Here is a 67,901-nt window from a genome sequence, read left to right as displayed (position 1 = left end):
ATATCGACGGAGAAAGGTTGGAAAACTTTTAAACCTTCATATCTCCTAAACGTTAGAGATACAGGCTTCGACTGGTACCAAAATGTAAAGCCCCTTTCAAAACCCTACATTTTGGACTACATGGACGACTGACGACTCTCTACTCCCAGTAGAAGCGGAGATATCGACGGATGAGAACTGGATATCGACGGAGAAAGGTTTGGAAAACTTTAACCTTCGATATCTCCTAAACGGTTAGAGATACAGGCTTCGGACAGGTACCAAATTAAAGCCCTTTCAAAACCCTACATTTTGGACTACATGACGACCTCTACTCCCAGTAGAAGCGGAGATATCGACGAATGAAGGCTGGATATCGACGGAAAGGTTGGAAAACTTTAACCTTCGATATCTCCTAAACGGTTAGAGATACAGGCTTCGGACAGGTACCAAATTAAAGCCCTTTCAAAACCCTACATTTTGGACTACATGACGACACTCTACTCCCAATAGAAGCGGAGATATCGACGAATGAAGGCTGGATATCGACGGAGAAAGGTTAGAAAACTTTAACCTTCGATATTCCTAAACGGTTAGAGATACAGGCTTCGGACAGGTACCAAATTAAAGCCCTTTCAAAACCCTACATTTTGGACTACATGGACGACCCTCTACTCCCAATAGAAGCGGAGATATCGACGAATGAAGGTGGATATCGACGGAGAAAGGTTAGAAAACTTTAACCTTCGATATCTCCTAAACGGTTAGAGATACAGGCTTCGGACAGGTACCAAATTAAAGCCCTTTCAAAACCCTACATTTTGGACTACAATGACGACCCTCTACTCCCAATAGAGCGGAGATATCGACGGATGAAGGCTGGATATCGACGGAGAAAGGTTAGAAAACTTTAACCTTCGATATCTCCTAAACGGTTAGAGATACAGGCTTCGGACAGGTACCAAATTAAAGCCCTTTCAAAACCCTACATTTTGGACTACATGGACGACCCTCTACTCCCATAGAAGCGGAGATATCGACGAGAAGGCTGGATATCGACGGAGAAAGGTTAGAAAACTTTAACCTTCGATATCTCCTAAACGGTTAGAGATACAGGCTTCGGACAGGTACCAAATTAAAGCCCTTTCAAAACCCTACATTTTGGACTACATGGACGACTCTCTACTCCCAGTAGAAGCGGAGATATCGACGGATGAAGGCTGGATATCGACGGAGAAAGGTTGGAAAACTTTAACCTTCGATATCTCCTAAACGGTTAGAGATACAGGCTTCGGACAGGTACCAAATTAAAGCCCTTTCAAAACCCTACATTTTGGACTACATGGACGACCTCTTACTCCCAGTAGAAGCGGAGATATCGACGGATGAAGACTGATATCGACGGAGAAAGGTTGGAAAACTTTAACCTCCGATATCTCCTAAACGGTTAGGAGATACAGGCTTCGGACAGGTACCAAATTAAAGCCCTTCAAAACCCTACATTTTGCACTACACGGACGACTCTCTACTCCCAGTAGAAGCGGAGATATCGACGAGAAAGGTTGGAAAACTTTAACCTTCTATATCTCCTAAACGGTTGGAGATACAGGCTTCGGACAGGTACCAAATTAAAGCCCTTTCAAAACCCTACATTTTGGACTACAATGGACGACCCTCTACTCCCAATAGAAGCGGAGATATCGACGGATGAAGGCTGGATATCGACGGAGAAAGGTTGGAAAACTTTAACCTTCGATATCTCCTAAACGGTTAGAGATACAGGCTTCGGACAGGTACCAAATTAAAGCCCTTTCAAAACCCTACATTTTGGACTACATGGACGACTCTCTACTCCCAGTAGAAGCGGAGATATATCGACGGAGAAAGGTTGGAAAACTTAAACCTTCCGATATCTCCTAACGGTTAGAGATACAGGCTCGGACAGGTACCAAATTAAAACCCTTTCAAAACCCTACATTTTGGACTACATGGACTACCCTCTACTCCCAGTTGAAGCGGAGATATCGACGGATGAAGGATGGATATCGACGGAGAAAGGTTGGAAAACTTTAACCTTCGATATCTCCTAAACGGTTAGGATACAGGCTTCGGACAGGTACCAAATTAAAGCCCTTTCAAAACCCTACATTTTTGGACTACATGGGACGGACCTCTACTCCCAGTAGAAGCGGAGATATCGAGTAAGCTGGAATCGACGGAGAAAGGTTGGAAAACTTAAACCTTCGATATCTCCTAAACGGTTAGAGATACAGGCTTCGGACAGGTACCAAATTAAAGCCCTTTCAAAACCCTACATTTTGGACTACATGGACGACCCTCTACTCCCAGTAGAAGCGGAGATATCGACGGATGAAGACTGGATATCGACGGAGAAAGGTTGGAAAACTTTAACCTTCGATATCTCCTAAACGGTTAGAGATACAGGCTTCGGACTAGTACCAAATTAAAGCCCTTTCAAAACCCTACATTTTGGACTACATGGACGACTCTCTACTCCCAGTAGAAGCGGAGATATCGACGGAGAAAGTTGGAAAACTTAACCTTCGATATCTCCTAAACGGTTAGAGATACAGGCTTCGGACAGGTACCAAATTAAAGCCCTTTCAAAACCCTACATTTTGGACTACATGGACGACTCTCTACTCCCAGTAGAAGCGGAGATATCGACGGAGAAAGGTTGGAAAACTTTAACCTTCGATATCTCCTAAACGGTTAGAGATACAGGCTTCGGACAGGTACCAAATTAAAGCCCTTTCAAAACCCTACATTTTGGACTACATGGACGACCCTCTACTCCCAGTAGAAGCGGAGATATCGACGGATGAAGGCTGGATATCAACGGAGAAAGGTTGGAAAACTTTAACCTTCGATATCTCCTAAACGGTTAGAGATACAGGCTTCGGACAGGTACCAAATTAAAGCCCTTTCAAAACCCTACATTTTGGACTACATGGACGACCCTGTACTCCCAGTAGAAGCGGAGATATCGACGGATGAAGGCTGGATATCGACGGAGAAAGGTTGGAAAACTTTAACCTTCGATATCTCCTAAACGGTTAGAGATACAGGCTTCGGACTGGTACCAAATTAAAGCCCTTTCAAAACCCTACATTTTGGACTACATGGACGACTCTCCACTCCCAGTAGAAGCGGAGATATCGACGGAGAAAGGTTGGAAATCTTTAACCTTCGATATCTCCTAAACGGTTAAAGATACAGGTTCGGACAGGTACCAAATTAAAGCCCTTTCAAAACCCTACATTTTGGACTACATGGACGACCCTGTACTCCCAGTAGAAGCGGAGATATCGACGGATGAAGGCTGGATATCGACGGAGAAAGGTTGGAAAACTTTAACCTTCGATATCTCCTAAACGGTTAGAGATACAGGCTTCGGACAGGTACCAAATTAAAGCCCTTTCAAAATCCTACATTTTGGACTACATGGACGACCCTCTACTCCCAGTAGAAGCGGAGATATTGACGGATGAAGGCTGGATATCGACGGAGAAAGGTTGGAAACTTTAACCTTCGATATCTCCTAAACAGTTAGAGATACAGGCTCGGACTGGTACCAAATTAAAGCCCTTTCAAAACCCTACATTTTGGACTACATGGACGTCTCTCCACTCCCAGTAGAAGCGGAGATATCGACGGAGAAAGGTTGGAAATCTTTAACCTTCGATATCTCCTAAACGGTTAAAGATACAGGCTTCGGACAGGTACCAAATTAAAGCCTTTCAAAACCCTACATTTTGGACTACATGGACGACCTCTACTCCCAGTAGAAGCGGAGATATCGACAGATGAAGGCTGGATATCGACGGAGAAAGGTTGGAAAACTTTAACCTTCGATATCTCCTAAACGGTTAGAGATACAGGCTTCGGACTGGTACCAAATTAAAGCCCTTTCAAAACCCTACATTTTGACTACATGGACGACTCTCTACTCCCAGTAGAAGCGGAGATATCGACGGAGAAAGTTGGAAAACTTTAACCTTCTGATCTCCTAAACGGTTAGAGATACAGGCTTCGGACAGGTACCAAATTAAAGCCCTTTCAAAACCCTACATTTTGGACTACATGGACGACCCTCTACTCCCAGTAGAAGCGGAGATATCGACGGATGAAGGCTGGATATCGACGGAGAAAGGTTGGAAAACTTTAACCTTCGATATCTCCTAAACGGTTAGAGATACAGGCTTCGGACAGGTACCAAATTAAAGCCCTTTCAAAACCCTACATTTTGGACTACAATGACGACCCTCTACTCCCAATAGAAGCGGAGATATCGACGGATGAAGGCTGGATATCGACGGAGAAAGGTTAGAAAACTTTAACCTTCGATATCTCCTAAACGGTTAGAGATACAGGCTTCGGACAGGTACCAAATTAAAGCCCTTTCAAAACCCTACATTTTGGACTACATGGACGACCCTCTACTCCCAATAGAAGCGGAGATATCGACGAATGAAGGCTGGATATCGACGGAGAAAGGTTAGAAAACTTTAACCTTCGATATCTCCTAAACGGTTAGAGATACAGGCTTCGGACAGGTACCAAATTAAAGCCCTTTCAAAACCCTACATTTTGGACTACATGTACGACTCTTTACTCCCAGTAGAAGCGGAGATATCGACGGAGAAAGGTTGGAAAACTTTAACCTTCGATATCTCCTAAACGGTTAGAGATACAGGCTTCGGACAGGTACCAAATTAAAGCCCTTTCAAAACCCTACATTTTGGACTACAATGACGACCCTCTACTCCCAATAGAAGCGGAGATATCGACGGATGAAGGCTGGATATCGACGGAGAAAGGTTAGAAAACTTTAACCTTCGATATCTCCTAAACGGTTAGAGATACAGGCTTCGGACAGGTACCAAATTAAAGCCCTTTCAAAACCCTACATTTTGGACTACATGGACGACCCTCTACTCCCAATAGAAGCGGAGATATCGACGGAGAAAGGTTGGAAAACTTTAACCTTCGATATCTCCTAAACGGTTAGAGATACAGGCTTCGGACAGGTACCAAATTAAAGCCCTTTCAAAACTCTACATTTTGGACTACATGGACGACCCTCTACTCCCAGTAGAAGCGGAGATATCGACGGATGAAGGCTGGATATCGACGGAGAAAGGTTGGAAAAATTTAACCTTCGATATCTCCTAAACGGTTAGACATACAGGCTTTGGACTGGTACCAAATTAAAGCCCTTTCAAAACCCTACATTTTGGACTACATGGACGACTCTCCACTCCCAGTAGAAGCGGAGATATCGACGGAGAAAGGTTAGAAATCTTTAACCTTCGATATCTCCTAAACGGTTAAAGATACAGGCTTCGGACAGGTACCAAATTAAAGCCCTTTCAAAACCCTACATTTTGGACTACATGGACGACCCTCTACTCCCAGTAGAAGCGGAGATATCGACGGATGAAGGCTGGATATCGACGGAGAAAGGTTGGAAAACTTTAACCTTCGATATCTCCTAAACGGTTAGAGATACAGGCTTCGGACAGGTACCAAATTAAAGCCCTTTCAAAATCCTACATTTTGGACTACATGGACGACCCTCTACTCCCAGTAGAAGCGGAGATATTGACGGATGAAGGCTGGATATCGACGGAGAAAGGTTGGAAAACTTTAACCTTCGATATCTCCTAAACAGTTAGAGATACAGGCCTCGGACTGGTACCAAATTAAAGCCCTTTCAAAACCCTACATTTTGGACTACATGGACGTCTCTCCACTCCCAGTAGAAGCGGAGATATCGACGGAGAAAGGTTGGAAATCTTTAACCTTCGATATCTCCTAAACGGTTAAAGATACAGGCTTCGGACAGGTACCAAATTAAAGCCCTTTCAAAACCCTACATTTTGGACTACATGGACGACCCTCTACTCCCAGTAGAAGCGGAGATATCGACAGATGAAGGCTGGATATCGACGGAGAAAGGTTGGAAAACTTTAACCTTCGATATCTCCTAAACGGTTAGAGATACAGGCTTCGGACTGGTACCAAATTAAAGCCCTTTCAAAACCCTACATTTTGGACTACATGTACGACTCTCTACTCCCAGTAGAAGCGGAGATATCGACGGAGAAATGTTGGAAAACTTTAACCTTCTGTATCTCCTAAACGGTTAGAGATACAGGCTTCGGACAGGTACCAAATTAAAGCCCTTTCAAAACCCTACATTTTGGACTACATGGACGACCCTCTACTCCCAGTAGAAGCGGAGATATCGACGGATGAAGGCTGGATATCGACGGAGAAAGGTTGCAAAACTTTAACCTTCGATATCTCCTAAACGGTTAGAGATACAGGCTTCGGACTGGTACCAAATTAAAGCCCTTTCAAAACCCTACATTTTGGACTACATGGACGACTCTCTACTCCCAGTAGAAGCGGAGATATCGACGGAGAAATGTTGGAAAACTTTAACCTTCGATATCTCCTAAACTTTTAGAGATAGAGGCTTCGGACAGGTACCAAATTAAAGCTCTTTCATAACCCTACATTTTGGACTACATGGACGACCCTCTACTCCCAGTAGAAGCGGAGATATCGACGGATGAAGGCTGGATATCGACGGAGAAAGGTTGGAAAACTTTAACCTTCGATATCTCCTAAACGGTTAGAGATACAGGCTTCAGACTGGTACCAAATTAAAGCCCTTTCAAAACCCTACATTTTGGACTACATGGACGACTCTCTACTCCCAGTAGAAGCGGAGATATCGACGAAGAAAGGTTGGAAAACTTTAACCTTCGATATCTCCTAAACGGTTAGAGATACAGGCTTCGGAGAGGTACCAAATTAAAGCTTTTTCAAAACCCTACATTTTGGACTACATGAACGACCCTCTATTCCCAGTAGAAGCGGAGATATCGACGGATGAAGCCTGGATATCGACGGAGAAAGGTTGGAAAAATTTAACCTTCGATATCTCCTAAACGGTTAGACATACAGGCTTTGGACTGGTACCAAATTAAAGCCCTTTCAAAACCCTACATTTTGGACTACATGGACGACTCTCTACTCCCAGTAGCAGCGGAGATATCGACGGAGAAAGGTTGGAAAACTTTAACCTTCGATATCTCCTAAACGGTTAGAGATACAGGCTTCGGACAGGTACCAAATTAAAGCCCTTTCAAAACTCTACATTTTGGACTACATGGACGACCCTCTACTCCCAGTAGAAGCGGAGATATCGACGGATGAAGGCTGGATATCGACGGAGAAAGGTTGGAAAACTTTAATCTTCGATATCTCCTAAACGGTTAGAGATACATGCCTGGTTCTGGCACCAAATTAACGTCCTCTCAAAACCCTACATTTTGCCGTAAGTAGCGATTCTCTACTCCCAGTAGAAACGGAGATATCAACGGAGAAATGTTGGAAAACTTTAACCGTCGATATCTCCTAAACAGGTCTGTTTCTGTCACGAAATTAAAGTCCTCTCAGGACCCTACATTTTCGACTACATTGACGACTCTCTACTCCCAGTAGAAGCGGTGATATCAACGGATAAAGTTGGGAAAACTTTAACCTTCGATATCTCCTCATTGGCTAGAGATACAGGCCTGTTTCTGGCACCAAAATAAAGTCTTCTCAAAACCCTACATTTTCCCGTAAATGACGACTCTCTACTCTCAGTAGAAGCGGAGATATCAACGGAGAAAGGTGGGAAAACTTTAACCTTCGATATCTCCTAAACGGCTAGTGATACAGGCCTGTTTGTTGCACCAAAATAAAGTCTAAAATAAAGAGTTTAGTCGAAATCGATTGCTATTGATCATCTCGTTGGATTCACGCCGAGAATGTAACGTCAGTTTCGGCCGTGTGTCGGGAAGCACAATCTCGGCAACGTTGCGAATCAGAACGAGATGGAACGAACATATTCCCTCTGTTTCTCTCTTTCGCTTGGCTCGTCAAAACAAGTCGAGCGTAAGGTGGGACCTCAGACGGATAGACGGGAGCAGTTTCTCTGGGTGTGTGTGCCGACTACATTCTTACATAGAAACGTACGGCAATTGAAAATGTTTAAACATATACCCTGAAATTCTATCTGTTGCGTATGACACGTGTGTGTGTGTGTGTGTGTGTGTGTGTGTGTGTGTGTGTGTGTGTGAGTGCGTTTATGCACACGTACGTCACGCACACTTTCAACGCTAAAAAACGCCTGCCGGAGTATAAATAAATACTAACGTAACGCTGAAATATTTTGGAAAAATAATTTTGGGTACACACAAAATATTATCTTATTATCATATATTTATATATCGATATAAATTGTATATAATCTTCATGATATTAATCATATGCAATCTCAATTCTTATTTTTTTTGTGCATGTTAACATGTTAATTCATGTTACAAATGCATAACAATGCGCGAGACCGTGCTTGTCAAGTACGCTTTCATGGTTGTAGCACGGACATAAACCGCCTGAAAGTGGATGTAGCACGGACAGCCACCAGATGCAGGTTTTACCGTCGAGACCTAAAAGTGGATGTAGCATCGTAGTTCCGCTCTCAAAATGGGTGTAGATAGCGCCCATTCCCAGTGCAAAAAATCGGTGTCGCCGAAAACGCCGTGTTGGCCGCTCTCAGCTTCCTCTCTGCTACACTCTCTGCTAATAGGTTATTGTAGAAGGCCCATTAAAGTCTATAGTTCTATATGGTCTATTTCTAGTCACTAGCTGTAAATTCACTAGCAATTCACTAACTGAGGTTCGATTCAACATGAACCAATCGTGTGTCATTAGTTTGAATCAGTCGTTATTTTTCGTCGGTGTGGAACGTGTAAACTTGTGTTGTATCATGGAAAAATGCTGATTACAGGTTTTGATGGTTTTCGATTTATTTTAATTCATTATGTTAAATGACTTGTTACAATTTGTCAAATGCAATATCTTCTCACATCCTCTGATCACGAATTTTGATTAACAGGTTTATTAAAATGACAGAAAATGAAACAAAACAAGCTTGCTTGAAGTTTTTAAAAAATCTTAAAAGTAAGTACAAACATAATATACATAATTGGTTTACTGTTATACATGCATTCTCTTTAACTTTTATGCTTAAAATAATTTTGTCACATGATTTTTATGTGAAAAAATAATTGAGTATGAGAAAGATACTTAGTGCCAGCAGATTAAATACAAGATCAATAATCTTCTAATCTATGAAAATATATGAAATATCGAGAAGACTGAAATGAAGAAAATCATATTACTGGCCACATATCTTTTGCATTCATGATTAACTGTAAACATTTCACAAACATATTAGGAAGAATAAATTATTAAAAAAAATATGTATCAAATGAGTCTATCCTATATATTACAGAGTACCAAATATACCATGTATATATTAATAATCAATGTTTATATCAAGAATTTTATTTTGATTTTTTTTCAGCAAAAGATGTGTTTGCTGATTTTGACACATGTCTTACTATATTACAAGAAGAAGCTACTACAAAAGGATTAGACGATGATGTTCTTGATCATCTTGTAGACGCTATTATACATAAAAATTTAGGTTAGTAATATATTGCATATGTGCATGATGAAATTTTAGTATTGTAAATTTTGATAAATTTTAGTGCTTGTTTATTTTACAAATAGAATTTAAAAAATTGCATATTAGGTGCATTTAGATGGATCTCTTTAATAAAGTGCTTAATTCCAAAGTACAAGCTACCTGAGAAAGTAGCAAAATCTATAATCACTTGGTGTCTTTCTTCCCTAAATGAGATACCAATTTCTGTTTCTACACTTGTTATACAATGGACCATAGGTAATATAAATCTTATTATATAAAATTGCCTTGTTTTATGTAATGATATGAGCATTTGTATTTTATATATTGTTTCTTATATATACATATATATATATATATAAAAGGTATAAGAATATATTTATATATTAAAATATTAATATTTAGGTTTGTGGGATTATGAATTAATAGATAGAAAAGTAATCAACATATACTACGATGTTTTTTTTTACACAATGCTTAAGAAACAAAGACTGGTAATATATATGCATATTTTGCTTCACATTTTTTTATATTAAAATACAAGAATATTTTGAAAAATATTAAAATATAAGTTTGGCTTTCTTATTAATATGATATTTGAAGAGACTTTAATCATTCCAAAAATAATTTTAAATATTTGCTTTAAAGGAATATTTCAATATTACAGTAATAATATTAGAGTGATATAAAAACAAATTTTAGGAACGTCATATAGCACGTCTCATCTATGTATTAACAAAACCAGAGGATGTTTCTCGGAGAGATGTCTCAAGATTATTAATTCTTCAAAGAAGTTATTCTAAACCTGCTAAACATATTACTGCATTACTTTCGTAAGTATAATTAAATAAGGTATTGAGTTGGTTAATAGCATAAAAATATAATTTGAAATATACTCCTAGCTTATTTAAATCATATAAACCGGAATTGGTACCTGAGAAAATAGAGTCGATGAATATAGAAAGTGTGTGGAAACCATTACCTGAGAACATACGATTGTCATTGGAAGATGCTAGAGATCGTGCGGAAATCCAACAATCACGTCAGAGCAATAAAATTCATTTTGATTGGAACATAATGCAGGTACAGAATTTATGCACATGAGTATTTTATGTACATGTGTAATTGTGGAGAATTTATTGAGATAGAAATCATGAAAATTTATGTATATATAGGATAGAAAAAGTAAGAAGAAAAAAGTGCTCTTACCCTCTGTTGGATATTTTCACATTGGTTCAAGTATTTTCAAAGACAAAGATGCAAAGTCAATTTTTGACATAAGCAGGTGAACAAAGAATAAAATTAGAATAATATTAGTTATCTATATAGTATTAACATATATAGTGTCAGAAATGAGTGTATATGTGTTCTGTATGTATGTAACTAATATGTTATCAAATATGTGTATGTATATATCTATATATTCATGCAACATATTTTAGCATAGAAGAATTAGGAAAATACCATCAGAGTATCGAATTACCTTGTAATGCTATTTCCCTCTTATCAAACATGGCTGGTTACCATCTTCTTACATATGCAGACCTTCAGTATCAAAGTAGATTCTCATATAATCTTTATAACACACTTACAAGAGGTACGTTATATGTTCATTTCTTAATTGCTGTCAGTTTCATAATATTATGTAAACTGCAAAATTAATATATTAATATTTTAGCATTTATATTGGAAAATGGAAAGTTTTCCGATGAAGAAATGGATAAATTACTTACCATGACTGCTGAGTTTTCTCGATATATGCAAGAGGGAATACTTGTAATTAAACTATTCTTTGCTGAATATTTCTATTTTAATTCAGGAGAATATCTGTTGAAATTACTGGATTTGTTGCAATGGATGACTAACGTATCCACTGTTGGTTCGTTGAAAGAAGCATTCTAATTGATATTACTGAAAAAAATTATGGAAGGTATAATATTATAATTTTCAGAGTTGCGAGAGAATATCCTGATACACGTGCAAAATGTATTTTACGAATCAGATTTAGCTATGAAATGCGAAATTATTAAGTCTTTGCGGAAGTTAATTACAAATTTGGTAAAGACCTATTTAATGCATGTAGATCTTTATATATATTTTATGATAATATCAGTATAGTAAGAAATAATATAATATAAGAATGTAGAAATTCCATAAGAGCATTGATTAGGATTATTAAAATAGATAAAATTAGTTTGGCTGAATAAATTTGAGATGGTATCTTATTTAAGTAATGTACCAGTATAAAAGTTGTGCTTATTACAGTACGTAAGACAAGGTCTCGAGGAACGAATCACATCATCTTTTTTACAACAAGATCCACTAGAGGATTTAGCAGATGTTATGCCTGTGATTACAACAATTTCAAAAAATCTCATCATCAATGGACTGAATACGCACAATTACAACGTCTTGTTATTATCGGAAACTTTAACATTTTATGAAGAGGTATGTACATATAGCAAAGTATATATAAAGTAAAATATTTATGTCTAGTTGATACATCACCATCAATATATATTATATATCCTCTGTTTCCTCAAAGATTTGTACATTGGAAAGTCGCAGTCGAATACCATCTTGGACACTGCCACCGCCAGCGGTTATTTATGGAACGTTTGTTACAAAGAGCTGCGCTTTTTTGTCGAGACTTTGCAGATTGTTATTAAGGTGTTCTAACTTCATATTTTCAAGTTAACCCCGCTTTATTTATTACTTATATTTGAATTGTCACAGATATCGTGAAATGAGCCGACGGCTGCGTCATATGATGCCATCGGATATGTATGAAGAAAAGATTCATGTTATAACTATATATGCAAATGATATTTATAAAGCGTTATGGAGTAACGAGGTATGTATAAGTAGGAAGCAATAGGAGCTATTAAGCGACCTATATAAATATAAATAGACAGTATTTAAAGATATCTTTTTTTTAACAGCCTTTCAGTGCTCGTAAGACTGGTGACTTTCTGAAAGATCTTTCGAAAAAAGTAATTGATGATTTAGGAGATTGCGACTTGGACTCTTTATTGAGCATTAGCAATCATTATGCCATATTACCGTACAAGTATACATTAAATAAAATGGGTTTGGATATAAACACGAAAGAGGTATATCTTGAGTATTTAATTATTTTATATATTTTTAATTCTTGATGCTTTTAATTCTTTAGGACTCGACAAAGTCTCAATGCACTTAACGAGATATTGATCATGCATATCACTACAATATGAAATACGATATTACAGTTTTGAAAATAAGCATCTGGAGACTTTGCTTTAAATAACAATTTTATTTATTTTTTTTTCTTTTAGGATACTATGGCTATGGCCTTATATTATTTTTCCGCAGTAAATGAGTTTCTTGCCGCATTTCACGACTGACATCTTAATGTTGTATATATACGTACATGCATACGTTTACACATTTATACACACAATTGAATAAACATAAACAAATTTCTGACGCTGATTGAAGAAGAGTGTGCTATTTACATTCAAATAGATCCAATATATAACCGATTTTAGTATTGTTAAACAAATGTATGAGATTAAATTTTTTAAATAAATATTGATTTTGCACATACATTTATCTTATTACGTTATTTTCGTAAATTACACCAAACATAAATATACCAATTTTGAAGAAATCTTTTTTTGTATATTGATAAAATCATTGTTATAGTTGTATGTGTTTAATATATGTTTGACAAAAATTTATAAAATGAGCTGCACTCTTCCTTCTATATAAAGAAAATTTATCAATTCAATGTAATGTAAATAAAAACCAAATACATATGTTATTTTCCATGTAAGAATAATTTATATTATTACATTGGAGTCCTTCAATTATTATTCTAAATGAGACAGATATTCAACTTATGTCAACAATCAGACAAAAATGAACGCCTATAATACTTAATTTAAAGCTACAGGTTTTTTATATTGTATAATCTACCCATAACGAAATCTTACGCACTATCAAAAATATTAAAAACTAACGTTTCAGTTTTATTTAGTTCAACATTAGCTATTTCACAAGTACAAATTTAATAGGTCATGTATTTGTCCGCTTTATCATGTGATATTTTGATTAGAGTTGAGATTGTAATATATGTTAAATTCACAGGAGATACACAAAAAACGTTATAAAGGAACTAAAAATAATAAATGTAGAACTTATATGAGTTGCCTAACAAAGTATTACACATTGAAATGTATCAATAATTTAGAAATGAACACAAAAGAAAATAAACTAGATTAGAAAACCGAAAGCGTAACCACTCTATAAGTGTTAACCGTATAAATGTTAACAAATGTAAACATCGCAAATAAAGATTTATTTGCAATGTCTGTGAAAACCTTTGATTTCATGAAAACACGATGGGGGGGGGGGGTTTAGTATCTCCTCGAATGAATGAAGCGGGTGAATAAATATTACGAGCAGAGAAAACTACACACACCGATATGTCATATCTTTATTAAGTGTTAATATAAAAATAAAAGTTAAATATAGCAAATATGGGAACAGTAAACGCTCCTACAATAACCTCGGAAATTAAATGTATGATAGAATTTATTTTGCCATTATATCTATATATGACAATACGTTTTATTATTCAACTTCTTCGATTTTTCTGCTTCGTATATACTTAAGAAGCTTCAACTTTTACAGTTTAATAACGCAAAGAGTAGGTAGCATTTATGTTCAATGATGTAAACAAAATGTGCTAGTCTGTGTCACATACTCATTAGTGAATCATGTCTTACGAGTTTCGAATTGGATACACTAAGGGCAGTGACTTTAGCCTTAAACAGTAAAAGATTGTTCGGTGTAAAAACAATATATATATATACACGTTATGAAAATTATGAAACTCTGCTTTCAGCTAATTTTAATGAACGAATTATGTTATATGGCACGAACAGATTAATCCTCATTCAATTATATTCGTAAAGTATCGGCCATAAATCTTATTGTGTGTATTCTCTTGTATATAATGTAAGATACTTATGTGGTATTCGTACATTATTTTATCTCTCCTGCCTTCTACATTATTAATGAACGAACAATGCAAATCCTTAGTGATTTTGTATGGGTATTCTTTATGAACCACTAATGTATTGCTTTTCCTCAGTTAAGTCGTAAGAACGGAGACTCCAATTTCGTACGAAGATGCAAGTTAATTGTAAAATACATAGAAAACTTTTTACACTGCACCTCCAATTCAATATGTTTTGCAAGATATTCGATACCACGCTCAAAAAAAATGAGGATAGGGGAAACAACGAACTAAATAACTTTTAGAAATACTATGCAATTAATATTTCAAAGAGAGTTAATGTGTAAAAATATTATTTTCTCTTGATTATGTTTAATTTTACAGACGAGCAGAATAAAAGTTATAAGATATTTGTAATATTTCAGGCTTTCGAGAAATTAACAGTAATGAAAAATGAAATGATCCAAATGCATTTATAAGGATACTGGATCTAATAAATAAATACGTACAAAATATCTGTGTGTGAACATGACTAATATGAAAAAAAAAAAGAAAGATTACTAAACACTTTAACGTGTCTTATCATATTATTCATATCTTTGTTTTAGATTCTAGAGTATGTAGTTCCAATCAGTGTGTCAAGTCGAAAATGAATCATTATGAACACAATATATATTCCTCTTTCGTTTAAACTTGCGATTTTAGAAATCACCTCTACGTAACATCGACGTAATCATTTCCTGTGTAGATCTTACAATAGATAATCGCTCACGTGATCATAAAATTAATTGTCACAACACTAATTGGATTTTCTTAAATTTGCTTAAATTTACAGGAATAAAAGAAACATTCATTGCGTTCAGCGGAGAAAACCGCTCAGTGAGCGATTAGTGACTATTGGTCCTTATTGTTAGATTCAGACCAATAACGTTGACGTTGATTATTCAACAGTTGCTCAACCGTTGAGTGTCGTGAACGCACCCATTATCGTCGTGATACATGATCTATAAGTTCATGAATACTGCAAATCGGACTACATCTCTTTCACATACGCAGACATCTTCAAATAAAATCTGACGTAACGTTTATATTTGCGGTGAATGAGAAACAGTATTCGTATTCGCCCAAACGGTACGTAGTCTATTTGTTTTATGCAAAACGTAAATGAGATACTGTATGTTCAATGATATACGCTCTGAAAATATAAAAATACGTAACATTTCTTAAATCTGTACAAGATGCAAAAGTAATTCCCTTGAATAGAAAAGTTATTTGAGCGAAAACGAACTGTTGGCAATGTGGAATTACATTTTATTCGGCATGCGTAACATTCTAAGAAAATATAACCTTTCGGCCAATGGGGAATATATTCGGTAAATTATGTAAAATGTAGATCACACTAAAATAAGATATTTTCGTAAACATTTCACTTGTCAGAACGCCAAGAAAGCTAATTGTTACTACGGATCAAATTGTTTCAGCTGTGCAGGTTTCATCTTGATCACCTTGTCTCAAATTTTGAACATTAATCTTTGGCACAGTATATCAATTAAGCAAAACTAATTATAACTATATATGAGAAACAATAACATAAATGTAACGTTAAATTACATGTCACAATTAAGTGTGTGTTCACGAGACGCACATACATACAACACATACTTTCTTGTTTTAACTAAATCTATATCAAAATATTTGTTGGAACATATGTATGTACATATAGAGATATTTGTACATACATATATGATTTACAAACATAAATATATATGTGTATGTATATGTATGTATGAGTGTTTGTCTAATGATTGCTTAAATACGTCAAAGTTTGTCGGAAGAAAAGAAAAATAAAAGTATAATAAACTCCAAAAAATTAATCAATTCTCTATAATTAAGAGTGTTATACATAGAATTTTATGATCTATGTATAGATGTCCAAAATACATCTATGTGATTTACCTATGCGAGTAGAGTTATATTTATATGTATGTATGTATCGATATAAATATAAATATATATTAGTATTTACATTTGTAATACATTGCAGATATGTATTACACATTAGAGATATATATTTATATTTATATCATTTATATTGCTAGTAAAGTAACTATTCAGGACGTCGTCTTTATGATGATGGTCAGTTCATTTGATGTGTATTACGAGGATTATACTTACGTATGCTATACGCAAGTATATACATACATATTGTCTCCAACACTCACACTGTCCTTGCGTTACGACAAAGAACTATTTCACTTCACTCTTAGCTATAACACTTTTGTACACAGAGCAGTTTGTATCTATCATAGAAAGAACGATATATATATATATATATATACATATATCGCGCGAGTGTATGTGTGTGTATGTATTTATATACTATACATGCACATTATATGCAAAATGTATATACATACATATATATATATATATATATGTACATATATATATGTATGTACGTATACATACACACGTATATAACAGCTTCACAGTTAACAGTAAATGATAAAATAAAACAGATCAGTCCCAACTATCGCCACTCGCCCTGTCGTCGAGCTCATCTTCATCAGAGGCCACACTTTCGTACAGGAAATTCGGCTCTTCTAGGAACTGTTCTTCATTTCTTTTCAAGTCTAATTTGCGTCTTTTTGTCGCGAATGCGAGCTCATCTTCCGCTGTTCGTTCCTTACGGAATTCGTAGACTAGTGGATAAATATATTCAATTGCCGCTTGAACCGAAGCGACGTTGGGGGCTGTGATACAACACACATACAAAAAATTACGTAGTAATTTTGCTTTTATACGCTTGTCGTTATTGTTTGCGATGATATCAATCGTAACAATCGTGAAACGATATATATCTTGTGTATGATGTAAATATATTTAAAATTGATATTTAATTTCCCAATAAACAAACCGTTAACAGTCTGCTAGCAGTGTGGTGACAGATCAAGATCTGTTGGTAGAGTCCACTATTAGACTACAACAGCAAATTGATAGCAAAAAGCGAGCAGCATGTGATATCTGTAATATGTTCCATTTAAATATATCGGAGCGACAAATCCTGTTCGGTTTCTGCCGTTAGTCTGTCATCAAATTCCACCATTAGATTGTTATATTTCTGTTAACAAACTGCTAACAGAGTCTGCAAAATCTGCTTTTGCAGATTTGGTTATCTGATTCATAATATACTAGATATTTTTCCATGTTAACAAAGACTACTGATTCAATAATACATTACAGATTAGTTTAGTTAGTATTAGATGTAATTTTTGTTTTAGATTTTTTGTACAGACATCTAATGGACAAAAAAATTTGCATAATTTTACATCCTTTAGATAGTTTTCTATCATCCATAATAACGAATTGGATGTTTTAATAATATAAAAAAATATCAATATTTTCTACAATATAACAATGTTATCTGCTGAATACATACCAGTTACAGTAACGCTCCCTGTAGAAAATATCTTTAATGTAGCTTTTGGTTCTTTCAGCTTGTATGTAACTCCAGGATGTAATTCTGGCTCATATCTGTGTATAGAAAAATATGTTTATACAACAGTTGGGAAGTTTACACTAATAATTATATACATTAATAAATTTATATTAATTTATAGTATTATATATTACAGTTACTACTATTGTATTAATAATTATCTTAATACTTGTTAATAAATTGTTGATTAAATTTAATCTTGAATTATGTTTAATCTCTTTGTTGGATCAACAATGTTTGACTAACAAAATATAAGTTTCTTCACAATCACTAATGTGTTAATATGCATCATATAAAATATAAGTAAATTTAGTAATATTTATATAAGTAAATTTTATTGTTAAATTAAAAGAAACTTCATGTTAAGTAAATCATGTAGACCTCTTTGTCATGTGAAATGTCCTCTTTCTCAAAACAATTTAATTACCAATCAATAATGTTTTTGTACTTACTCTGCGTTTTCTTTATGATATACTGAAAATGATGTTATCTTGATAGCAAATGGCATACAACAAGTGCCAAGCACATTGACCACTCTGTAGTTATTGAATCTCACTTGAAATCCAAGTTTCTGAAGAGAACGGGCAAATCTGCGCGCTGCAATTTTTGCTTGAACTTCGCTGGTTGCACCAGTGCAAGTTACCTTACCAGATGACCAAATAGATGCTGTGGTATATGGTCTTCTTAACTTCATAGTTATCATCTAAAAATATTATATGCAAAGGGGAATTTATGTATGTGCATTATGTATATATTAAAAAGGCATACATATTACAAATTTTCAAGAACTTATATTCTTACAAGTAAAAAAAATAAGGTACCAAATAGTATAAAAATAAATAATAGTATAAAAATAAATATATTTAACTATCACAATAGTAACATGATATTTTAGATAGAACATAAAAAAAATTGTTTCAAAGTTAAAATTAAAATATTACAATTAGTAATGAACTCTGAATTTGCAAATTTGTATATAGCATAATTTAGATGCTGCGTGTAGGCATCTACTATATCATAAGTATTAGCAATTCAATTTCATATCCATATTCTACATATTACAATTAGTAATAAACTCTGAATGTGCAAATTTGTACATAGCATAATTTAGATGCTGCGTGTGTGCATCTACTATATCATAAGTATTAGCAATTCAATTTCATATCCATATTCTTCACATATTCAATTCAACTTCAGATTCATATATTTTGAAAAATCACATATTTAAAAAGTGGCAATAAGATACGTTTTCTTTTTAAGATAGAGGTTGATTTTTATTTCAAAATTTATCTATTCAATTAAATGTGATTAAATACCTGCAGTTTAATATAATGTTAGTAATTAAGTGATATAAAAGCAAATTCAACATTACTACTGCTTTTGATCACTGAATATTATTTAAAATTTTTGTAACTTGTTTCAAGTATTCCTTTGAATTACACACTTCTCTTTCTTTGAGACATTTACTTGTAACAAAACAATCTGTATAATTATTGCAAAATAATATATGTATATATAAAATTGACATACTCCATTTTCTCTTCTGTATTCAACGTTAGATCCTTTAAGAGCTATTTCGCGTAGGTTTAAATGACACCTGACGCTGAAGCTACAAACTACATTATTAATGACAATATCAAGCTCAGGAGATTCTTGCTCAACAGAATCCACATAAGGCTGAAGTTGGCCCTCAAACATGTCATCCTTTTCTTTTTTGCACTCAAACCCGTCATCCTTTTCCTCTTTACATTCAACAGCATTACCCAAATTATTAACACTTTCAACATGATTTAGTGATCGGTTGCTTAGAGGTTTCATGCCATTCTTTTGAATAGCAGTTGCCATAATATTATATACCTGAAACATATCAAAGTTGGACCTTGAGAATCTCCGTTTTGTATAATCTCAGTGATATTTGTTAACAATCTCCCGTGTGCTTTCATCGATACTTAAACGTTGAGGAAATTATCTGGATTGGTCTCAGGTCAGAACGTACTAATTAGCCTCAAACTGAATTATCAACAACCACGGCGATAATAGTAATTGTGCATGATACGGGTATTCCTTTGACGGTGGAAACCCAACGGTCGATCACAAACCGAAACGAGACGAGAGTTTCTTCGATTGCTTTAACGAATCGATAAGACCGCGAATGTATTAAAAATTGCGATGTTTGATGTTGTGGCTGAATAAACGCGCATCCATGTATCGTCAAACTATATTCTCGGCATGTACAAAGCCACGGGCGTCAAGGTATACAACACTCTTTGGTGCACGTTAACACGTGCCCGTTTGCGCGCGCACTGCGCGATAACTAACTGCAATGTAGTTTCTGAATTAGTAGCCGACGATTTCAAGAAATTTGAAGCGTCGGAATTGTGTTTGAACGCAGCGTGAACCGATAACGGTGTGAAGGAACGCGAGGAACGACGGCGACACGCCACGACGGTCAGAGACTACCGAGAATGTTCTGCGACGAGAACATTCTCAAGTTCGGACGGTTAGAAGCTAACGACAGAACGCTTGAGTACTCACGTGTGTTATGTCGCGCTTTCCAGGTCCTTCAGGATTAAAAATTACTTTTTTGTTGACAATTGCCTGAGGAAAGCAATGTTAATTCAGCAACCATCGCTACCGCTCACAACCATATTCGCTAGACTGACGAACACTGGCAATTTAAGCTGCCAGCCGATGGATCATGGACTTACCCATCGCGTCCTTAGATGACCGAGTGCAGTGGTAAAATCATCGATGCTACATAGAAATGGCTTTAAAGATTCACTAGCAATGACGTATATAACTAGACTAAGCATTTGACCAGCTTTAAGCTAGCGGCACACGGTGTTTGTTTTCGTGCTGGATTGCTTGCTAGATGAAAATACTGCGTTCTGATTGGTGCATTTCCATCCATCTTCGGAAATCCATCTTCGGATTGGAATACCAATCAGAACGCAGTATTTTCATTCAGCAAGCAATCCAGCACGAAAACAAGCACAGTGCGCCGCTGGCTTAAGACGAGGGCGTGAAGTCGGAAGTTGGCAGTGGTTGGCAGTTTACGACAGAGTGAGAACGTTGCACGGCATCAAACCTTTCTCACTCGATCCTACAAGGGTTGTCCCAATTGAAGTCTCAAGAGCACGTTGGTATCATATGGTAGTGGGATTCGTTTAAAAGGAAAATGCCAAAAATTCGAAAAGACAACGAGAACAGTCCGTCGGGTCGGATTTCAGCGACAGAGCAACGTACGTATATTCGCATCGAAACAGTGCGTGGTAAAAAAGTGGCCGAAATTTATGCCGCGTTAAAAGAAGCGTGTGGAAGGTTTACTGTGAATCGTAGCACAGTACAGAGGTGGCACACGCAGTTTCGTGAAGGTTGAACAAGTATCGAAGACGATCCATGCGCGGGGCGGCCGTCTACTGTAACAGTTGACAACACAAACGCTTCAATCGCATTGCAACGTTGCTCGACAAAGATTCGGAGAATCACAGTAAGAGAAATCGAGGCGGAGACAGGAATCTCGAAAACGAGCGTGCATCGTATTTTAACACAGGTGCTAGGCAAACGAAATGTGGCGGCGCGGTGGGTACCGCACTTCTTGTCAGCCGAACAAAAAGCAACACGAACAAAAAGAACGGCTCCGCCACCCAGCTTGTAGTCCTGATCTGAGTCCACCTGACTTCGATCTCTTTCCCAAGATGAAGGAACCCCTTCGGGGGGTGCGTTTTCCGACGCTGGAAGTGCTCCGAAGAGAAATGACCCGACAGATTCGGATGCTCAATAAGAACGGGACGCTGAACGGAATTCAAGCACTTCCGCGCCGCTGGCAAGCGTGCATTGATAAAGGAGGAGATTATATTGAAAGCCTGTAATCACTTGTATCTTCTTCAATAAATATTTTTTTAGTTAGAGCCAACTGTGCATTACTTTTGGGACAATCCTCGTATAAACCAAAGCTCGGCAAAGTTTACAACTTTCGACCGATTTTCGGAAGCTACGCCTTCTATCTCCTCTTACCACGCGGCGAATCCAGCAACTGACGGTCACGGCCAGGGCGTGCAAACTCTAAAGCGTCGTCTACAATGGCAGTAAGCAGTAAGAAGAAAGCGTGAACAGTAAGAAATGAACCAACCACAGTTGATTATTTTTGTCATAATCGACTGTGATTGGTTTATTTCTTACTACTTATGCTTACTTCTTACTGCCATTGTAGACGACGCTTGAGAGATAGTAATCGCTGTCGTTCAAGTTAGGATCGTCTACAATAGAGTCGTAAAGTCATAGAATACGGTCGTAGAGTCGTAGCAATGGTCGACTGAAAAGTTATTTTCGATCACAAAACGCTTATAAGCACAGTCGCTTGAATTGGTTCCAATCCAACGACTATTCCAATCAGCGACTATTGTATCGACTTGAGCTACAATAGACCAATCAGAGGAAAGATTTTATATATCATGCTATGGGAGCATTCAGTACTACAACCGCTCACTGAGCGTTAAATGAGCTCTTGCATCTGATTGGTATATATTTTAAAATCTAAAGGTATATACCAATCAGATGCAAGAGCTCACTTAGCGCTCAGTGAGCGGTTGTAGTACTGAATGCATCCTATGTAAACAACATGGGAAAATGATATCGGTGTGTGGACGGCACTTATTTATTCATTTTTGATAAAGTCACCTTCACAAATTTCATCAGTATCACAAGGATCAATGATAAAGAAATTATCAGCAAAATCGCCTATTTGCAATAAAAATTTTATTAATATTTCTGAAGGCAAGTGATTGATAAATTACTATTTTCCACAGAAAACTTAATCATTAATTACATTCTTAACACTTCTAAATAAATTTCAGATAGCGAGAATATTGATTCAGCAAATAAACATAACCTCAAAGTGCCTAAAACAGATATTAGAAAAAGAAAGAATATAAGTCTTGATGTGAGTTCTCTAATTATGGAATCATCACAGACTTTACTGCACAGACTGTTACTGCAGCCTGTTCAGCTTTGCCAGCATTGCTGAACAGTACAACTTCCACGCCAGATACAGAAGAAGAGAAAAATATGGTGACAGTCTTATTACATGGAATAAAACGTGTACCTATGCAACAAAGAATAAAATGTTTTGTCAAGCTGTTGGAAATATTAGAATCATTTCAGCATGAGTGAATAATTATATAGTCATTGCTGATAGAAAATATTAAAAATATAATTGTCCTATTATAGCATATATTATAGTGTAGTTGAATTCTATATGCAATATTGTCAGCAATCAGCAGAGAAAGTTATGTAAATGTTATAAAATTGATCTGATTGGTATATATTTTTAAATTCAATCAAGATTAAAAGCATACCATCAATCAGATTCACGTATTTTTACACAGTTGCAAAACTTTCTTCTCTATATTCTCTATGTAACAGTTGTACTGTTAAAAGAAGAAACTCAATATGAATATTAAAAGTAATACTTTTGTGGAACATACAGTTTAATCATGAAACAATAGTCTTGCTTTGTGGTATCAACAGATTTTCATAAGATATATCATCTTATATATCTCCTTTTTATATATCTTTTTATATATCTCCTTTTTCTAAAGAGAGGTCTGACAATATGGCACAAATAATCATATTAGACAGGTGTCATTCGTATCATACTAAAAAATTTTTCATGATTTGTCTCATATGTCTCTTTGAATTGTTTATTGAAATATCTTAAATAATCTCTGCTTTTATTTATAGGTCTTATCCACCATTTTCTTTGTCTTTTTCGTTTTAGATATAAATATATCGATATTAAATTCAAATGGTAAGCATTTAATAACAAAGAAATACTACAAATTGCACGGAATTCCATTATATTTCTATTTCAATAACACACATAAACACAATCGATCATTCGTATTATCGTACGGGCAATATCCTGCTCTCTGATTGGTTTACACTCCGATCCAGAGACTAATTGAACTTTGTACAAGCATCGCCATAGGACCCAGCTCACGACTTTACGACTTTACAACCCCATTGTAGACATAGCATTAGAGTGTAGAAATTTGACAGATAGTATACTTTAATGAGTGGTTCACTTTACATGCATACCGATTCAAATCGATTTTCTGAAATCGATTCTTTATGAACCGATTTTTTAAAGATAAGTTTTTTTTCTTCGTGATTCGAATCGATCTTTAAATCGATCTGTTTGAAAAAAAATCGGCATCCCTATCTCTGCCTGTATCATGGATTGACCTGTTAGGAGCCAAAGCCTCCGATAGATGGCGCCACCGCGGCTCCTTGCGCACGGTTTCCACCGCGACTCCCATCTATCGCAGTCTCTCTTGGACATCGACTGTAGGTGATAGTGGCACTACCGCGAGAGTGTACTACAAAATACTCTCGACACTCCGTATGCGACATTCACACTCGCATGCATACACACACACACACACACACAAACACAGCGCACATTTCATACGCATCGCACACTCAACGGCGCGATACCGTAGCAGTACCGTACGGCGGCTAGTCGCGTTTTCGAGTCGGTGGTTTTCGCAATTTTTCGATGATGCCCTGGTGATAACGATACTTCCTCACGACACTGCAACGAGTCGCCGCACGTCCAGATCGGTAAGTAGGCGATCGACGATGTATACGCGTCGTCCACGCCCAATGGCAGATCGGTATCGCGTGGAGAGGTCGACACAAAGTGACGACGACGACAGGCATAGACTCATCGGCGACGCGGCGAAGTGACGACGGCTTCTCGGCGATCAATGCGGCCACTCGACGGGTGTGCCTGCCGTTTCGTCGTCCTGCCTCTTCGTCGCTAGCGTAAATCGCGCGCTGACTCGCGTCTTCCCGGAGGGACGCGCGCGTCGTCGCCTTCGCCGTGACGAATTTCGCCTCGCCCCGCCTCCGCGCGCGCGCGAGCGAGCGAGTGAGCGACGGTTTCCCGGTGGGACTCCGCCGCTCGTGAGAAGCCGCGAAGGACAGGCGGCCGGTGAGGTCATCGCAAGTGAGACAACGTAATCGCCGAACGAGCACGTTCGACACGCGCGCGACGAAGGATCGAACTCTTCTATTGTCGTCTTCCTCGAGCGCGATTTGCGAGCCGCGAGTCGCCGGAGTCAGCGGGGGTCGCGGTAGCTCATCGCGCGAATTACACGGCCGTAAGCGTGATATTATAATACATCGTCGTATTAGGCCGCCTAGTTTCTTCGCTTCCGTCTACGTGACAGTGCACACGCCCATTTCTCGCGTCTCCATTAGCAACCACCTTGTCTTCGCTCCTGGACGCTCGGTTCCGGCGGATTTGAAAAATTCCTCATAATTGGGTCAACTTCGATTTCGGAAGCAGGGCCGAGCGGAGCTTTACGAGCGCACGCGCGCGTTACGTCTCAGCATGTGCGTGTTCTGTGTGTGCATATGCGTGTGTGTGTATGTGTGTGCAATTTTATGTTTACCGCAACGGCTGAGACGCGATATAGGGTGCACGACCGCCGAGCGATGCAAATTTAATTAAACCGAGAGGTAACGCCGCGCGAGATGAAAGCTTCTCTCCTCGCGTCCCGCGAGCCGTCGCACTGCGTATATTCACGTCGCGACGCGGAGAATTTGGGATTATTGGTTTTACGGGAATTGGCGGGATTTGCTAATTGGAGCGGGACGGTGGGGGGCTGTCGTCGCGTCGAAGCGAAGTGATTGCACGCGATTGGCGAGGTGTCCGCTTGCAGGTGATCTTTGTTCATTTTCATAACGGAGAATATTTTGCTTCCAGATTTTTCCAGATACAGAGCGAACATGAGGCTTGCCGTGTGCATTCTTTCTACACTGATACTTCAGGCGTCGGCTATAAGTAAGTATGAGAATGCCTCGTTTGTCCCTTTGTTCACTTTCGAATCTCTAATATGCGAAACGGTCTTTGTACTGTGCCATGAATTATATGATAGATCCAGCCATTAAACTTGTACCTTCTGATTTTCCAATTATAGTACATGTCCCGGATATTATAGAAGGTGAAGGAGACACTACTGAACTTGTTATTAGTAACTCTGCTTTGTGTCACAAGTAAAACTCGCAGTCTTACGCAAGATTTTCTTGAATATGTTCTGTTTCTGTCAAAGAGACACCATGTTTTTCCGTACAATCACATTTCTCCATGTACATATATGTATCCGATTATATATGTGTACTTTTGTATCTACCTGTATGTTTACACACGCATATTTGTGTACAAATGACACTTGGTCTCGCTAAAACATATATACGCAAAACTCTACAAAATTATTCCCGGGCAGCTTTTATTGCTTCATTAAGCGCGATTTGGAAAACGCTACAAACTGTAGGAACGTCTCTCCATTAGATCCACCACACTTTACTCTCATCAGTCAATTACCTATATGTGTACTTATACTTGTATCTTGAAGAACATTGACCTTTCTCCGACACATGTGCGATTTTATTTTCTTCATGTTACTTTAACGGCCAGTTAAATAATTCACAAGTTGGATTTTTGAAAGTTAGTTCGTGGTAGAATCATTAAAATTCGCTGTTTAGTCGAGACTCAAAATGTTCAGAAAGATCGTTCAGATAATCCATCACCCGAGCGGGTTCATCACACCGAGCAGTTTGTAAATACATGTCTCGCCGTTTTTCTCTCCTTTCACGCTATATCTATATGTCTTTTTTACTAGTCTGTTTTACTTCAACTTCGACCCGACGCTTGCGCAGTATCGCCGTAGATCTAACAGATTGCTTGTTTATTAGTTCAATCGCCGCCACGGATATCCAAACAGCCACCGACCGATGAGCAATTGTTCCAAGTGAGCCAAAAGAAGATCAACGAGAATGACAAGCCATTCCTGATCGAGTGCGAGGCGGAGGGCGAACCAGCTCCGAAGTATGTAATCTCTCTTCCCGCCTCTGCTTTATCTTCCACCTCGTGAAAACCAAACAGAAGTCGCCCGACCTTTTACTTCATCTCATTCTTTATCTCATTCATGTTCACTCTGCGTTTACGTCACTCTGTACAATGTGTAATTTCCCGATACCGTCGGACAATGTTCGCCCACCAAGCGAGCGGGGAAACAGTTATCACATGAATACGTTCTGATCCGTTGAAGAGCGGGAAACGTGCTTCGCGACATTTCATTCATAAAGTTTCCCTGCACTTGTATGCAGTCTCTTTCTCGTGCAGCCTAGAGACGCAGCTGTTCTTAATTAGAAGGATGACATCATAGCCTTAGAATGTATGAAATAATCATCGCTGCTGCAGATGCCTAACTTATGCGAATACTTGACGCTGCGGACGAGAGCAGTTTCTTATAAGTCGGATGAATTCGGCAGGCGAAACATTCGTCGAATGAATCGGAGAATTCAAATTGTCGGATTTTTCGACCGCAACGACTTTCTGTCTTTCTTTTTAGTTCTACGATATTTCCTGAATTGGCATTCCTTGACATTCCGCACGAAGCATAGGGAGACATTCGAGTTATTCAATTTTGAGTGACGACATTCATACAAAGTAAATTTCCTGCCCTAATCTAATCTTTCGCTCCGAGGAATTTAGAAATTGTCGAAACGTGTTTTATCATAGATTATCTAAGATTACGACAAAAATCGATTAGGACATTCGTTCTACGAATTAGGAATTCACTGTAGGTTTGAATTAAACATTCACTCTTGCGTTTCCGAGCGGCAAATACCCTTCACTGTCGCTGAATTCTCACTCGTTCTAAATGGGGTTCATTCGGAGAAATGCAGTGTCTCGAAGCATGTCTCGTTACGGCTAAGAATACAACTGCTAAGAATACGTCAGTACTCCGATCGGGACCCATATAAATGGAATGTCGCATTCAACAGGTACAGCTGGATTAAAAATGGCAAGATCTTCGAATGGCCGGCGTACGATGATCGCATCTCTCAGCAGCCCGGTAGAGGCACTCTAGTGATCGCGAGGCCGGAAGACGGCGACCTGGGACAGTACCAATGCTTCGCCGAGAACGAATGGGGTATCGCCACGTCGAACTCGGTGTTTGTGCGGAAGGCTGAATTGAATTCGTTCAAGGACGAGAATCCGATAACCTTAAACGCGAATGAAGGCTCTCCGTTCAAGCTCACCTGCCAACCGCCTGATGGCTGGCCTAAGCCGAACGTTTACTGGCTGATTCAAGATAATAGCGGTGGCATCAAGTCGATCAACAATTCGCGCATGACCTTGGACCCGGAGGGGAATCTGTGGTTCAGCAATGTGACGAGGAACGACGCTTCCGACGATTTCTACTATGCCTGTGCTGCCACTTCTGTGTTCAGAAACGAATATAAGTTAGGCAACAAGGTATTGTTGAACGTGATCTCGACAGGCTCCTCCGCCAGCCAGAACAAATACCCGCCCGAGAGGCAGTACGTCTCCAGGAAGAATGAGGTCGCCCTGCGCGGCAAGAAGGTCGAGCTGTTTTGCATATTTGGCGGCACGCCGTTGCCGCAGACCATCTGGAGCAAAGGCGGCGACCTGATCAATTCGAATGATCGAATCTCTCAAGGCAACTACGGCAAGTCGCTGGTCATCAAACATGTCACCTTCGAGGACCAGGGCACGTACACCTGCGAGGCGTCAAACGGAGTCGGCACGGCTCAGTCATACTCCATCAGCCTGCAGGTGATGGCGGTGCCTTACTTCACCGTCGAGCCAGAGATCGTGAACGCCGCAGAGGACGAGACCGCGGTGATCAGATGCGAGGCCAGCGGAGTGCCCGTTCCGGAGCTCAAGTGGATCCACAACGGCAAGCCGTTGAAGGCTGAATCGAACAGCAGGATGAAGCTTACGGCGAATTCCATCATCATCGAGAAGCTGGTCAAAAATGATACGGGTAATTACGGCTGTAACGCCACCAATTCGCTGGGATACGTCTACAAGGATGTGTACATAAACGTGTTGGCACTCGACCCGGAGATCACACAACCACCCACGGACTTGAACACGGTCGACGGGAAAACCATACAGATCACGTGTCGCGTCTTCGGAGCGCCCAAACCGGAGATCAAGTGGATCAAAAACGGCCAGGAGCTGACTGGTGGCCGTTATAAGACTCTGGAGACGGGAGACTTGCAGATCGAAGGTGTGACGTTTCTGGATGCTGGCACTTACACCTGCCATGCCTCCAACAAATTGGGCCAAGTGGACGCGTCCGCCAGTTTGGTGGTCAAGGAGCACACGAGAATCACCGACGAGCCGGAGGATTACGAAGTTGCCGCGGGATCTACCGCGACGTTCAGGTAACATGTTCTGAAGGAAGCTAAAGTGCGTTTCGCGGACGATGCAATTAGGTTTGCTATTTTTCAATCGCACACATTCGCTTCTGAATGTTAACGTGAAACTACCACGTTGACAGATCACTGCTTTGACACATTGCTTCCGCTTCTTTGGGCAATCGATAAATAAGAAATCAATAATGCGTGCAGTCAGAAAATCTTAGTAACCTAATTACACCGCGCGCTGAGGCTATTCTGCCGCATACTAGATTAGGTATTGGCGAGATTAAGGATTGGAGCTTGATTAATTGGGATCAGATGAGTCAACATCACAATTAGTCGACTCGTCGAGTTTTAATCTGTAATCCAATCCTCAATCCCCAATATTTGGTCTGGTAGAGACTTTATAGAAACACAGGAGATGGGTAGTTAAATAAATACGTTTGAGGGACTTCAGTGCCTTGGTTTTGTAAGAAGCTATAAGAGTTAGATCCACACACAAGAACCTTGCAGGGGCAGATAAAGAATTATAAAGTAAGAATAACAATGAGAATGAAACTGAGAAAGGAGAAAAATACAAGGAAACAAGAAAGAGGGAGATTTCTGTTTCCGTCTCGATTAACATTCCATTTTTACCGTCGCGCAGGTGTAATGCCGTCACGGACTCCAGCCTAACCCTGACTATAGATTGGTACAGCAACGGCCAGGAGATAGAATTCGAGATGGAGCCGAGGTTCGTGCGCAGCACCGATTACTCCTTGATGATCACGAAGACGATCGAACTGGACTCTGGTGTCTACACGTGCGTCGCGCGCACTGAGCTAGACGAGGCGAGGGCGCAAGCGACTCTTATCGTTCAGGATGTGCCTAATGCGCCAAGATTGATCGACGTCCGGTGCGGCTTTAAGACGGCGTCGGTTCAGTGGATGCCCATGGGAGACAACAGGTCTCCTATCTTGCGTTACACCATCCAACATAACACCAGTTTTACGCCCGACACTTGGGAGATATCCAAAGATAATGTGGCGGCCACCGTCCAAAACGATGACGTGGCTATGTCACCTTGGGCTAATTACACGTTCCGTGTTCTTGCGTGGAATAAAATAGGTGAGGTTTGTCGCTTTTAGATATCAGAGTCGGTCTGTCAGGGAAGAAGTTACGTTTCGCTTGATATTTCGTACATGAAATAGGAGATGTCAATTCCAAGGTTGCATCGATCGATGCAATCGGACGAAGGAAATTCTAACGATTAAGGGTGATTCTCATCAAATTCCAATTAAACTAATCGACGACCAGTTAGCCGAATTGCCAACAGCAATTTCTGGCTGTGCGTGACTTGTCGCTCAACAATAATGAAAAAGTGAATAATTCTGCGTATCTTTGCAGGATAAAGCGAATAGCGCTTGGCTCGATATCGATTTTAAATATAGGCTGTAAAATGAGAAACAAGAAAATGTTCTTACCGATATTAGCAGGATTCTGTTTATTTCCCACGTTGACAACTCGCCGGCTGAGTCCGATTGTCGATTAGTTTAATTTGACGGGAATCAGCGTAAAACGAGTCGTCACAAACCAATGATGCATTGCTGTTTCTCTTCTCGACAGGCACGTCCCTACCGTCACCGCACAGCGAGGTTTGCACCACCTCCCCGGATGTACCCTATAGAAACCCCGATAACGTGATAGGCAAGGGTACAACGCCCCAAAATTTGGTCATCAGTTGGACGACTATGTCGCAGATAGAGCACAACGCCCCCCGATTTATGTACAGAGTATATTACAAGAGAGACATACCGGGCGAAAGGTGGACTATACAAGATGTAAACGACTGGAGGAAGAACAATCTACAGGTGGACAATCAGCCTACTTATCAGAGATACAAGATCAAGGTCGGCGCGATCAACGAACGGGGGGAGAGTAAAGCCATGCCCGTTGAAGTCATCGGGTATTCCGGAGAAGACGGTAATCCTCGTTAATTAACTTGTAATTTCCCAACACATTGTGATTTGCTGACATAGTGTTGCAATAACTTTCGTCTCCGGCCTATTTTATTCTACTGAAAAGAGTGTCAGAATAGGACTGAAACGGACAATAAAAATCGATCAGTATCCTGACTCTAACGGATATATATTGTATTGATTGAATTTCGTTTCTGATTGCACTACAGTAGCTATGCATGGGTTCTCACATTGGCCTTTCTTTCTTCCATCGTGATTGCGGATGATTTCTTTTTTCGTTAATTCGACGCTTCGTTAGCGACTAGGAGAATATTAATGTTATAGGACTAATTAGGATATCATATTCGCTGTCCGAATATCATTGACTCTGCTCGTAAGTTGTCAAATCTCGATTTCAGTTCCCTTACAAGCGCCCGGTAACTTCACGTTAAACCAAGTGAAGTCGAGTACAACTGCCCTGCTGTCGTGGAGTCCGGTGTCGGAGGAGTCGGTGAGGGGCGAGCTGCAAGGGTACAAGATCCAAACATGGACGGAGAAGGAAGGTGAGAAAGGCATGCGCGAGATTGACATTCGCGGTGGAAACAAGACACACGCGGAGGTCAGCAAATTCATCCCGTACAGCAAGAATTTCGTGAGAATACTCGCTTACAACGGCAGGTAATGGAATTTCCCACATACATGCGCATCTCTATCGCTCATACTTCACAGCAGTTCTCGCAACCAGATCTGTAATGACAATCAACCAATTTACTCGGTGCACAGATACAATGGTCCCGCGTCTGAACTTTTAACCTTCGATACACCGGAGGGGGTGCCAGGAACGGTGCTCAGTTTAGAAGCGTTCCCGATGGGATCGAGCGCCCTGTTCCTGGTCTGGTCGCGGCCCGCGGAACCGAATGGTGTTTTGACCGGATATAGGATTTATTATCAAGTCGTGAACGGCACGAAGTTGGAAACCTTACTCGAGAGAAAGCCGCAGATTACAGACTCGGATGCCATAAACGCCAAGTTGGCCGCGTTAGCGCCCGATACGAAGTATCGCGTTCACATACGCGCGACAACCAAGATGGGTCAAGGCAACGAGTGAGTATTAATCACAGATACGAAGTCAGTGGACGCGTGTTGGTAGAATTTATAAAATGTTACCAGTGTAACCATCACGCGTTATTCTAACCCTTGCAATACTGCTGGCTTGGGCTATAATCGCGCAGGCTTCCGCTGGAGTTAACGTCGATTACTTACGGGATTGATTGATACGCTTGCAGTTATTTCATCGAACAAAAGACACGCACGTCTCAACGACCCGACGTACCGCAGTTCACGTGGGAGACTGTACCGGTAGAAAATGGCTACTCGAATGTGAGGATCATTTGGCTACCGAATCTCAACGGCAATCCAGGAAGTCATTTCTTCGTCAAGTATAATCTCAAGGGTGAAACGATAGCTTTGTTGACGGATCCCGAGTTCCAGTCCAACACCATTGAGGTATGCACGCAGTAGTAATAGCATCAACAATAACAATAATAGTAATAGTAGCGATAATATTGCATCATAGGAGAAATCAGTCGCTACCATACAGTGCCTTACTCGCTCGTTGAAAACTTGAAAAATAATAATAATAATAATAATAGTAGTAAAATAAATCCCACACACATGTTACAATTTTAGGTCTATTCATTTTCGAAGAACTTCTGAACTAGTGCAATAAGAGTAAAAGAAAGAGAGAGTATACTTGTTTTGCTTGTAACCTATTGCAGTTTAATTTAGAAGTTTTTCGAAAACGGATGGATTTTTTATCCTCCTGTCAAGATTTAAATTATCTCCTAACATTCAGTAATGATTATAACTTTCCGTTTCTATTGACTATTTGCCACACCAAAGCTTTCGATATCTTTCTTTGAAAGATTTTGGGTATTTTTCAACAAAAACCTGATTTGTAACCTTCATTTGTACAGGTTTGCGGTCTCCAGAGCGGTGAAGTCTATGTGATGTCGGTCGTTGCTGTGGACGGCGATTACTTGACTGAAAGTGCCCCTCAAGAGGTCGAGACTAGTAGCGAAGGACCCATCATACAACCGAAAGAAAATGTCGCAACAGCCGGATGGTTCATAGGTAACGATACAATAGGACTCTCCTCTTCGTGAAGTGTTTTTGCATCGTGTTTCGACAACGTACATGACGAAATATTGATGTTCTCGCAGGAATGATGCTGGCGATTGCCATCCTCCTTTTGGTGCTGATAGTCGTTTGCGTAATCAAACGGAACAGAGGTGGTAAATACGCGGTGCACGAGCGCGAGTTGGCTGCAGGACGCGGCGATTACCCCGACGAGGGTGGATTTCACGAGTACTCGCAACCGTTAGACACCAAATCGGCCGGCGGACGTGCGTCTTTGGCATCGTCTTCTCATCAGGACGGTAAACATCCTGAATCCGATACCGACTCTATGGCAGAGTACGGCGAAGGTGACACAGGTTGGTAACGCGCAGAATTTTTACATGACGTAGCAGGATTATAGAGATTTAATATCTCTGTTTAATACTTCTGCACGAGTTTCGATCGTCTGATATTATGAAAATTGATTGCATTTCTGTGTGCGTTATTATGAGGTAATTAAGATGGTTCTTAGAGTATATGCCACAGAAACAATATTACTGCAGTACAGGCAAATGCACACTGAATCTTCTCACACAGACACTTAGACAAAAATAAGCATGAAATGGCGAATTTCCTGTTTCATGTTCAACCACGCAGCAGTTATTGCCACGTTTATTGAAATGTTTCTCGTACGAGTCTGTGCGAGTGCTTCTTCTGTTTCTTTCCTTTTCACATGACGCACTTGCAGCTGCAGTTAAGCATAAGTAATTGCGCTAGTTACGTGCTGATTTAAGTGACCTTTAAAACTTTACGTTTTACCTTACGTTCGATATGTTGTATATTATGTTATTTATTTTATTTGCTTTGTCGCTTGACACGATACAGAAGGCATGAACGAAGACGGTTCTTTCATTGGTCAGTATGGCCGACATCGTAAGCCGGAACCAAATTCACAAGCGTTTACCACTTTAGTCTAAGGTAAGTTCCATGAGAACACGCACATAAATTGTTACACCCACGCCCATTGAAGCAGAATTAAACATCGACCTTCGCACAAAAATAAGATTATTTCTTACATATGTGTCACAAAGTTGTATGCTAATCGCTTTATTTCACTGTCTCTACATATTATTTGCGATATTAATGTAACGTGACACCCAGATTTTCATGTTCCAACTCCTGATTGTGTGGAGAGCCTGTCGTTGAGGCGAGAACCGCGCACAGCAACTCAGCACGACCGTTTTATTTCAGGACGCTTCACGGAAGACGGTTCTTTCATCGGACAATACGGACCTAAAGGTAGACCAGAGGAAACGCCACCCATTCCAACTGGTACTATGGCCACGTACGTGTAACCTCTGCAACTATCTTAATCAAGCCGCATAAAGAAAGACAAAAGAACGAAAGAAAAACGTTTTCTCTTTACGGTCGAGGATTCCAGTCCTCGGCTATTGCAGCAGCTCTGCTATGCACCTTGCGCTGGGCGCAATGTCCAACACTATACTGCCAATTAGACTTCGGTTTTGGGTTTTATAATTTTCATAGAAATCGCGATTATCTTATCGCACTTACCTTGTCAGGATGCGAGATGCTTCCTGACGTGATGTCTAGATGACGACTTTTCATTTGCATTTTCAAGATGTCGCAAACATTCCAAATTTTTTTTTCTCTCTTTTTATGTAACCGGTTTCCCTCTGTGAAACGCGTAAATGAGGAGGAGCTCATTACGTGGGGAATCAGCTTGCGTTACGATGATTGCAGTTGTCCGATTCGGCAATTGATGACGAGTGCTTATATGCATCACAAGTATATCTCTATTTGAATTATAAAACCCAAGAACTATAGGTGTTTCATAGCGTGCAAGCTATTTATGGAAAAATAGTACCGTAGAAACTATTCTAGCATTGACCGTAATATTTGAAGAACAGAGCCAGGTTGAGTTAGACACTTCGATCAGTGGTAAGGTATACGCGTTGCAGTCGTGTTATTTGAACTCGCGCGCAATTGTGAAATACTTTTAAGACTGCGTGTGGTACCGACGTTTTACGACATACCGACTGGAAACTCCTTCATCATTTATCTACGTAAATATCCGTTTTTATCGTTTATCGTTAATCCTTCGCACTCCAAGTGTCGACCTGGCTGGTATAGAGCGATTTTGGCATTCTACTGCACGTATGCCGACTCAGTAGCAAGCGAAATGTTGCCGAGTTGGCGAAATGCCAAGCGGTAACAATCAAATTATGCGCTAAACTCGAAGAAATTTATTATTATTATATTTATTATTATTATAACTGACTGTTGATAAACGCATTCTTTCCACTCGCAGTTCGGCAATAAACTGTTTACGAGTAAACTCTGTCGACGTCGCGCGCAAAAATCGACGGAGCGCGAAGGGTTAAGGGACTGCTGGGTGAATATGCGAATTTTATAACGAATATATGGAAATTATCTGATGAAATTCTAAGCAAAAGGACGCACGATAAATAGTGATATAGAATGATTGACACGTTAGTTACATGCAATCTTAAACAAAAAAGGAAAAAGAAAAAAAAACGGGAGATATGTGGCAGAAGCAATGTAAAAGATAGTGTCGCAATCTGGCTTCGACTGAATTTAACTTTAATCTTCTAATGGACGGTTATTCTAAGGACGTTTAGCCGCGCAATCAATTTTTACTCTGCCGTGAAAGGGCCAAATCTAAACGAACGAATAATTATCTACGATTATCACGCACTTACACCTTCATTATTAACAAACATACACGTACATGTATGTGCGCGCGTGTACGCACGAATAGGGATATTCGAATGATAATATAACGAATGGAGTAATATTAAAAAAAGACGATTGTATATGCACCATGATAAGTAACAAAGATCACAAGGCCTCTATAAGTAATTGTTGCTTTTGTATGTAAAACATATGCTTTGATGAGAACCTTTTTATTTTTATGAGAATTTACTTTGCTTTCGGTAATTTTATTATAATCCAGTAATTATAAGATATGATGCTATATATAATTATTTATAATATATGAAGAAAAAAAAATATATATATAGAGAAAGAAAGAGAGAGAGAGAAAGTGAGAGAGAGAGAGAGAGAGAAGAAGAAGAAGAGAGAAACATTATATATATATATATATATATTAATTATGAATTGATTATTCTTAAAAGAACGCGACGTTTACATCAGAAGGCAGTTATAGTTAATGATTATTACGTCCCGATACGTGGGACGTTAAAGAAACATTAGAGATCTGTTAATTCTTTTCGAAGCTATGTGTACAATTTGTTTAGACCATTAAGTTTAGCGTTAGTCGACGCAGTGTACAGGTTGTCTGCAAAAGTGTCGCAAGCAAATATGTCAGGTACAAAGATAAAGAGAAACAAAGATAGGTACAAAGTGTATAATATTTATGATATGGATATGCGCGAAGAGAATCACGAGTATAGTACCTTTAAACGATATAATATCTCACTCTACCAGACGAACAGGACCAGGTTGAGCCTTTTCTTTTTTTCTTTTAACAACGGACTCTTGTAAAACGAATATTCTAGACTGGATGCAGATCTTTCTCGTAATGCGATTGAAATATATTTGTTAGGGTCTTTTTTGCCGAGCATCCTGTACAAGTGACTTGGACGTCACAAGATCATTAAGACGGCTCACGAGTAACTTTTGCATACGATTGCTAATTTAGGAAATTAACAAGTATTGCGCTAATAAATATGTGGCGATTGTATTTTTAAGTTGGGAAGAGGAATTAATAGCCGCAAGTCCTCGTCGATATTGCGCGCACATATACACCCATATTTTACGCGCACACAACACACACACATACACATATATACACGACACGATAAACATGACGACATAAATCAGGTTAAATAATTAAATTATTGCAACTAATGCCAACTTTACAATATCACACACAAGTTTCAGTATTATATTGTATCGGTTTAAGTTATATTACAGAGTAGGATCCCAATGGTTCGAAGATTACACGCATGTTCGTGATATTTAATTAAGAAATCATTGGAATATTTCGACAAGTCACTGTCTGCGTTTTAAGACAGCTTAATTAATCCAATAACGATAGTCACATTTCGTACACGTTGCGGTTTAATTATTTAATCTGCTGAACAGAAACATGCGTAGAGTACCACAATGTTCGTCATTCGTTGCTATTGAAAATACGTGTTTCAATCAATCAATCAATTGTGACAATATTGATTTGGCGTTATTAAGGGAAAAAGAGACGAGCGAGTATGCCAGGCACTCGTTCGGGAACGACTTAATTGAGCCTACTTAAAGTTCTTGATTCACCACAATCATTGATTCTCCTTTTTAATTTTGTATTTGCTACTGTTCACATTGTGTGTGCGACGACGATTGAACGTTTTTACATTACGATTATCATTATTATTATTATTATTATTATTATTATATATGTCTGTTGCATGGATATTAACATTAAGAACTTGCGTTAATTAATCAGACAGAACGGGGTGAACCTTGCAGGCGGTTGCGACAACGCAAAATCAAGACAAAACCACATGTCTCGATATTGATCCGTCGATTTTGATTTCGAAAAAATTGTTATTTTTTTTATACTTGATTTACCGAACTTTAGATTTGATATACACCTGATATCTGTGCGTGTCAAACGTGACAATGTGCGATGTTAATAATGCGAAACTACAGAAGGACGATGATACATCGGTTGGATGCAAAAGGGTTTGTTGTTCTCGCTCGATTCAAGGAGATCATGAATCTCAAAAGTGTGTACTTTCTATTTCGATACAACAGTCCCTTCGCGCCAATCTAAGCATCCAATGCACGCGATTGGTTGCATCCAATGATGCAACCAATCGCGCAACTATGCAACCTTAGATCTGGTTATTGGAACGTCGCGATTACTAGTTCCCATGTATGATATGTAACATTGCCTTTTTATTTACTAACAATAATATTTGGTTACATGATCGTTTGGCAATAACCATGACGAAGTTGATGAAAGCGGACACACGTGTCTCGTCGATGGGGATCTCGATGTCCAAGTCACAACACACGTACACTCACACTCATACATGACACAACACACACACACAAAACACGAGCGCGTTTTATATTTTAGAATATCGTTTGTATTAGTAGTAACTAGCTTCAGTATTTGCCGACTGTAGCGAAGATTGTTCACCTTTGCACGTTATGCAAGTCATCAGTTGAACTACGTTGAGATCTTAATGTTATACATATTATATATATATATATATAAAACTTCCAATAATTTTTCGCGCGAACTAGCCGTCTCGCGTGCTCTCGTACGCTAATATGTCCTTTTGTATTTCTTTTTCTTTTTATAGTTTTGTACTTTATGTATAGTGAAATTCTTTGCGTTTTTACGACCGTATCTGTGACAGAATGTATTCTACGGCAGCCGTCGATCCTTCGACTGAGTTCTCGAACTATTTCCGTTCACCTCCTCCTCGTTGGAGGGCGAGACTAAACATCTCTCATCGTTACTCTCTGCTTGATATTATAGCGTTCCGTTAGCGAAGACGAAAGCGTAATTCGTGACTTATTATTACCAAAAAAGAAAGCTGAGAAAAAAAAGAAAAATATCCACCGTACAACAAGCGCACATGTCAGCCCCGGAGAAGAGAAGCGCAATCTTGACTTTTTTTATAGCAAGGTTTTAGAATCTCTCTGTTGTTTCTTAATGTACGAAATGTGTTCATTCGATTATAGTTTAATCGACCTGTCGATCGTAGCGCCTTATTCTATTGTTAAGTGATAAGGTAGCGTCGTACAATATCGATGCACCTCCTCTCGCATTGTCAAATTGTCGGTCCTTTCGGCACGATCGTCGTCGGTGCACGTTGATAATCGCCGAGAGCGGACTGCAGTTGACAACTCGATCGTAACGTTGCGTATGCGTTTCTTATCAACGACTTCGACTCGAGTTAGATTACCGGCGTTTGTTTGCCCGTCGCCGTGGGCAATATGATATTGCGTGCTCGATACGATTCAGGCGTTTGATATACGCCGTTGCGATCGCAATACGATATTTGTTCAGGGCGCTCATATAGCGAGTGTTGTCTCACCCTTTTTCGCCGCTCGCCAATGACCAGAACTTTTTGTACGAATCATACGACGATTTTACTTGTCGCGCGAAGATGTCCTCGTTCCCGGCTATCGGATGACGCCACGCGACGAGTACTCGCCGTGCCGAAAGGTCCGTCGATCGCCACTTAGAAATGAAAAATGAAAAAGAAAAAAAAATAGAAAACAAAACCGCGATTGTCATCACCGGAGTTGCTATAAAAAGGGTCGACACCGGGGCAGGATGAATTCCGATATCGAAATTCGCTCAGCGTGTGCTCGCTTATTCTGCGAATTCTTCGGTATATACACACACACATATATATATATATAAACATACATATATATACACACATACATATATTATATTATTACCTCAATGATACTACAACGATGTAACGATGCGTTTTTCACCGTTATATTACACGCGGGGATGTAGAGAGGTATTCCGCATATATTCGTACATTCTCGCATCGGCATCAACACGAAACGCTTTAAGTAACTTTTCTACGAAGGGAGGAACCGCAGAGAGAGTCTAGAAATAGTATGTGCAGGACGCTCCGTCCGTCCACTCGTGCACGTGTTTCCGTTACGATCATCAGCGCGAGCATCGGCGATCAATCGCTCGTTATCGCGAGAGATAGCAAGAAAGGAGGGAAGGAAAAAATTGAGAGGCACGAACTGGCCTAAAAGCCGCCGCCGCGAACGTTTCCGTCGGCGTGCACGAGCGGGCTTATCGATCGGACGGACCACCCTGTCCCTGAGATCGTCTCATTTTCTCGCAAAGCAGCAAGTACTATCGGGATCGGATCACTGCGTTGTACGATAATTCGAGCGATACGTCTTAATTCTTAAGTTACTCTCATTCACACGAGCGATCGCGCATCGATATGCGCGTCGTTGTCCGACGTTTGTCCGCATAACTCCCATGTCAATAAAGTAAGGAAAATGGAAGAAAAGGGAAATAAACGAGAGAAAGGAAATCCACGGGAGGAAATCGCACTCGAGAATCTCCTCCACTCTCATCTCGCGAGTGTCTCTACGTTTAACATTGTCCGCTGACCGGACAGAAATCGAACAAGATGTGACCGATAACGCGATTATGCCAGACGGGTTTTTTGCGTCCCCGCGCTCTTGCTCCTTCTGTGCGAGAGCTGCTCGGCTTCGTTCTTTCGCTCCGTCGTCGCGGCCGAATAAAGGAAGAGGCCGACGGGCGGACGGACGGACGGACGGATGGATGGATGGATGGACTGACTGACTGACTGAGTTTGTCGCAGAATTATAACCGTGACCTGCGAGTGCCGCGAGAACGTGCGTATCGGACGCTAACTCTGCTGATGATGTTTCGCCTCGAGTTTCGATATCAATATGCGAGAGTCGTGCAAAATATCTAAATCGCGCGGTAACTTGAGAAATCGCACAGCATAAAGTCCGAGAGAAGAAGGATATTCCATATTTGGTTGATAGAGATTGCAATTTGATAAATACAAAATTGGATCCGAAATTTAATAACAATAACTATATATTATATATTTGATATAGCTATATAATTATAAATTAACTGCAATATACGATTAATTATAAAATAATATAAAATAATTTTTAATTATATTAATTATCGCGTAATTAATTATATTATAATTAATTTATAATTATATACTATACAATGTCTCGCCTAGAGTTTCGATATCGTGTGGAAATCAAAATACTTGAATCGCGCGGTAACTTGAAAAATCGCACATTGTGACGTCCGACAGAGGAAGGATGTTCCACTTGATTTATAGAGATTGTGCAATTTGATAAATGCAAAACTGAATCCGAAATTTAATAATAATAATTATATATTTTATACAGGTATATAATTATAAATTAATTGTAACGTGATTAATTATAAAATAATTTTTAATTATATTAATCGTGGTATAATTAATTATATAATAATTAATTTATAATTATATACCGTACAATAATTATCATATCGTGGATAAAAAAATACATTTTATAAATTTGTTTTTACAGATCGCGCGCTCTTGATTTTCGTTTACAATGTATCGCACGATTAACAAAGATCCGCAGTTGATAAAAGAAAAAAAAATTTTACAATATTACAATATTAAATACAATCAGTCTCTCCGGCAATAAAACGCATCATCGGCCGCGATCTACGCGTGTTATACGCGATGCACGAGGCGGGCGAGCAACGAGCCGTAGACAGAGCATCTGCGAGCAGCTAGACAGCGCTGGTTTATTCCTGATCGAATGTTTTTGCACGGCCTCCGCGATCCTAATTGAATTCATTCGCTCTGGCTACTCTGGCGAAGTTGCTGAGAGCGCGAGAGCGATACGTAAGATCACGCAGTGTTGTAGAGCGACTTTTGTCGCTCTCCGCGTCCTGCAAAAAAATGTTTTCGGCAAGATGTTTCGGAAGATGACAGCAACACAAAATTTCGCTCGCTCTCTCTCTCTCTCTCTCTCTCCGTGAGACAAGTGAGAGTAAAATCTCGGCAACGAAGATACCGATATATGGCGCACATAACTCGTCGAATATTTCTCAGATTGCGTGACGCGATCGCGGAATATATTCTCGGAGTGAAACGTCCGGCATGTCGGGGAAGACGAAGAAAGATAAAGCGGAAAAATGGCGAAAGCCGCACCGAGCTCGGCCGCGCGAGGTAACAATGAGTCACTTGTTAGATGAGCCATTCCTTCACCGTTCGGGATACAACGGATACTATTATATCGGCTATTCATCGAACGTCTCCCTAAGCGAGCGATAGTTCGATCAATCGCTCTCTGCAAATAGATCCGATTCAGCTATTTGTTATGTTCGCATCGATAGACGCGTATTGAGCGCGGCTGCGTCGGCGACGGGAGACTTTAAATTAACGCGACATCTTTTATGCCCCCCCGTGAGCCTTTTAAAAAAAAGACCTCCATCGCTCTCGAGAATAACGAGCTCAATAGAAGCAAACCGAAAGCTACTTTGTGCGGCAAGAGCGCATTTCGCAACCGGGATGGCGTTTACGATGAATTAAGCAGTCGCGACGAGCCGAGCGAAATAACGACACGAGAGGCGGCGATTTTGCGATGTGGAAGCAAAATTCAATTTTCGGCGAGGCGCAAAAAGCAGCAGAAAGGGAAAATGCGGCCGACCAGACGATTGGAAAGAAAGAGCGAGAGAGAACGGCAGAGAGAGAGAGAAAGAGGACAAAGAAGCGACGACCGAACGATAGACGTCAAAGAACTGGTTCCTTCCATCAAGATTTCGCCTCAGCTTCTTCGCTAATTCGCTAATTCTGACGTTTATCCGTCCGCGGAAACGGCTTTTTTGGTCCTCTCGGACAAAACGGTCATCTCGGATTTTCTCTCCGCTGAAACTTTTCTGTACATCTCGCAACTAGATCGTGCGTTAGGAACTTATGGCAAATCAATCATTGAATCGGGCGCCGTGAATAAATGCGAAGTAGCACAAATCGGGAGAGCCTGAGAAATTGTCGCGCACTTCCATTTTCTTCCGCATCAACTGCTAATAGGGAGTTTTTGCAATACCGTCTCTCAGATACGGTAAACGTTGATCGTGAATGCTATTGGTCGCGTACATTGCGACGTTATTTCTGAGCGAATAACGTTCACGATTTACGTTTACCGTATCTGAGAGACGATATTGCAAAAACTCCCTATTCACAATCAATGTTTATCGTGTCTGAGAAACGATATTACATAAACTCTCTAATCTAACGTCTGAAACGTTAACGTTAGAGATTTCACTGCGAAGTAAAACAAACTGCAGAGTGTTTATCTCCGCGATTATTGAACGACCGCTTTCCGATGTGGCGCGTCGACGTGATATTTTGTTTACTTTCGGCCTTTTGTGTTGGCGTTCCAAACACGCGTCTATAACGCGTCAAACGCGTTCAAATTAAATGCGAAGTAAAATAAATTTGGTGCGGCTTATCTTCGCGATATCAAATGATTGATCTTCAATTCGCAGAGGTCAATTTGCGAAGTTTCTTTCTCATTTCCGGCTTCTTGCATCGTCATTTCGAACACGTGTTGATCTATCAACGTCTAACGACCGAACAAGCGGAATGAAATTAGTTTATTTCCGCGATATCGAACAGTCGATGTGAGGGACCAACTTAAGAGAGAAATTTTTTCTTTGTATCAATTTTTCAAACGCATGTGGATGATTAATTTAAGGCCTAACGTCAAAGAGAACGTTCCAATAAAATTGGAGGCAGTTCATTTCCGCAATATCGAATACCTAGGCAGAAGAGAAAATCATAACATCAAAATGACGTTAAAATGATGAAAGGAAAACTTATTTTTTTCATCATAATTCGGTCATTTTCTCGTCATTTTGATGTCATCATGATTGTCTGTTCTGCCTGGGTAGCCATCACAGACACAACTGATCGACACGAGGCATATTTCGTTCCTTCGCATCAACATTTCCAACGATTGGACGATTTAGACGTTGACCAGCGATCTAACGCGCTAGACGCGTCAACGTCCAAAAAAATCGACCTTTTCTAATAAATTTACGCGTCTCTCTGACTGAACCCGCACCTTTCAGCCGGCTCTTCCTTCACACTCCGCTTCGCTACCTCTCCGCGGTTCTTCACGCGCGCGATACCTCGCAGCGCGGCGGGCCGCGGGATCTCCGCGATTGTGCGGGCGCGCATTGTGTACATAGCCTTATCCCATAGAGCGGCGAGCCGCACGGGACTCCGAAGCGCGTCTGCAAGATGTCTATCTCGCTCTCGGAGAGGTCTCGCGCTGCTCGCAGCGGGCCGCCGCCGCCGCCGCCGGCCGCGGGCCTGTTCCTCTCATTGAGAGTCAGTCAGTCAGTCAGTCAGTCAGTCCGCCGGAGCGACGCGGCTCGCGCGCATCGTATGTGTCGTGGTCGCGAGGGAACCCTCCGTGCCTGCACGGCGCATCCTCCGTTTTTACCGCATGCGTTGAAATCACCGACCTCCTCCGACGCGTTATCGCGTTCTTCATTCAACCCGCGCGTCGAGCCGCGCTGCTGCGAAATCCTTGATTTCGAATCGCGTCGGATCGTAGTAGGGGTCACACATCGCACACACGGGCGCGACGACCACATACACGCACGCACGCACACGCACATACTCGCGAGGCCGAGATCGGGCCATACGACGCGTACGCACTCACGCACTCACTCACTCACGCACGCACGCACGCACGCACGCACGCACGCACGCACGCACGCACGCACGCACACACGCACGCACGCACGCACGCACGCACGCACGCACGCACGCACGCACGCACATCGGAAGGACCGGATCGTCATCGTCGTTGTGTCGTGCGTTACGCGCGCGTTCGGCCGCAAGAAAGAAGGACTTCTTCTTCTTGTTCGCGGAGCGTGCAACACCTGGCAGCAGCGGCCTCGGCGGGCACGGCGATGGCACTGAGCGGCGACACGTCGCGGCCAATTACGCGCTCGGCCGCGGTCGCCCTGGCCGCGGCGGCGGTGTTGGTCCTGCTCGCGGATCGTCCGGCGGTTGCCCGGCATCAGCACCGCTCCGGTAATGGTCAAAAGTTGTCCGGTGACATTTCCCTTTGGATCGATCAGCAGCAGATCAAGATGTTCAGCGGTAAGTCCCCCGTGCACGACGATGCGATTGAATTCTCTTCCTTTTTTCATGTCGACGAGGACCAGCGAGAGCGGGGAAGCGCTGGTCGAGGGCTGAAAATGTAGTGAACTCGTGAGACAGACGTCAGAGGAAAATGTACATCTTCAATGTATCAAAATGCAGCCGATTGTCCAGACGAACGGTCGAATGATCCTTCTGATCACGAATGCAGGTCTGGCGATGGAGATCTACGCCATCACGGAGGGCAGAGTGCTGTCTTACCTCCTGGACCCGGAATTCGAGACTAAAGTGCCAATCATCCCGAGCGAGGTGTCATACGTGAACTTCACGTGGAAGTCCGGGATAAAGAAGTACCATTACAACTTTTATCGACTGAAGTCGTTCGACGAGACCATCTTGAAGACTCCATCCATCACGATCAAGACGCAAGGACGGGTGCCTAAGAGACCGAAAGGTAAAGGATGTAGAAGGCATGTAGATTGTAGCTCATTGAAAAATTCATCGCAACTGCAGAATGTAACAACCATCAGAATTCGCGGACACTTGATGAAATTTGATTCTACCGTTCTATGCTAAGTGAATGTATGCGTATACATATATGCGAGAGAGAGAGAGAAAGAGGGGGGGGGGGAAACCAAAGAACATACGCGAAGCGTTTTTTCGTTGCAGAGTTCAGCGTTCTGCTGCCTTGCACCGGTAACAGTTCCGGCATAGCGCAATTCGGGATCGGCCTGATGATCGAGACACGCAAGGGAAAGCCTTTAAACGGGACGCCCCTTCTTCTCAGCCTTAGGAAAGAATGCACCGTGCGCGGTGAGTGCGTCTCTGTCCGCGACCGCGATTCCTCCCTCAATCGCGCGTACAGCTCGCCGGTTAAATTCATCGCCTAATTTTCTTCTGCATGTTCTCCATCCGCAGGGAGGAGGGAGGGAGGGAGAGAAAGAGAGAGAAAGAGAGAGAGAGAGAGAGAGAGAGAGAGAGAGAGAGAGAGAGAGAGAGAGAGAGAGAGAGAGAGAGAGAGAGAGAGAGAGAGAGAGAGAGAGAGAGAGAGAGAGAGAGAGAGAGAGAGAGAGAGAGAAGACAGTCTCGGAATCTCAGCCTTGGTGCACGCACACAAGTTAACGCATCGTTTTGCTCGAGAGAGAGAGAGAGAGAGAGAGAGAGAGAGAGAGAGAGAGAGAGAGAGAGAGAGAGAGAGAGAGAGAGAGAGAGAGAGAGAGAGAGAGAGAGAGAGAGAGAGAGAGAGAGAGAGAGAGAGAGAGAGAGAGAGAGAGAGAGAGAGAGAGAGAGAGAGAGAGAGAGAGAGAGAGAACGCAGCGTGCTCGCGAAATCCGGTTCGCACATGGCTCACGTTCCGACTGCCTCTTCTTTTTCTCTTAATCGACAGCGTAGCGTGCGTACACGTACCTGGCGCACGCGAGTGCGCGCCGCCGGCTCTCGATACCGCTGCGTGTCGAGGATTATCTGTCGGTCGTGGCCGGCGCGAAGAATCGCGCCGTCACGGCGTCAAATCTCCACGCTTCCGTGGGAATCCGCGTGTCGGCCGGATTTATGGACGCGAAGCTGCCGGGGGAGGCTCTGCCCAGCGACCACTTTCGGACTATTGTCAAACATGGGATTGTCCGTGTCCACAAGAGTTATGAGTATTAAGTTGGGCATTGTGCGATGACAGGTCGACTGCGGTCCCCGCCCCCACTGTCGGATCTCCTCGCGGTGATCCTATTGGAAGGTTCAGTCTGTTTAGGTAAAATCCGCTTGAAATTGCCGTGAGCCCGCGCTTAGATTTTTCTTCACGACTTTAGATCAGGTCAATTCTCCTGAGATTCTTCGATCTCCGATCGCTCGTGATTTGTTGATGCCTCGACAATCGCTGCAAATCACGAGTCACTTTGAGGGGGCGACTCGATGACAACCTGAGGAAATGATGAATCGACGAGTTACCGAAGACTGTAACGAAGCGCATTGCGCTCCTGCGTCTGTTCGGACGCGGCTCTAATGAGCCGCATTTCGAGATCATATTTGCGCACCTGTTCGGGCCCGCTCGCTAGGGAGAGACTTGGGCCGCCTTTGTGAGGCCCATCTTTGGTACGGTGAAACATACTCTTCTTCTCTCTCAGGAGTTCAAATTTGGATTAGTATTGTTTTCGAAAGACACCTGTCGTGTTAATTAAGTTGTTGAGAAGGTTGAATTAAACAATTAACTTACTTATTCAATCTGTCAACGGGTACAATATTTCTTTGAAGAGGAAAATACAAATATATAAAACAAAGTTAAATTAACAAAACACAATGACCAGAAATAATGTGCAACGCAGCTTCGTTGATGTTACTTTCTCGCGATACATTTCATAATCTGCGAACGATCGAACGTTATTTTCGTTAGAGAATCAAAGTAGTCATCTTATCAATCTTCGTTGAACACGAAGTCCTTTTTGTTTCGTTCTTTATCGTCGCTCGCAGCGTTACCCGGCTTTCCATTTCTTTCTCGAGTTATTGCTCGTCGGCGAATTATCAGTTAAGGGCCTAATTGCCTACTTAATTTGGGGCAAACGCACAAACTCGCTGCCTCCTTCGCATTATCCTCGGTCCTCTCAATCCCTGTGCATTCAAATCGCCAATCGTCAAGTCGGATCGAATGTCGACGTGAGTTTGGTCGAAGAATTCGCGTCATCCGTTTTAAGTATCCAGCGTAGGCGTTTTTACGACCCGACCCGACGAAGAGTCGCGCATTTGAAAACAATTAGTCGTGTTCGCTGCGCAAATCCACGGGAAAGAAGCAGCGAGCGGTTATCGATCGACGCAACGCGTGATTATTTTTAGCTGTCCGAATCCAGAAGCGAACGCGGTGGAAAATACGACGCCTCGACGCTTCATAATCGCTCTCGCGATTACTCGTTAAACGGCGCGTCTCGATCTACGTAAACACGAAATCGTCGTTTCTCGCGTGCCGAAATAAACAGAACCGATTTAAGGGGGAATTACATGCGAACCAAGCTGTTTTCAAGACTATTTTTACGAATTTTTTTTAACAGAAACGGTAAGATCAATGGACTTGAAATTTTTACAATGTATTCATTAATGTTTAAAGTATAAAATAAATTTGTTGCTATCTATGGAAAATACACAAAACTTTAAACGCGTTTATCTAAAAACACCATTTTCTTAAACTGTCGACATGATTACGCAAAAATTATTGAACCGAATAACTTGAAATTTTCACACAATATATATAGTAGACATGTAATTTTCGCCCTTATCTCGAATATAGTTATATTTTATTTTATTCATTTTTTTTAAACGATTACAAGTTGAAAAAAGTTTCATTTTCGATACTTCTTTTTTGTACAGTTATTATTTTTCCAAACTTGGCTTCACTGTCTTCATTTTGATACGGGCTATGATAACCATATATTTTAAAAATCTTTCTCATTTTTTAGTTTTAGAGTAGTAAAAGGTCTGGAATTATGTCGACAGCAAATATAGCAAATGGATAACTGCATTTTTATCTATAGTTACAAATTGGATCGGTTCTTGTGATTCAATAAAATTTATTTTATACTTTGAACACTGCGAAAATTTCATTCAATTGATCTTACCGTTTCTGTTCAAAAATTTGTAAAAATAATCTTGAAAACGGCCTTCCGCATGTAACTCTTCCCTTAAAAGAGCCATGTACCACGCAAATGAGATAAATGCACGCGCGCGCGCAACTTGTCATTACTTCTGAGAATAATGATAACCTTTGTTATATTTTTTTTACATACATGTCTATTGGTTTGATTGTTTTCTTGCTCTTCCTAACGAGACGCACCACCGTAGTGATATCCCACTTCCGCGCCTTCCGCAAACCGACCCGATCAAATAAACTGCGCGAAACTGCATACATTAGAGTAACTTATCTCGCCGGATCAAGCGTGAGGTCACGTATGCGTTTCTCGAAACGTTATCTTCGAAACGTTATCTTATCAAAAGCGCACGTCAAAAGATGATTGAACTTGGTAAACGTGCGCGCGCGCAGATACTTCAACGTCTACTTCTACTTTGCAGAGACTAATTCCGGTCCGTGTCCAGACGGCTATTTAGGCCCGCCGGACTGCAAGAAGGCGCTCTGTTATCCAAACTGCATGAACGGTGGCAATTGTACGGCGCCCGGAATATGCTCGTGTCCGCCAGGATATCAAGGACCCTATTGCGAAGGAGGTACAACAGACGTAAATTAATAATACAAGGGAGTATAAATCTGAGGAAATGAATGAGCGTTACCGAAGTGTCCTGCGAATTTCACAGGGCCGTTTCGTGTTGTTGATTTGTTCAGTTACTAAAGTGATCCGGGAATGCGCTGGTCATGTTTATTTAATCGTTTATCCGCTTCACACCGACACCGTATCTTAACAAATGCAGAGTCTCCGACTTGTTTCCAGGAAATCGCAGCGGAGGATACAACATATTCTCACACCTATTATTACAGATTCTCTCAATTCTCATTCTTACGTACGTCGGCTAACAGCTACGTATTGCCGTAATAATCTATTCTAAATTTACTGCACATTTCTTCTACTTTCTCTTCGTAATCTCGCAGCCGCAAGAAGCCGCATTCCTAAGGAATAACGTTAGAGATATTTCGTGTTAGAAAAATCCACCATTAAGAGTCCCAACGATACTTTTATCACCAAGAGAGATCACAATATATTTCGAAGAAAGAAACGAGACCAAGTGACTGCAACGGACTCGGAGGAGTATCCCTTGCACCTTTAAATTGCCTCACCATAGCTGTTAGCACAGAAGATAATTCATCAGCCCATATACGAATCACGGTATCTACAAGCTTTAGCAGGCCACGTCGCGTCAAGTGCGTCCTCATATCACCTTGGACACGGATATGGCTGTCTTACAGCCGAACTTAATGACGTTCGTTAAAGTCTGGTAGAACGGCGCCTGCTCAGCGCCGTGGCCGATGCCGGTGTCGTGATGCTCCTGCTCTTCATCGCGAAACTGCTTGATCGTCTTGAGTACCTCCTCGTCCACGTGCTCCTTGCTCTCCATTAGCGTGCGCAGCTGGTCGTTGTAGTGCTCGACTATCACCGTCTCCACGGCGACTGTGCACGCCATCGCCGCCTTCTCGCCCATGAGCGCGGTGCCGGCGCCCAAGACAAAGCCGGCGACGTTCCACAACGGGGTGAGAACGGTGGGCCTCACACGGTACTTCCGAATCAGCTCCTCGAACTTGGCGCGGTGCCGCTTCTCTTGCTCCCACATGTGTTGTATGGTCGGCCCGACCTGCGTCTTGCCTGCGCTCGCACAAAATCGTCAGCCTGACGGTGTTTTTTCTCGACCGACGGAGACTCAACGAGCCGTGGGACACGGGCGACTGACAATCGCGCCACCCGGCTCGGTGGCTTCCTGTTTACTAGTGCATCTGTTCCTCTAAAGTTTCTCTCTGTGAAAATATACAGGAGATACAGAGAAACGCAGCCTACTCGATGCGTTGCACCACCACCACCTGTAGCACGATTGAGTCGTCCACGTGCCATGGCTCTTCAATTCGCTCAAACTTTACTGCTTCAGCGACTTTACCTAGCACGGCCATTTGTCCGGCATAGATTCTGTCGGCTCCCAGTTCACCGGCATGGTCGACTCTGATTATCGAGTCCAGTGTCTTTCCAGGCGTGCACGTAGCTGTTGCTGACGTGCTGGCCAGTCGTGTCCCCAGTCGTCCAATGTGCAACATTTTTCTGTTAAAGTTAAAAGTTTGAATTAAACTTTAAGTTTAGAGAAAAATGCAGTGAGACATACGAGTTCACAGTGTCAAATATAATTTCAGGTATCTGTGATCAAAAGTGCCTGAATGGAGGGAAATGCGTACAGAAGGATGTCTGCGAATGTCCCAAAGGCTACTTTGGCACACGCTGCGAATTTTGTAAGTGCAAATGATTATATTAGCAATTTGTTTTGTATATATAAAATTTCCCAAGTCTGCAAGTTTAAAAGATCCTATCACATTTGCTGTTTCAGCCAAATGTTTTGTGCCTTGCGTGAACGGTGGCAAGTGCAAGGGAAATAACATATGTAGATGCCCGTTGGGATTCAAAGGAGATCACTGCGAGATCGGCAGACGCTCCTCGCAGCGGTCTACGTGCACGACAGCATGCAGAAATGGAACTTGTCAGACGGACAACACGTGTCTCTGCAATAAAGGTTGGTTTGGGAAGTTGTGCAGCAAAAGAAAACCGTGGGCTTAGGAAGTGACAACAGCTATCCTCAGCATCAATTTCTTCGCACCAACTGAGAAGACATTTGAGCTCATTTGTGTCATTTGTAAATTGCCAGAACTACAGCGCGAGATCACATTTACAACATATGTATAGTAGGCTATATTTAAAGCGACGAGAACAAACTATATTGATAGTTAGCAGAGAATCTCTTGTGGTAGTAGAACGATACATGTAGGTTGTTCTGTTTTATTTAAAATGACAATGAACGAGACAAATGTGCAAGAGGAATCCCATCAAAATTTGTCCCTCAACTAGTTTCGATTGGTCACTGGGATGTGATCAGCTATTTACTATTATTTATAGTCTCTACCTTACTCTATTTCAGATGTGATATGTAAAGCTGCTTTATGCCAGTTTATAACATTATATGTATACTTAGTTATTAATACTTTTGTACTGTAGATGTAACAATTGTAAGAAAAAAAAAAAAGAACAAAAATATAAGAACAAAATGTATTTTCTAACAGTTTGAAAGCATGTGTTTGTACAACATAACAAACGGATCCTTGAATATAAATCGACAATTACAGTCTCACTCTAAATACTGGAAGACTCAAGTCACTGCAGAAAGTAATTTGTCACTGGTACAAGTCACTTATTTCGAAAGCGACGCGAGTACAATTTCCGAAGGCTATTTCACATCGCACTCAGGCGCAAATCGTTCTCTGTCGTCACAAGTAATCACGAGCTTCTCAATTTCTCAATCAACCTGAGATAAAAACGTCAACAATTCTCGCGCAAATGGTATCACGACATGTGAGGAAACCAATGCCAGCTAAGCGAGAAACAAGAAGTTCGTCTTCTAATACGCTGAACAAGTGTAGCCCTCCGCAACTCGAAAAGAAACATGACGAGATAGATGTTCATCTCGAGACTTGCCCCGTAGAGAGGCAATCCAATCGATTGAGCAATAGAAAACAAACGCAACAACCGGCAATGATGACACAACACGAGAGCGTACGAACGCGTTCCCCGTTGCGTCTCACCCGACATCACGTCGACGAGGGTGGCCCCGGCATGCCCTGGGAGTGCAAGAAGAAGCATAACACAAGTTATTACCCGCGTGCCATCGGCGATCCCCGAGCGTGCTCGCACCGCTGAGACCCAACAACGGCGGCAGTCGCGAACGGAAGCGGCACAGAGGTTATGTCATCCCGACATAACGTTTAGTCGCGCCGCGAACGGTAGTCACGTGTCCCTTCGACCAATGGCCATGGCCGTGCTCGGTCCGCCATGACGCGTGTCCCACGGGCTCCCGCCAATCGCGCTACCCTCAGCCTGTATACATGTATATGGCGTTGGCGTTCTCCCGGATCGCTGCTGCCGTTTCACGGATTTCCACGGGAAAACGGTGAGTGCCGACGCGGCGGCCGCGCACACTCGATACGTAAGTAAGCATCGTCCGGCCTCGCTCCGTCGTAGCGTACGGCGCGTTCGCGAAATAGCGGCAATTCCGCATCGTCTGCTCGGGCGGGCGTGCATCGCGCAGGCTCGCGCTCGCCAAGATGGCCGGTCCGCGGTCGCGTTTGTTGTGGTGGTGATGGAGGCCCGCTCGGTACCGATCGATACGCCCGCCGCCGAATACCGGCTATGGCGGCTAGCGTTGTCGCGCGTCACGCGTCCTGAGATAAACGCTCCGTCGGGCAAGAGCGTCGCGATCGCCGCCGCTGGTACCGCCCGGTGATGATAAGCGTCCGCGCGACCGTGAACAGCGCGGGGCGTGGTGCGAGAGCGTAGCCGAGACGGCGGCCTCCCCGCAGACGCGACGAGCCCTGTGCGAGAGCCCTCCCTGATCCACTCCGCGGGACACACCAAGGTGCGTACGCAACTCGCGATTTACACTGGGCCTGCTCCATCGGCTACCGCGTTACCGAGCAGTCGTCGTGAGCAGCTCCGCGGCTACCCGGAGGTGGTGGTCTCTCTTTTGCGTGTGCCCTGCGCATTTTCATTGCCCCCCCAAAGTATCGGTCCGAATAAACGCGCATATCTCCCGTCTCCCTCTCTGTCCGTGAGCGAGCGTGCCGTTCCTTCTCGCTCGAGACTCGGCGACGAGCGCTCTCGATGTGTGTTTCTCTCTCTCTCTCTCGCTCGTTCGCTCGCTCGCTCTTTCTCTCGCGGCCTCTTACGCGCGTTGTCTTTATTGTCGCCGCGTCTTGTCTTGTTGTTGTGTTGTGTGTCGTGTCGCTCCTACCGTCTGTCCGTTCGCGTTCATCGTTGTCGTCGTCGTCGTCGCCGTCGCCGTCGCCGTCGCCGTCGCCGTCGTTTTCGTCATCATCGTCGTCGTCTGTCAATTCGATGTGTGTGTGAGACAGAGAGAGAGAGAGAGAGAGAGAGAGAGAGAGAGTGAGATGCCGCGAGAAAAACTAAAGACGCGGTGGTTGCTGCTACCGTTGTAATAGCCGTTGCTGTGGCCGTCGGTGCCGACGTCTTCGTCGTCGCCATCCTCATCGTCGTAACGAGTCGTGTTTACGGTTGCGGGCTACGCTGTGTACACGCTGTAGGATTCGACTATTTCCGACGACGTGCCTCTTGCTTGCGTGCACAGCCACACCACCACGACCAGGTTCATCGGCAGGATGTGTGCTCCACGCCGTGGAAGCCTAAGAGGAAGGCGAACCGTCGGCCGCAGACGCGAGCTGTCCTCTCGTCAGTTGCGCGAAATGTATATACAAAATGTGTATCCTCGTGTCGAAACACGTGCTTTCATGTTGCGCGTCGCCGACTCGCTGCATTTTTCCCGCGGCACGCGCCGTAAATATCGTGCGGCGTTTATGCGAGTGTAGTGTATGGGACTGTGAGTTTTTTCGTTGATCGATTGTCGTGAAATTGATATTCTCGCACACTCTCTTCGGTAATTTTGCAAGATACTCGGGTGTCGCTTTGCGCCTTTTGCCAATTCGACCGAAGTGAGGAATTTTTACGCGTGGCTCGCGCTTGATGATTTGTTGCATACGTATATCTGCTCAATCTTTCGTGTCATCTGTAAAAAATGATCGATTAAGAATAATTATCTGTTGCAAAGTAAAAATTAGTGATCGAGCAAACATACTGTGTCGCTATTCGTATTGTGTCGCTTCTCCGCGAGTGAATCGAAAGGATAAATAATGCTCTTATCCGCGACCCGGCGACTTTCGCGCAGCGAAATTCGACTCAATTGTTCTTAACACTCCACTGAACACTGCTTTATTCTGTTATTTCAGGCTAAGGTGATGTAGAAAAAATTGAAACTGCCAGATTGACATAGCTTTCTCACGGGAAACTGCAATACATCAAAGGCCAAGACGGGTGACAGGGAGAAGAGGATGGTATCTCTGTCCAACGCAGAGACCGGTACGATGGACAGAATCTCAGACGACGACGATGACGAGCCTAGTAGCGGATCGGAAACGTACGAGGAAGGAGATCTCCTTACAGCTGCTATGGACGATGATGTAACAGCACAACTCGCCGCTGCAGGTTGGCAATACAAACACATTAATGGTGATTTCCATTTTTTTGCTTTCTCATTCTTTTTTTATTTATTCACCCATAATCGTATTTAATTGCGAGTCGAATGCGAGTCACTGCCATCAGGACCTTGCATAGGTTTGTTCACAGTGTCAGAAAGCTTTAGTGAGATGTACCGAGACAAACGCTTCAGCGATGAACGTCAAAAGAAATTTGTACTACGAGGCTCTTACACGTCTATGTTTACAAAAAAACTGTAAAATTACAATTTGTGTATAATCGATATCACTGCAGATCAATCTCGTGGATTCATTTTGGTTCGATATAATACGATACCGTAGTTCTGTCTATTAAATCATCCATTAGATGAAGCAACTAATGAATAAACATATTGCGACTCCCACTTTTGGATATTATTATCATTAAAGACGGATTTTCTATTTACATTTGAAATATCTGAAACCTGAAAATATGTCAAAAGGAAGATGGTTTATAGTTTGCTTATCTCATCGCGCATTTCTCTTTTTGTATCGCGATAATTTCGCATAGATTTGCATATAACGATTATTCTGCCAAATCCATTCTGTGTGTATTTTATAGCGCTTGTGTGCTACATGTTTGTGTTATCTTTTTATTCTTGTTTTACGTTTTTATGCTTGTATATGATTATTTTGTACATCATGTATACAAAGTTTGTTTATTTATGGAATTCTATATCATTGTTGCCTGCGCATTGTTGTTTGAATGTTTTAAAAGTACATGTGTGTTCGATATGTCGATACAATTCTTCGATATTGATTTCTTCACCATATAAATAAGCGTCTCATCGGTACGTTTCGTTCTCATTAATTCTAGTGAAACTTTCAAAACTCACTCCTACATTCTTTCATCTTTTATTGTATTGTTTCGATATTGACATATCGAGCTGCTTAGGAATCATAACGATCGACACATTTTTGCAATAATAAAAATATCTTTAGGACCTGTCGGTGTAGCCGCAGCTGCCGCCATCGTATCAGCAAAGAAACGAAAACGTCCCCATAGTTTCGAAACCAATCCCAGTATCAGGAAGAGACAGCAAAATAGACTTCTCAGAAAACTTAGAGTAAGTACAAAATGTCAATTGTCAATTCAAGAGGAACGGAATCGCGTGTCTGACACTAAATACGCCACATTGTTGCATTTCTTATATTCCTTATATTTTGACCGCGAGCTTCGGTAATGGCTTTTAACGGCAAAGGGTGAAACGATACACGATACATACATGGTATTAATATTAATTAACAATAGTGACCGCACAAAGGGTTGAGAGAAAAGAGGGCAAGTCCGTAAATTGCAAGCTGCTCATAAGAAACGTCAGATTTAACACCAGAACTATCGACGATTGACGGCTCATTTCTACTAGAGCGAAATAACAGGTTTTTTCAAAGATAAATAATATGAAAAATTGATGATTTACTTTCCATTGAACGCCAATTGAAAATCTAACATGTAGACTTCTGTGATTCTTCAAAGAAATTACAAATCGGCCGTTTTTGGAACGTTTTCGTAGTTCTAGTGTTAAGCTGATTGGCTTATCGTAGTGCTACAAGATTGCCCAGGAATATTATTGCACAATATGTTTACCATTTAACACAATTGCAGCAAACTATCGACGAGTTCGCGACGAGAGTCGGACAGCAGGCGGTAGTGTTAGTGGCTACTCCGGGTAAGCCAAATAGTAGTTACAAAGTTTTCGGGGCGAAGCCGTTAGAAGACGTAGTGAAAAATCTAAGGACCGTTATCATGGAAGAGCTGGAGAGCGCGTTGGCGCAGCAAGCACCGCCGCCCGTGCAGGACGATCCGTCTCTGTACGAATTGCCGCCCTTGATCATTGATGGTATACCAACACCAGTGGAAAAGATGACACAGGCGCAACTTAGAGCATTTATTCCATTGATGCTAAAATACTCAACTGGTCGAGGTAAACCCGGTTGGGGCAGAGACAGTACGCGACCACCTTGGTGGCCCAAAGAACTGCCTTGGGCGAACGTGCGGATGGACGCGCGGTCGGAGGACGAGAAGCAGAAGGTAACTTGAATACAGCTATACCCGAATCTTCTGATCTTGCGGCGTTTTTATTCTCGGCAATCTGGATGATGATTTGTTGGTGCATTGCAGATCTCGTGGACCCATGCGTTGCGGCAAATTGTAATAAATTGTTATAAGTTCCACGGAAGAGAAGATCTTCTACCGGCGTTCAGCGAAGAGGATGACAAGTCAACCGTTCTGATACAGCAAGCTACTCCCCACTCTTCGTCGCATTCTCAGTCGCACTCGTCGAGTCAAGGGCAAAGTGGACAGTCGCAGCAGCAACAGACGGTGGGAGTTGTTCGCCTCAACAGCACGGATTCATCTAAGGGAAACTCTTCGCCAGCACAAATCATTGCCGCGTCTCCCACAGCTCTTGCCACTGCCACCCAGGTGGGAGTGGATAGAGGAAATCTAAAAAAGAAAAATCTTTGCTTATCGGCCGTCTTTTATTTGCACTACTGTACATTGATAAAAAGAATCGTAGACATGACGGGGGCCTTGATACGAAATCTCGTTGTAAAGACATGTGTATGTTTCAGGCTCCAAATTTTTTCGGAATCGACATATAATGTATCATTTTCATTTGTTATGTCGTTTCTCGAAGCCAACCATTCGATACTATATCGTTTATAAGTATCATACTTCTCTCCAAGTTTCTCTCCACGGCGAAGAATTACGAATCAGCAATGTAGCGCAGAAAACGAGAAGATAAACATTTTATGTTTTCGTTTCGTACATTTGGTTTCCCTTATTTGAGTTAGATTTGCTTTCCACTGTTATTGTTATTATGTCACAACACTGTTGTTATGTCTGATTTGTATGTAGGACGTATTAATGTCCTTGAGTTACAATAGTGTTTGACAGTGAATATTCATTTGCACTTTAATCTTATATTTTATTAGAATCGTTTTGATTTTAATGTAACAACGAAAGTAATTAATAATTGCCATTCGTCTTACAGATGACGGCCCAATATCCCACAGCTGTATTGCAGACAATAACCAATCCGGATGGTACAGTTTCTATAATACAAATGGATCCTAATAATCCAATCATTACGTTACCAGATGGTACGACAGCTCAGGTTCAAGGCGTTGCTACCGTAAGTATTCCCACTGGAGCACAATTCGAGAGATATGTGAAATCTCCCACGTAACGGTCTCGTCTCTCCTGCGTGAAATCTTAATATTACGTTTGCACTTAGATCCACACGAGTCAAGGAGAAGTGCAAACACTAGCAGAAGTAGCCGGTGGTACGGAGGGTGCTAGTGTGGCTGTTGATCTGAATAGCGTTACAGAAGCGACGTTAAGTCAAGACGGCCAAATCATCCTTACCGGGGAGGACGGACACGGTAAAACAGTTTTCTATAGGCTCTGCACCGTCGCCGGCCAGGAGCTGCTCGAGCAGTGATTCGGTTAAATTCTTTTTTTTTTTTTTTTTTTCTTTTAAATTTTAAATAGCCCAGAGGTTCATACACACTTTGTTACTTTGCATGCTGTACACTGTGCTCCAATCAGGGAATCGTGTCTATGTGTCGTACTGTTTTGTATACTAAAGTAAAGTAGGAAATTAATTAGTTTTTACTTACCGCCTCGTATTGTATATATATACATACATACATATATATAGCAATTTTATTATGGAGCTATGCACAGCTTTAACCTTGTCTTTTTTTCCTCTTTTTTTTTCTTTTTTTTGTTTAAGAATCCACGGTACGCACTTACTATCGAAGAAGTATGCAAGTAGACATTCAAATTTAGAAGCGTTTTTACTTCGATTCAAACGTTTTTCTGTTAGGAATAAAGTACTAAAACTAACATGACTGGTGATACATGTTGCATCGAGTACTGTTGCGTTCATGTGTTACATATTGATTCCAGTAATAAATGTTTCGTCAAAATGGTCGCACACATGAAACAAAATACAAAAAAAGGAAAGAAGAGGAATACCATTTATATAGATGCATATATAAATGTCTCACTTAAGTCCTAAACGAAAATTTCATGGAAGCAGACTTCGGCTGCGGAATGCAATTTTAGCAATTAGCATTCAGTCGTCTGAGGTTTTGAAAATTCCGTCTAATTTAATCGTTTATGAATAAATAAATTACGGATGCCTTGATATTATGTTAGGAAAAAATCTGTAAATTTTCCGAAGAATGTAAAGTGCTACGTTAGAGTGAATGGCCCAGTAACCGGAATAACGTTTAAGCGTAGGTCGTCACAAATAATACAATATATAATATTAAGAATAATTTTGATATAAATATTTGCATTTATTCGAAAATTTCAGATTCCCTTAAGTGGAGAAAAATTATTTAAACCAATGTATGTATCTATTATTAATGAGATATTTACATAACTGATGAAGCGCATTAATGTGCGCAGTGACCGGACAGTTGAAATAGGTTATGGCCCAATGTTCGGATATATTTGTCCCAGTATCTGACTGCAATTAGAAAATTAGTATGTGCTAACGGGAAATAATATAAATCTAGATGCTATCTCTTAATGCATTTATTAACGATTGACCATCATTTTGCCAAACTATAGGTGCATATTTATTTAATTAATTTTTATTTTAACACTAAAGTATCAAATTGGGTGTATCTTTTTTCCAACTAATTGTTAAATATTGGATCTTTTTAACAATAATTATTACTTTCATTCATTAAATACTTTTTTTTCAAAGTGGTCGGATCCTGGGACGTGTCCAGCTATTGGGATCATTGGTTTATCTTAAAAGTGCCAAGTTCTACATGTGCGATCTTTTCGACCGTGTGGACATGCAGACGACAGTACTCGGTGGGCAGAATAGTATTATACATATAATGATGTACAATATTCGGATGCATAATTCTTAAAGTGCATTTGTAAATTTATATCCGCATTGCTCTGCGGCGCGAATACATAATTCTTTTCCAACACTACTGACATCGAGCACATGACACGGCACGCAAAAAAGAATTATTTATAGTACATAAAAAGTTCTCACGCGCGGGCGGTTTTGTGATAATTATTAATAATATAAATATGTGTGACACGTGCTATGTCACAAAATAAGAAGACGTATCACCACTGGATTCTTAAAGACGAATCATTAGACAATCATATAAAGCGATTGTGTCACGATAACGAAAGAGAAACTTTTATCACGATCATTTACATTATTATCGAAAATTGGTTATTGATTTTGGTTAAACGAAGAAAAATAAACTTGCTGTACATAGAGTATTTTTTGTTGATGTTTTATTATTTTGTATGTTATTACGTTCAGCGACCTATGTTCAAGCTATTTGGGATAAATGGGTTCAATGCGTTAATCAGGCGTAATGTGATTTTTATATGTTTTTCCTCCGGTTCCTCCTTGTCTCGCGAATTCGGTAGTGTCCGAAGCTTTATCGCAAACAGCTTGAGCACCGGTCGTCTCTTATTTGTTGTAAAGTATTTTATATGATATACGCCTACTTGTCGTAAAACAGAACGTGAGCTGTGTGATAATTTTGAAGTAAGCTGAAGGGGTGTGCCGGATGGAATTTTCAATTTTGTCAGATCATACACAATGTACATCATCCACTTCCTCCTCAGTGACGCACACTCAGCACGCTCTGTTGAAACACGTTCGTTACTACGTTCGTCACGCACGTGCGACGCACCGATTCTCGCGAGAGACCGACGTTACATGTGTGCGACAGCGATGACTTTCTCCACCCTGTGTCCACATACACACGAATTGAGTCTGTCTTACACCATTACGTGGGAAGGAGTCATAGGGTGATAAATCTGTAGTTGTATAGTGTTGATTTCATTTTCCAAATGAACGACGGTGACGAACGTGTTAGTAAGATTCGTTCGTTGGCTCTGCGAATTGTTCGACCTTCTGAATCTTGTAACGCGCTGCACTCGATCTCTATCGAAATAACTTATTACTAAATAACTTAGTAGACATTCGACTGTATCGTAAACTGGTAGCATAGATCGTTTCACAATACAAGCCAAAGATCTCTTCCGACGAGAGACTATTTTTTCATAAATATATATAGTGCAAGCGACACGAGATTTAATTATTATACACATACACAAACACGCAGAGAGAAAGTGAGTGAGTGAGTACAAGAAAGAGAGAGAGAGGGAGGGGGAGGGAGGGAGGGAGAGAGAGAGACGTATTGATGTAGCATTTTGCAAACAGCTTGTTGAGCATTGTCGTAATTGTGAATATAATTTGAAGTATACATGTCATATTTGTTCTCCAGTTTACAATACAACAAGCAGATCGAATCGCACACGCCTGAGATCGCAGGCAGAGCAGATAGGACGTTCGTTTGTCTGTTGCAGGATATCCTGTTTCGGTATCGGGTGTGATCACCGTACCGGTATCAGCCGGTATGTATCAAACTATGGTGGCCAATATTCAGAGCGACGGCACGATGCAGGTCGTCGCGCCAATGGTTCAGGTGCCCAAGGTCGAGCCCGGCAACGGCGAGAGCCTCGAGGCCGTCACTATACAGGGTCATCCTATGACCATGATTAACGCCGCCGGCGAGCATCAGGTTCTCCAAGTGATATCCCTGAAGGACGCCAATGTTCTAACGAAGGCTATTCAGGCCGAAGTTGTTAAGGATGAGGATAGTCAGCCGCAACAAACTGTGTCTAGCCCAGAATAGAAAAAAGAGCGAAAGAACAGGGAGAAAGAGTGAGAATGCGTGAGAGGGAGAGAGAGAGAGAGAGAGAGAGAGACAATGGTCAAGTATATTGCGTTTATAGTTGACAGAGTCACTCTGTATGTCTAGAACGCAGCGCGTGGTTTTGCAACATAATATGAGAGAGGGAGACATACGGAAGCGATGAGGAGAGCGAGTGAAGGAATTAATGATGATTGATGTGTTCTTTCTCTTTGAGTCACTGTATAGTATGTCCTACTGACTGCGGATCATCGAAAACAGAGAGAGAGAGGGGGAGAGAAAGAGAGAACGAGCGGTTCTGTCTGAAAGTGAGAAAGCAAGAGAGAGAGAGAGAGAGAGAGAGAGTGTGTGTGTGTGCGTGTGTGTGCGCGTGTACGTGCGAATGAATGTATGCGTCGGATTAAGATTATTCGTATTTGTACTCGAGATTTATTATAGGCGCTTGAGGGTATTCACTTGCAATTTGACTTCTCAGACGTAGTATTAATTTTTTAAGAGATTGTTTTATCGCGATCAGAGTGGGCGATATTGACCGCCCACGGTCTCCGCAGACACAATTCGCCGGAATGCATACGTGTAACTATCTCGTATATTGTTTATTGGAAAATGGAAAGTCACATCGACGTAAATGTATTTTCCGGTATTGTGCAAGCTATATTAAGGACATATTTTCATCTAGTCTTAGAGTCAGGTCAGGTCAGATCAGGTCGAGGTATACCAAAGAAAACGGGAAAAACGAGAAATTTATTTTTAATCCGACAACCTGAAAGAGAGAGAAAGAGAGAGAGAGAGAAAAAGAGAGAGATAGGTTCATACAATATGAAAATGTTTATTCGGAGGTTTTATCAACATACGACGAAGTCTGTGTAATTTTTATATAGAGCTCGATCGCTTCCACAACATAGCGGGTATAAAGCAACTTATCCGATTTCCCCGCCTTGGATCTCAATAGCCCAGAGTAATTAAAACTTAAAGGAAAAAAAATGAAAAACTTAATAAAAGCACAAATCTCTCCCTCAATTCGCAAGTACGTAGGAGTAAAATAAGAAACATTACTGTTTGGTTCTCTATCTCTACAAAGATCTGTCGTCTGTAAGGAAAGGTTAAACCTATTTTTATTATGGGTAAGGAAATCACATTATAAGATAGCTTTTTTTTCTATTGCAAAAATATGCAACCATATACATATATATACACAGACACAAACACATGCATGGGATGTCCTGATGTCACTGTCGGAAAGTCTGTTGACCGCAGACCCTCTCCTAGGAACATTCTCAGGCAAAAATTCCAGTACATTCTTATTAGAAGATAATTTTTGTCACGATAGCCTTTTCTAGGATAATTTCCACTAGAATAGAAACGAAAGGGTTAAGATGAAAATCGCTTTAAAATACGTCTCTGAGAATTTTAACGATCCAAACCAAAACTAAAACTCGCATGCTCAGATACGGTTGCTCGCACAGTGTTGCAAGTGCCTTGGCGCCCCAATTATTTCTACAATATTAATGTAAATTTGAATACAATATACGTTACCAACATTTTTCTGTACATCTGGCTTCATCTCTCTTGTAGACAATTAATTAGTTCGTGCAACAACAGCGTGAAAGTGTCATCAAATAATCGGGACTCCGGGCTGCGGCTCCATTTTCGCTATTGTGCGATAAAATGTAACGAGATAAAACCGTGCGGTGAATGGTATCCGAGTGCGCGAATTCTTGACAGTCTAATCGGTTATTCCCCGAGAGGATTTCCATCTGAAGAATCATACTTTTGACATTTTCGCAACACGATTTCATCTCATTGATGACATATCTGAAAATATTTTCAAGCATCTGCCATTGACAGGTGTCACAATAGTGACGGAATACTATGCGTATGTGTATATATATGTATATATATATACACATTGTATATATACATATTGTACATATATACATGATATGTATATATGTACAATATGTATATGTATATACGCAATATGTATATATACATGTACATGGTATATATATGTATATACATAATATATGCATACATACATACATACATATATCACTCACATATGTGTGTATGTGCGTAAGAGGTTGATAATAGAAGTAATGACAAAGAAAAAAAAAAAGAGATAAGCATTTCTGATGGGTACAAATAGGATATAAGATGTGTGTTTTCGAGAGAGAGAGAGAAAAAAAAAAGAAAGAAACAGAATATACGGATTTGGAAATTTCAAAACGCACCAACAAGGCGTGTGTCCATAGTCTTATTTTACGAATGAATCATATTGCACTACTTACATACTTGCTTCGATTAGGATGGTCGAGTAAAAGAGAGCATCGCATGATTGCATATCAACGCGATGGAAAAAAATATAATAAGAATGATGACGGAGCGAGGCAGTGTTCATTCATCACTTTGATTCACATATACACACATACACTCCAATTGATGCTAAAAATGACGAATGAACGCTCCGTGTTCTACGCTCTGTACATTATATTTCTACGAAAGATTATGTAATGTTTCCAATCTTGAAAATTATACCGTAGCTATATATGTACGCACTAATTTTCTAAAGAAGAGGAGAGTACACGATTGTAAAAATCAGAACTTGAATATCGTCCTTCATTCCACTCGAAGGTAATCAAAAAAGAATAAAAAAAAAATTAATCGATTCTATTTTACATTGAATAGTGTCGGACTGTATCGTGGCATTTAAAAAAAAAATCCATTGATCCATTTTGATATGATGTATCTAAAACGGAAAGTGTATTTTTTGTGTGCAATCTTGTTTCAATGTTGCGGTACCGATGCGTGTAAACACAAATACACAGTTATATGTATATTTTTTCTCCTGTAATAATTAGTATCTCACGATCTTCTTTCGTCTTCATTCTTCTTTCGCGATCTCTGCAAGATCTCCCCATCGTGATGACCGTTCCTTCTAATTGGAACGAAATTGATGTGCGTTCATTTAGCAAGTCTTGCAATGATCTGATTGCAAATTAGGTTTCTACACAACTGTGTATAGCTCTCTCACATTTATCTCCAAAGGTCGTAACATTGAAACAACAAACTGCCCCTGAGAAAAGAAACCACGTGTAATAATACCAAAGAGGTTTTTATAACATTATAGAGGGAAAAATAGTGTGTTGAGATTAGAGATAAATACTATTAAAACCTATCATAATGATACTAGATACTAATTGTTGCGTCGTTTTTTTAAGACCAAGGCCACTATATTAATAATGTAAAATATATCGGTACTCACGTGTAAAATAAACATGTTATATTTTCCCTTTGTTGTTTGTAAGAAAGCACACGGAGCATAAATTAAGTTGAATGTCATTCGAAAAGGAAAAACGACAAAAAAATGTGTATTACGATTTTAGATAATTATAGACATATGTGTATATGACTTTTGGTTGCCTGTCGTTGCGTATCCACACTCCTAGTCATCTCCATTATTATGTAATTTATAAATATACGTCATCTGGTATATAATTTATAAATATGTCATATGATGCCTGGAGGGGCAAGGGTAAACCCAAGAGACTTTGGCGGGTGTAATGTACAATTTGCGTCTCAATTTTAACGGTAGATCTTTTGAGCAATTTTAATTGAATTTATTTTTGGCAAAGATATCGAGAGAGCCTCTGTGTTCTGATGTCGTTTTTCAATTGTATATCTTACAAGTAAGATGGCATTATGTTAAATTTTGTAAAGCGAAAAGTGGAACTTTTGTTAAAAATTGCTCAAAATAACGTTAGAATTTTGATTTAATACGTTGTGTTGCTTTTCTAGTCCATGTCAAGGGACCACACGTTATACAGACTTAGCTAAATTCTTCTTGGTGTTACTCTTTATCCACACACTCTTTGTCACTTATTTATCATTGTAAGATTTTCTTGCTATATAGCAATAAATAACAAGATCCAATTACTTTAAATACAGCACATGATCATCAATCGTTTTGCGATTATAAGGAAATGTACAAACGAGATGTCTCATCGACTTGATTTCAACACAATTTGCTAAACACCAGATTCTGTGAGCTGTGTACACAATGTATTAATATTAATGATAATATTGTACTATTATGATATCTATTATCGTATATATGGTAATTTTTAAGTTCCTTTTGACTCTATAAGATGAAGATATGTTAATTACAACTGTGATTCTTTATTCAATAATGCCGCTGGTAATGCAAATACATGAAAAGTATAAGTTCAATTTCACCGATGAATTATTCTTTCGTCATGCATGTTTCTGTGCCACACGCAGCAGCGTAGAGATAAATACTAAAGTTTATATTATTGATTCTCTTGGCTTATCACATATGGTACACCGATTCAAGGGCTAATTCTGGTTTGTCATAACCTAGTTGCTCAGGTGTGCTGATACCCAACTCATCCAAGGTGGGTTTGATTTCTTGAATAATATAAGGGTAAATCGTGTTAACGTGAGGTCCGGCCTTTTCTTTCACAGATTCTATAAACCTCACGGCGAGTGCGAAATCGTTCAACCTTCTGCAGGCTCTCAATGCCGCACATATGATCTTTGGTTCTGGTACAACATCCATACCTAAATCAGACGTAACGTACGGGTGAATAAAACAATGTCAATGCCAAATTTTTCATGTGTTACAATCTCACAAAGCTGTAACTGTAAAGTTTTACCATTTTGTGCAAAATTATAGCTTACAGAAATGTAGCTGCTGCTAACTTGCTGTAAACTCGACTGTCTGTACATCTTAAATTTTACACAATTTTCAAACTTTTACGACATTTTACACACATACCCAGAGTGCATTCCTACTATTATTATAGTAGTTCGATTCATTTGATACAAGTGAATTCTACCAACGCGTCGTAGCCGGTAACAAACTCACCGGCCAGGTCGTTCATGGCCTTTCGGATCTCCCAGTGATCAATGTCGTTGCGACTGAAGAATTTTACATATCGCTCGTCGAACTCCTCGTCGGTCTCCTGGACATCGTGGGATGCTCTGGTGCTCTGCGTACCGGTGACAGCGGTCGCACTTCGCGATGCCAACAGACTCGTGCGTGCCGCCGAGCTCACACGTGCCGCTACAACGCGTAACATCGTTTTGTTCAAGAATTCTCGTTCTCCAAATGCTCAAGAAAACCCTCGACGGTCGAGGACCAGGCTGTCTGTTGCGTAAACCGTATACGACGGAAGTCGATACAAGAGGGACGTGTGATTGCCGGCATTCACCGCCAGATGGCACAGATTTCCCACTTCCTCTCCTTAGAAATCGATGGCGCGTTTTCAAATTAAATCTCTACCCGGCGAGTTCCTGTGTCCTTTCCAGAAAACAATGTAGAAAGAAATGAATAATCCTAGTGACACGTGTAGTGGTCTGTAAAATATCTACAAATGGTATCAAATATGATATTTTTGCGTTGAGAGATATAAGAATCGCCTTTAAACTTTTACAAAGTAACACATACTTTTCACAAAGAAAATAATTAATTCCATTATACGCAAACATTATTTATGGTCAGAGATGTGCTAAATATTTAGCCTCGACGTTACTTTATATTGGGAGAAATTTAAAATTGAAAGTTTTACAGGTTTTGAAGAAGAATATTTTAAAATCGTATTCATTGTCTCGTAGATATTTTTGCGTAAATCCTCATGTAGCTTTAACGTTTTCTGCAACAATGGTCGTAATAGTGGGTCGAATAACAGGAGAGAACTTACTTGATGTGATCAATCTGGCACCTCGGTGTTTCACGCCAGCAAATATTAAGAGGTTGAATTAATTCTGGTCTTATTTTGTAAATTTTTTATCTTTATTTTAAAGAGATGGTTAAATTTACATAAATCAAAATATTTTCCGTCGTTAGCTCCAAACGCAGAGCATTGCTTTGTGACCATGAATGTTCCGTTTTGGTGTCAATGTTGATGGTTGTCCTGGATTAAACCATGGTTTTTTCGCTTTGGATTATCAAAATAAATTCACTTTTATCTCCAATTACAATTCGCCACAAAAAATCTTTTTTTTCTGTCTGGCAAGCAGAGATATGGCGATATTCAAACGATTTGCAATGGCGCTTTCACTCAATCTATATGGAACCCATTTGCTTTCCTTTTGAATTTTTCCCATGGCGTGTAGGCGCGTTTAGAAATTGTCGGTTTATCGGCGTTGAGTTGTTCAGCCAATCCGTTTGAGCGGTGTTTTCATTCAATAATGCTTGCAATTCAGAATCTTTGAATTTTTTTGACTGACCAATACTTTTGAACTGTTGAAAAACCGAAATTTACAGTTGGAATACGATGGAGTTTGATCACCATAAGTTGTAACAAACATTTCATA

The 67,901-nt window shown here is 40.7% G+C and overlaps 7 protein-coding genes and 1 long non-coding RNA gene across 24 annotated transcripts; 4 read left to right on the top strand and 4 right to left on the bottom strand.

Annotated features, from left to right (window-relative positions):
• Window positions 1-8,406: 8,406 nt before the first annotated feature.
• On the bottom strand, window positions 8,407-12,235 carry LOC105191695 (uncharacterized). 2 transcript variants are annotated; one of them, XR_003114220.1, is made up of 4 exons: window positions 12,062-12,235; window positions 11,287-11,464; window positions 11,037-11,203; window positions 8,407-8,643 (listed from the first exon to the last, which is right to left on the bottom strand). It is a non-coding gene; the product is annotated as an uncharacterized LOC105191695 (long non-coding RNA). The 2 variants fall into 2 exon arrangements; XR_003114219.1 differs by lacking the exon at window positions 12,062-12,235 and adding an exon at window positions 11,793-11,901.
• LOC105191696 (centromere protein I) lies at window positions 8,653-14,008 on the top strand. Its single transcript, XM_025306916.1, has 16 exons — window positions 8,653-8,851; window positions 8,960-9,024; window positions 9,431-9,553; window positions 9,662-9,811; window positions 9,959-10,047; window positions 10,256-10,386; window positions 10,456-10,636; window positions 10,729-10,838; window positions 10,996-11,150; window positions 11,232-11,432; window positions 11,505-11,611; window positions 11,819-12,001; window positions 12,099-12,223; window positions 12,290-12,407; window positions 12,496-12,666; window positions 12,871-14,008. The coding sequence occupies exons 2-16, from the start codon at window positions 8,970-8,972 to the stop codon at window positions 12,937-12,939; spliced, it is 1,968 nt and encodes a 655-aa protein (XP_025162701.1). The 5' UTR covers window positions 8,653-8,851; window positions 8,960-8,969; the 3' UTR covers window positions 12,940-14,008.
• Window positions 14,009-17,005: 2,997 nt separating this feature from the next.
• On the bottom strand, window positions 17,006-20,783 carry Trf2 (TATA box binding protein-related factor 2). Its single transcript, XM_011155269.3, has 5 exons — window positions 20,593-20,783; window positions 19,588-19,914; window positions 18,510-18,760; window positions 17,998-18,092; window positions 17,006-17,311 (listed from the first exon to the last, which is right to left on the bottom strand). Exons 2-5 carry the CDS (start codon window positions 19,900-19,902, stop codon window positions 17,079-17,081), a joined length of 894 nt encoding a protein of 297 aa, XP_011153571.1. The 5' UTR covers window positions 19,903-19,914; window positions 20,593-20,783; the 3' UTR covers window positions 17,006-17,078.
• Window positions 20,784-24,237: 3,454 nt separating this feature from the next.
• Nrg (Neuroglian) lies at window positions 24,238-35,947 on the top strand. Of its 10 annotated transcripts, XM_025306912.1 has the most exons (14): window positions 24,238-24,681; window positions 25,832-25,909; window positions 26,046-26,069; window positions 26,821-26,953; window positions 27,916-29,328; window positions 29,951-30,411; window positions 30,910-31,266; window positions 31,661-31,919; window positions 32,025-32,345; window positions 32,528-32,747; window positions 33,218-33,374; window positions 33,464-33,736; window positions 34,245-34,337; window positions 34,611-35,947. In XM_025306912.1, exons 2-13 carry the CDS (start codon window positions 25,855-25,857, stop codon window positions 34,334-34,336), a joined length of 3,765 nt encoding a protein of 1,254 aa, XP_025162697.1. In that variant the 5' UTR covers window positions 24,238-24,681; window positions 25,832-25,854; the 3' UTR covers window position 34,337; window positions 34,611-35,947. The 10 variants fall into 10 exon arrangements, with proteins under 10 accessions (XP_025162697.1, XP_025162693.1, XP_011153567.1 ...); XM_025306908.1 differs by lacking the exon at window positions 34,245-34,337; XM_011155265.3 differs by lacking the exon at window positions 26,046-26,069 and having other exon boundaries at window positions 24,239-24,681.
• An 8,821-nt stretch (window positions 35,948-44,768) lies between these two features.
• shf (WNT inhibitory factor 1) lies at window positions 44,769-51,763 on the top strand. Of its 2 annotated transcripts, none has more exons than XM_011155253.3 (6): window positions 44,769-45,088; window positions 45,300-45,542; window positions 45,758-45,901; window positions 49,136-49,288; window positions 50,910-51,005; window positions 51,101-51,763. In XM_011155253.3, exons 1-6 carry the CDS (start codon window positions 44,896-44,898, stop codon window positions 51,325-51,327), a joined length of 1,056 nt encoding a protein of 351 aa, XP_011153555.2. In that variant the 5' UTR covers window positions 44,769-44,895; the 3' UTR covers window positions 51,328-51,763. The 2 variants fall into 2 exon arrangements, with proteins under 2 accessions (XP_011153555.2, XP_011153558.1); XM_011155256.3 differs by lacking the exon at window positions 44,769-45,088 and adding an exon at window positions 45,095-45,223.
• Window positions 49,423-52,856, bottom strand: Coq7 (ubiquinone biosynthesis protein COQ7, mitochondrial). The gene is made up of 3 exons (XM_011155257.3): window positions 52,420-52,856; window positions 50,663-50,820; window positions 49,423-50,376 (listed from the first exon to the last, which is right to left on the bottom strand). Exons 1-3 carry the CDS (start codon window positions 52,428-52,430, stop codon window positions 49,946-49,948), a joined length of 600 nt encoding a protein of 199 aa, XP_011153559.1. The 5' UTR covers window positions 52,431-52,856; the 3' UTR covers window positions 49,423-49,945.
• On the top strand, window positions 52,630-62,407 carry ewg (DNA-binding protein Ewg). Of its 6 annotated transcripts, none has more exons than XM_011155259.2 (8): window positions 52,630-52,711; window positions 54,561-54,840; window positions 55,788-55,912; window positions 56,452-56,877; window positions 56,968-57,273; window positions 57,842-57,982; window positions 58,085-58,232; window positions 61,216-62,407. In XM_011155259.2, the coding sequence occupies exons 2-8, from the start codon at window positions 54,663-54,665 to the stop codon at window positions 61,542-61,544; spliced, it is 1,653 nt and encodes a 550-aa protein (XP_011153561.1). In that variant the 5' UTR covers window positions 52,630-52,711; window positions 54,561-54,662; the 3' UTR covers window positions 61,545-62,407. The 6 variants fall into 6 exon arrangements, with proteins under 6 accessions (XP_011153561.1, XP_011153563.1, XP_011153560.1 ...); XM_011155261.3 differs by lacking the exon at window positions 52,630-52,711 and adding an exon at window positions 52,874-53,176 and having other exon boundaries at window positions 56,968-57,270; XM_011155258.3 differs by lacking the exon at window positions 52,630-52,711 and adding an exon at window positions 52,874-53,176.
• A 3,312-nt stretch (window positions 62,408-65,719) lies between these two features.
• COX5A (Cytochrome c oxidase subunit 5A) lies at window positions 65,720-66,779 on the bottom strand. Its single transcript, XM_011155252.3, has 2 exons — window positions 66,451-66,779; window positions 65,720-66,143 (listed from the first exon to the last, which is right to left on the bottom strand). Exons 1-2 carry the CDS (start codon window positions 66,662-66,664, stop codon window positions 65,893-65,895), a joined length of 465 nt encoding a protein of 154 aa, XP_011153554.2. The 5' UTR covers window positions 66,665-66,779; the 3' UTR covers window positions 65,720-65,892.
• Window positions 66,780-67,901: the final 1,122 nt, after the last annotated feature.

The sequence above is a fragment of the Harpegnathos saltator genome, unplaced genomic scaffold, assembly GCF_003227715.2.
Source record: "Harpegnathos saltator strain DR-91 unplaced genomic scaffold, Hsal_v8.6 scaffold810, whole genome shotgun sequence".
In the NCBI taxonomy this organism is placed as follows: Eukaryota; Metazoa; Arthropoda; class Insecta; order Hymenoptera; family Formicidae; genus Harpegnathos; species Harpegnathos saltator.
This window is presented reverse-complemented; position numbering and strand designations above follow the sequence as displayed.

Coding starts and splice junctions, on each gene's coding strand:
- LOC105191696 (XM_025306916.1), top strand. CDS start 8,970: ATGACAGAAAATGAAACAAAACAAGCTTGCTTGAAGTTTTTAAAAAAT. Junction 9,554..9,661: donor TATTATACATAAAAATTTAG/GTTAGTAATATA, acceptor ATTGCATATTAG/GTGCATTTAGATGGATCTCT. Junction 9,812..9,958: donor TGTTATACAATGGACCATAG/GTAATATAAATC, acceptor ATTAATATTTAG/GTTTGTGGGATTATGAATTA.
- Trf2 (XM_011155269.3), bottom strand. CDS start 19,902: ATGGCAACTGCTATTCAAAAGAATGGCATGAAACCTCTAAGCAACCGA. Junction 18,761..19,587: donor AATACAGAAGAGAAAATGGA/GTATGTCAATTT, acceptor TAATATTTTTAG/ATGATAACTATGAAGTTAAG. Junction 18,093..18,509: donor TATCATAAAGAAAACGCAGA/GTAAGTACAAAA, acceptor TTCTATACACAG/ATATGAGCCAGAATTACATC.
- Nrg (XM_025306908.1), top strand. CDS start 25,855: ATGAGGCTTGCCGTGTGCATTCTTTCTACACTGATACTTCAGGCGTCG. Junction 32,748..33,217: donor TCCAGTCCAACACCATTGAG/GTATGCACGCAG, acceptor TCATTTGTACAG/GTTTGCGGTCTCCAGAGCGG. Junction 33,737..34,610: donor GTACGGCGAAGGTGACACAG/GTTGGTAACGCG, acceptor GTTTTATTTCAG/GACGCTTCACGGAAGACGGT.
- shf (XM_011155253.3), top strand. CDS start 44,896: ATGGCACTGAGCGGCGACACGTCGCGGCCAATTACGCGCTCGGCCGCG. Junction 45,902..49,135: donor GAAAGAATGCACCGTGCGCG/GTGAGTGCGTCT, acceptor TCTACTTTGCAG/AGACTAATTCCGGTCCGTGT. Junction 49,289..50,909: donor AGGACCCTATTGCGAAGGAG/GTACAACAGACG, acceptor ATATAATTTCAG/GTATCTGTGATCAAAAGTGC.
- Coq7 (XM_011155257.3), bottom strand. Junction 50,377..50,662: donor CGGACAAATGGCCGTGCTAG/GTAAAGTCGCTG, acceptor GTGCGAGCGCAG/GCAAGACGCAGGTCGGGCCG.
- ewg (XM_011155259.2), top strand. CDS start 54,663: ATGGTATCTCTGTCCAACGCAGAGACCGGTACGATGGACAGAATCTCA. Junction 55,913..56,451: donor GACTTCTCAGAAAACTTAGA/GTAAGTACAAAA, acceptor ACACAATTGCAG/CAAACTATCGACGAGTTCGC. Junction 57,274..57,841: donor TTGCCACTGCCACCCAGGTG/GGAGTGGATAGA, acceptor TTCGTCTTACAG/ATGACGGCCCAATATCCCAC.
- COX5A (XM_011155252.3), bottom strand. CDS start 66,664: ATGTTACGCGTTGTAGCGGCACGTGTGAGCTCGGCGGCACGCACGAGT. Junction 66,144..66,450: donor GGCCATGAACGACCTGGCCG/GTGAGTTTGTTA, acceptor CGTCTGATTTAG/GTATGGATGTTGTACCAGAA.